Source organism: Homo sapiens, chromosome 4 (genome assembly GCF_000001405.40).
Source record: "Homo sapiens chromosome 4, GRCh38.p14 Primary Assembly".
Taxonomy (NCBI): domain Eukaryota; kingdom Metazoa; phylum Chordata; class Mammalia; order Primates; family Hominidae; genus Homo; species Homo sapiens.
Window position 1 is genome coordinate 124,499,734 of NC_000004.12, and position 72,089 is coordinate 124,571,822.

Sequence of the window (72,089 nt, forward strand, 5' to 3'; positions counted from 1 at the left end):
TGATAAGAATTTACACAGAAAAAAACCGAGATCATCAAAATTCAGATGGATGAATGCATGCATTAACATGAGCTCTTAAAGACAAAATTCTTCTGATTTTTCAATTAGTGCTTTTACTCAGAATTAAACCTATTGTGAGAATAAACATCATACTCCTACAACTCCATTCACATTATGATGCATGAATGATCGAGCCGGAGAAAGGCATGGTAACTTTGCATTTTATTAAAGAGCAAAAGTTCTTGCTGGTTTAATCTAAACTGTTATTTAACTGAAGGGAATCAGCAATTTTCTTCATGTCTCCCTACTGAGAACCAGAAAACACAACAATTGAAAGTTAAGAAATAGCAAAATCTGCATCATCTCCCAAATCAGTTGAAAAACTGCCACATGCAACTGACAAGTTTATTCCTTATCAAGGGCAAGAAGAACTCTCGAGGCATCTGACGGCCAGAAAGTGGACAGGAGCAGTGACAGCACCCCTTGGTAAGATGGTTGTTGCAGTGAAGGTGACTGGACAGGGAGTGTGAGTTAGAGAAGTCCTTGGGGCCCTGTCATTATGACTGTGCACTCTAGTCACCTCTGAAGAAGGACTAATGGAGACTTCCAGTATTAAACCTGAGGTATATACACAGTGCTGTTCCAGACCAGAAGTCAGCAAGTATTTTCTGTTCAGAGCCAGGTAATAAATGTTTTAGGCTTTTCAACTCATATGGTCTCTATCGTGATGGTCAATCTCTGCCACAGACAATACAGAAATGAATGAACGTGGTTGTGTTCCAACAACATTTTCTTTAGAAAAGCAGATGGCAGAACAGATTTAGCCCAGTTTGACAATGCCTGTTCTAGACTGTTCTGTATGGAAGGAGTTTCATAGTGCTACTGATGAAGTTTCTCAGAATTTCCTCCATGTAACATAAAGAACAGAACAAGGGAAGTCTACATAAATAAATACTTGTACTAAAGACAGCATGGATGAATACAGAGATCAGAAATTAGAGACACAGAGAGTTACAGGACCTAAGTCATTTCCAAATTATTGAGCAGAGAATAAGAATACTCTGTAATGATTAGTAAGGTCTTTAAAGCAAGAAACCACCATCTTAGGTCACATGTAACAACAAATTAGCATGCATAGAGGACTCTTTATATTATCCCTTACCCATCCCCTCAATGTCATTGATTGAAGTTTATCATTAGTTTCGATTCAGAATGATTAAGAGGCAGGAAAGGACATTCTCCAACACTCATTGTTCATTGTCTGTAACATATAATGAAATATAGGTCTTATTAGAGAGTTTCTATTTAGTTATTCCCATTTTGCTATTTTTTTTAAATGCTGAGTTTCAGAAGCCCTTCATGTGTTGTTAAACACACCCATGAATAAGGCATATCCTACCCACCTAATACAAGCAAGATTTCAAAGCCCCAGATTGCCTGAAGGGAACAAGTTCTTTTAAATTGTTCACTAATGTTTCACTTTCCTCCTCATAGAGCTCATATTCATGGCTCACTACCATAACTACTTTCATGGAAACATCTTTGCTAATCCCTCTTTCTTATGTACTCACTCCGGAAAACACTATAGCAATTCAATCCAATAATTTGCTGATTCTACAACTGCACATATTAAATAGCAGGACATGGCTAGAGAAACTTTTACATTTCAATTCTACTTCCTTCAAATTTAAAACCAAAATCTCAAATAAGCCCTTAAATCTTGAGACAGGTTGCCCACGTAGTAATCTCACTCTTTTACTCCCCAAAACAATTTTTTCTATGTGCACCTAAAAATATCCAGCATGTCTCCCACCTTCACTAACAAGTGGTGACCTTATTATATACATAAAAAGAGGCAACCGTATGACAACTGCTTTATCTTTTCACCATAACCCCTCCCTACCTAGGTCTGTGGCCACAGAGCTAATTTATCCTCTCTCCTGTTAGGAGCAAAAAAATAGTTCCTTCTATCTAATCAACACCACCACTTGTGACCTAGATCAAGCCTCCTCTAGCCTTTTCAAGGACTTTGATCCTTCAGTTTTCTCATTATACTGCATCAGCATTTTTTCTTTCTCTTTTATGTCTTTTCCATTACATCAACTTGCCTTATTATCACCCAACTTAACCTTCCCTATACTCTATTAAGATGCAATTTCCCACAGCAAAACTCATCAAAAGGTTGTCTATAGCATCCTCACCTTCTATCAACATCTAGCCCAATGTCTAATCCTTAGTGAATACGTGTTATTTATCAAATAAATAACAAATAACACCCCTCCTCTAGGGTTCACAGCATAATATAGTATCTCATACACATCTTCATTACAGTATTTATTACTATCTATTATTAGAGATTTCCTTCTGAGTTATGAGCTCATAGAAAAGCAAGTGGTATATGCTTCACCTTTGTGTTCTAGAACCTAGTCCAAGACCTGACACATGTTGGGCTATTGATACATGCTAAAGGAGGGAAAGAAGGAATGGAGAAAGGAAGGAAAGAAGGGGCTTATAATATATTGCTATTAGGTAAAATATGCACTACAAATGTTTTTTCACCATACAAAATATAAGAGAAATGCAGCTAGAAACAAATAGGGAGTGACTACTTTGAAACTACTACCTGGTCCAGTGTGATGATGATGTATAAAGGATTAATAGAAAACTGATAGATTAGGAAATCATATCAAAACCCAACAATATAGAAATCTATATACAAGGTTGGACCCAAAGCTTAGGCAATACCTATAAGGAGATAGTCCTGTGAACAAATACAAACTTCAAAGTGATATGTAAGCATGCAAGCAGCCTTTTAAAAAATCTCTGTGCATACATTAATTCTGCTCTGCTTCCAGTACAATGCATGGATTACCATAGAAGCAGCTGCAATTTTATGAGCAAAAGGCCCAGGAATTAGGCATAATACAAGCATGAAAACTTACCAATCCACATTTCCTTGTAATGGAAGAAATTTGATAGGTTTAATTTAACACATGAGCAATATTATTTTCTAAAAGTGACCACAGTATTTGAATAATATTTTTTGGTGGGTGTTATATGGTTGTTATTTCTGTATGATTGCATTTACAATTAAGTATTCTCTCCCATCCTGCTTTTCTTCCTCTTTCTCCTCCTCCATTTTTCTAACATATCAATATGGTGAAGTTAAGCAGAGTTTTGAGTTCCCATGTTATGATTATGCAAAGCTCCGTCACGTACCTTATGTGACAAATACCTGCTGAAACTCAAAAGATGCATGACTTTCCAGGATTTAGCCATGGGATGGCTTTCCTTGAAAGAATTTTCTGGGCCATATAAAGAAGATCAGGGAAAAGAGAAAAGGGAAAGGGAAACACCTCCGGCTAAGCTACTGGAACTTTCACTCAACCTAGCATCTGTGATGACAAGCAGGGATTTTAGCAAAGCTACCGGTGTTTGAATCCTGGCTTTAGAATTTTTTTATGACCTTGGTCAAGTTATTTAATTTCTTTTGTTCTCTATTTTCTCATCAGTAAAATAAGAATAATAAATAATAGGGTCTATTTTGTAGACATGTTATTAGGATTAAATGATCGAATATTACCAAGTGCTTAGGACAGTACCTAACAAGTGGTATGCGGCACTTCAGTGTTGGTGAAATGTAACAGATATTTCTAAGCAGCACAAAGTGGTAGACTATTATAAATATTATCCCTGTTAGGCAACAAGTGGACAAGAAAATAAGTGACTCATACAAGATCGTGCCCAGATTAGGATCATTTATGAATAATAAATATTGCTATATCCCCAGGTGCTACAATAATACCTGTTAGGTGGTCTATGGATGTTTGTTGTTCTAAAGCAAGTAAATGATGCTAATAAAAAAAGTAAACAAAAAGTAAAAATGGATATTTGTTGCGTGAATGAGCATGATCCTAGGACTTAGATTAGGACTACGCTGTCACTATCCCGTCTGAGGCCAGAATTATAATCATTTGGATAAAATAATTGAAGTGGGATTGCATCTAAGAGCAAAGTCCTACAGATGGATGTTAGGACGAGGTAATTGGAACTTGTGGTAGGTGCCTGTGTCTCAGGGGATACCTGACAAACCAGACAGGCCCAGAACAAGAAACAGATGGGATCAAAGCTGGAAACCAGTCAGAACAAAATGAAGTCCGGATGAGTTGTGATCGGTAACAGACATAAAATAGCACAGTCTCAGCATTTATAGGGACCAAAAAGTTATCAAAGAGTGTGTTTTTCCTTGTTCCTAAGATCATGTCTACATATCCAAAAACGTGGATGTGCCTTCCTGATTCAATTCTTTCTACAGAGGGGAACAATGCCCTCCCAGTGCAATAGAATTTATTTTTGGATAATTTTAATCAGTAGATTGTTCTTTAATATGTTAAACCCTAGCTCCATATATTTCATTAACCAATTTTTCCTAGGTCTGCCCTCTAAAGCTTCATAATATAGCAGATAACTTCTATGCAATTATTTTTCACATATATGAAACCACAAATATAGCTACCTTATTTCCTAGGAATCTTCTGTCCTCTAAGGAAATTATTTCCAGTTTCTTTCACGGTTCTTTATGTAACATGGCTTTTTTGCAGTCCCTTTACATTTCCCATCTCTGTCTTCTGGATAGTTGGTAATGTCCCTAGCAAAATGTGGAGTCCAGAACTGAAACTATTAAAAAGGATAAAACTAAGCAGTAGTGTCAAAAATGTCAGGGGTTATTATCTCCATATACATGGACCATCTATATGTATTAACGAAAACTATTTGCATTAGATCAAGGCCAACACAACTTTTCATAAACGGCCAGATGGTAAATATTTTTTGCTTTTTGGTCCTCAAATTCCTCTTGCAATATGCAGTTCTGTTGTAGCATGACAGCAGACTTAGGCATGCTGTAAATGAGTAAGTACAGTTATGTTTCAATACCATTTCATTTATCAACAGATGGTGGGATTTAATTTGCTAACTCCTGTATAAAAGCACTCATATCCTTTCCATCAACTAAAGTTTCTAGGCTTTCTTCATATCATGTTTCTAAGCTATAGACCTCCAATGTTTACTTGAAAAGGACCATGTCTACCCTTATTAAAATTTTATAATTAGACTTAGCCTGTACATCTAACATGCTATGATATTTTTGAATCTGATTTTATTAGTCGTTATACATAAAAGCGCCTCTTTTCTACCTCATGCCATCTGCATATTGGCAAATATATCCTTTCTTAATTCTAATGCAAACTATTGACAAAAATGTCAAATGGGACAGGGCCAAGAAAAGAACCTTTGCCTCCAAACTCCAAGTTAACAGAAATCCATTAATAGGCGTCCTTTGGATGGCCTTTAACCAGCTAGTATGGATTAATTTTACCACCTAGCCTACATTTTCGCATCATATTCATAATAGTGAGAAACTGTCAAATATCTCAATGGAGGGCAAAAGCAGTATCTATATTACTTTTCCAATATTATGAATTATTACCTCAACAAAAATATCTAAACTGAAATCTTTCTGTGAAACCTAGTATGAAGTTTCTCAGTATTCTGAGGCTGTAAGTTTTTCAGTTTTCCCTATCCACTTAAGACAAAACAAGTACAATGTTTGAACTTTTAAGAAGTCAAATTGCAGCTTACACAATGAAGAGGTTTCTAAAAGGTATGTGCAATTGGAATGAATTGTGTCACCAGGAAGTGTGGTTTCCAGTCATTGAATGACAAAATTTAAGGATACAAGAGCAATTCTTGTATTAAATAAATAGCAGAATAGATAACAAGACTGTGCCTATCTCTGAGAGTCTATGAATCGAAAAGTTTGTTCTGCCAAATAATCATCAAGGGCTTAGCAGAGAAACAGCCCTTGTCTTCCCGCTGATATCTTTTAGCTGGAAGGGAGGTAAAATACACAGCAAATAGCTATAGCACATATCTCACTTTCATTATCAATCCCTTGTTATCTGCTGCTCCTGAGATTGTACCAGCAATGGCTCCAAAAGACAGGATATAGAATGAGATTGAATTTCAGAAAGCCTAAAAGTCATGAAATATTTATTTTTACACAGGAAAAGGGGAATTGGAATGATTCTTATTTGAGATCTAGTCATTTAAGTTATGCCCGTAGCCTCAGCAGGATCAGCCCACAAAGGACTTCAGGTACGCCACCCCTCTACTTTGTTTGGTATATTTCCCTAGTCATAATTTGTATCAAGAATAGTGCAGTATTTTAATTAATAGCACTATTGCCTGCATTGTCTGTAACATTTTGAGGTAAGAGGGTGGACTGAGGCAAAACCTTCATTAAACTTTAAAAGGTTGGCTTATGATTATGTGTAAGAATCAAACTTAGATAATTACTTCTCAAAGCCATTTTCATCAAAATCTATTCATTGGGTGTTAATTGCTTTTTCTAAATACAAAAGAAACACAAAAATACAATCACTATTTAAACCTTGAAATTACGATAACATTCAAAGGCAGTATAGTAACTTGATTAAAATGCAATCATGAATATAGTTTTATCAGAATTTCTAAATAAAAAATCCCTGCTTGATTGCCTAATGTTTTTGAATTCACGTGGTGTGCCAGACATTTGGCAGCATATGCTTGATCACATTATTTCTACTATCCATGAAAAATCCTGGTATACATTTCCTGGTGAGTAGAATGCTATTTACTTTTTTTCTTTAGTATTTCCTTCTTCTCCCATCAGAAGCGTTTACATCAAGGCCCTTCAGTATTGCCACAGATCAGAGAAGTCATAACCACGAAGTTCATTCACGGAGTTTGGGGTTATGAAGCTTGTTATAATAACAATCACGGAGTGTGGAACAAGGAAGAAACCAAAGTAGAGTGAGGGCGCGGTATAGCTTCTCTCCTGATTTTGCCATATTTTTGCCAGTAAGTCACAATTCCTTTTTGAGAATGACAAACTGCATTTTGTGAGCATTTTTTTTATTCTGCCTATTCAGAATATCATTCTACTTCGGGAAAACTGTTTTTCCCTATCTGTTATCATGTGGACAGGTGGAGGTTTCCAGACACAGTTCCACTCCTACTTTTATCTGACCACTCAGCTGGAACAATCAAAGGACTGCTCACTCTCACCCTAGTAATTGTATAGAACATGGGTAGATCATCCAGGTTTTGCCAATTGAATTTATCCCAGGACTTTCTGAATTAGAAGCTAGTTCTTCAAAAACAGACTGGAGGTTAGAACTGGAAGCCATGAATTATACTGAGTAGAGAAGGGTATGAGTTAAGATGCTCTTGGTTACAGTTCAAAGGAAAAACTAAACTCGAATTCTTGTACATGTAAGTGGCAGATAAGAGGTGACATTAGTGGGGATGGCAGAATGAAAACCTCAAATATCCTCTGCTCATTAAAAGCAACAAGAACACCACCACCACTTTTAAAAAAATCAACATTTTCAGAACTGTGGGAATTAACCAAAGACTTGCAACAATCGGAGGAGTGTTATTCAATAAAAATTTCTGAATTTCAGTGACAACAGTGAGCCTGTGGCAATTTAACTTGTCCCATTCCCATCCCTTAGTTCTGCAATAGCCTTAGTTCTCTCCTTAGTTCTGCAATAGCCTTGAAAACCAACAGCCTGCAATCATGGTGAAACCAGCAGCCTAGCAGTCACTGATGAGAGTACAGGGCTAGAGCTTTTTCAAAGTCCCGTTCTCAGATAACCATCACCCCCTGACCTATCTAGAAATTCCTTGGAAAATCCAACTCCAAAGCTTGCGTTTATTGGACCTGAATCAAAGCTCACTCAGCTCTGATCTTTTTCCTGGGGGCATTTTAAAATAATCAGCAGCAGTTGTTTAACACTGCAGTTGCCTGATATGGCAATAACAACTGGGGCAAACAACATGTGATTAAAGAACTTAAACAAAAAGCCTAGGAGTTAAGATATCTAAAGGGAAATTTGAAAAGCTACAACAAATTCTTGGGAATCTAGGAGGCTATCTGCATGCAATGGTCTATGTGCATGTCAAGGACTATGTGTATACCCCGAAATTATAAAGAAGGCTCTAAGCACTCACCTCTGGCTGACCTTGAGCCTCTGCATGAGCAGGAAATGAAGGGAAAGGCAGAGATGCAAACTGCCTGCTGCCGCACTGATGCCATGCCCCCAACATGCATACAAGGCCACTCAGAAAATGGGAGACTTAAAGAATCTCTGTCCACTCATTAACTGGCCATTAAACTCAACATGCAGAGACTTTAGAGCTCACAGACAATAAAGAATAAAGGCTTTTTTACAGGTACTTAGGCATGAGGTGGGAAGGAGAGGGCTCTCCCCCCACCCACCACTAGAAATGTTAGGTGACAGTTTGGCAACTATCACATTGCCTTTCTAAAAGTGATAACTTGGCAGCTGGCACTAGGGAGAGGCCATTTCCTGATGGTCCACACCTATTGCACGACTGTTTTAACTGAATGCAGATGCCAGAGAGAAGCAACTTCCTGGGGATATACATTAAGAGACAAGACGGCGGAGTACGAACTTCCGGGAGCACTCCATTAGAAAAGGGAAGAAAACCTCAGATGGGCATGCGTACAACTTCCTAAACACACCCCATGTGCCCACTTCCCGAGGGTCAAGAGGGCACTGTGCATGCAGGCAGCCCACCCTAAGTGAAGAATCATGAGGAAGAGGCCAGCCTATAAAGTCCTAAGAACAAGGTTAAACACCACCCTTGATCTTAGTGCTCACTTGGGGCTCTTCTAAGCGTACTTTCCTTTCCTTTCCTTTCCTTTCTTTTCTGTTCTAAAGCCTTTTAAATAAACTACCACTCCTGCTCTGAAACTTGCCTGTCTCTTTTTCTGCCTTATGCCCTTCAGTTGAATTCTTTCTTCTGAGGAGGCAAGAACTAAGATTGCTGCAGACCCATATGGATTCGCGGCCAGTAACAGCTTCAAATGGTTAGTGCAGGAAAGCCATTAAACAAACATAATAACAATAAGTAGCAACAACAAAACACACTGATAGGAGAGAATCTAATTTCCAAAGTTGCCACACTGTATTATTTCAAATGTCTAGTTTTGAAATAAAAGTTATGTGACATGCAAGGAAATAAATAGTAAAAATAAGCGAGTCAACAGAAACAGTACCTGAGGAAACCACGATGTTGTACCTACTAAAAATATTTTAAATCATCTATTTTAAACATGCTTAGTAAATTAAAGAAAACCACGTCTTAAGAACTAAAAGAAAATATAAGAACAATGTCTTAGCAAATTGAAATATCAACAAATAACTGCAAATAAAAACAAATAAATGCTTTTTGATATTATCATGGATTTTGCATCTATATTAATAAGGGATATACTTCTCTGGTTTTCTTATTACGTCTTTTTTATTATTATTTTCACCTCTTTACTTTTTTGAGATCTATTTCAATTTTCTATTTTATCTTGAGTTTTGGTAGTTTGTATGTTTCCAGGATACCATTTCATCTAGGTTATCAAATACATTCACATATAATTGTTCATAGTATTCCCTTTATAATCCTTTTAGTGATCAAAAAACATCCCATAGAGTGAAACTCAGGACCAGAAGGCTTCACTGACGATTCTATTAAACATTTAAAGAAAAATCAATACCAAATCCTTCACAAACTCATCCAAAAAACTAGAAGAGAAGGGAACATTTTCCAACACAATCTATGAGGCCGGTATTACTCTGATATAAAAACTCATAGCACCAACATTACAAGAAAGAAAACTGCAGACTTATCCTTCTTATGAATATAGATGCAAAATCTGTGATAAAATATTAACAATCTGAATTCAGCAACATATATAAAGGATTATCCACCATAGCCCAATGGGATTTATCCCTGGAATGCAAAAATTACTTAAAATACAAAAATATATTAATGCAGTATACTATATTAATATAATAAAGCACATTAATATAATAAAACACAAAACCCAAATGATTATCTCAATAGACATAGAAGAAAAGCATTAGAAAATAATCAACATCCTTTCATAAAAAGGAAATACTCAAAAAAGTTGAAATATGAAGCTCAACTCAATGAAGAATATTTATTAAAAGTCCACAGCTAACACCCTACTTAATTGTAAAAGACTGAAAGCCTTTTCCCTAAAATCAGGCACAATACAAGGATCTCTGCTCCCATCACTTCTAGTGAACATTTTTGGAGGTTCTATCCAGGACAAACAGGCAAAAAAGAAGAAATGAAAGGTATCAAGATTGGAAAGGAAGATGTAAAATTAACTCTATTTATAGATGATCTGAGATACAAAAAAACTTACGGAATCCATCGTCATAATAATAAAAACTACTAGAGCCAATAATGAATTTAGACAGTAGAAGATTGTCTAAATGAAATCAATGAAAATCAATTTTATTTATATATTACAATGAATAATCCAAAGATAAAATTTTGAAAAATTATTTACAGTAGCATCTAAAATAGTAAAATATTTAGGAATCATTTAACAAAAGTGGTAGAAAACTTGGACACTGAAAGCTACAATAGTCATTGTAAGAAATTAAAGAAGAGCAATATAAATGGAAATACGTTCCATCATTATGAATTAGAAGAATTAATATTGTTAAGATAGCTGTATTAACAAAATTTTCCTACAGATTCAATGCAATCTCAATCAAAACCCCAGATAACTTACAGAAATTGATGAGCGGTTCCTGAAATTTAGATGAAAATGCAAGAATAGCCCAAACAATCTTAAAAACAGAGAACAAAATTTGAGAAATCACATTTTCCAAAATTAGTACAATTTCCAAACTTACCACAAAGCCATGAAAATTATGTAGTACTGGCATAAGGACAGATACATAGATAAATGAAAGGGAATTGAGAGTTCAAGATAATCTCTTACCTTTATAGGTAAGTCATTTCGGACAAAGGTACAAAGAAATCAAATGGGAAAAGAAATATCTTTCAACAAATGGTGCTGGAACAACTGGATATCCACAAGATAAAGAATAAAATTGGGTCCATACCAAATAGCATATATAAAAATTAACTCAAAATGGATTACAAACATAAATATAAAAGGTGAACCTATAAAACCCACAGAAAAAATAGATATAAATCTTGGTAACCTTTAATTAGGCCTTGATTTCTTAGATATGACACCAAAAGCACAAATAGTAAAAGAAAAAATAGATAAATTGGGTTTTATCAAAATTGAAAGCTTTTTTCCTTCAAGGAACACTATAAAGAAGGTCAAATATAATATATAGAATGGAGGAAAATATTTGCAAACCATCTTTCTGATAAGGGACTAGTCTCCATACTATATAAAATATTCCTACAACTCAGTAACAAAAAGTAGCCCAATAAAATGGGGACAAAGGACAAGAACAGACATTTCTCCAAAGAGATATGCAGTAACTAACAAGCACATGAAAAAAGCTCAACATTAGTAGCCACAGAAAAATGCCGATCAAAACCACAATGAAGTATCACTTCAAACTCATTAGGATAGCTAGAATAAAATGGATGGTAAACAACAGATGCCGGTGAGATTATGAAGAAATTAGAAACTTCATACATTGCTGGTGGGAATGTAAAACAGTGCAGTGGCTTGGAAAATATTCTGGCAGTTATTTAACAAGTTAAACAAACATAGAAGTTACTATATGATCTAACAATTTCACCCTTTCTTATATACTCCTCAAAATGAAAACATATGTCCACTCAGACACGTGTATACAAATTTTCATAGCAATTCATAAAAATGTTATTCATCATTGGCAAAAAGTAGAAACAACTGAAAAGAAACAATGAAAAAAAACTCTCATAAACTGATGAATAAAAGTATGGATAGTGGATAAGCAAAAGTGGTACATCCATACACTGGAACTATTACTTAGCCATAAAAAGGAATGAAGTATTGCTGCATGCTGCAACATGAATGATCATGGAAATATTATGTTAAGTTAAAAAAAAAACCAGACACAGACACAAAAATATATTGGACGATTCCATTTGTATGGAAAACCATAGTAGCTACATCTATAGACACAGAAAGTAGATTAGTAATTTTCAGGGGTTGAGAAAAATGGAAGGGAATGGAAAATGAGTGCTAATGTGTGAAAAGTTTCTTTGAGGGATGATGAAATGTCCTGAAATTAGATCATAGTAATGGTTGTACAGTTCTGTGAATATACTACAAAGCACTGAAGTATACACTTTATGAGGGTGAATTTTATGCTATGTGAATTTTATCTTAATAGAAAAAGAAAAACAGTGATATAGAAAAGGCCAATGTCACAGTAGGCTAGTGGCACAATCTAAGGCTCCCTTTGTTGGCAAATGTATGACTTTGATTTCTGATGTCAGGGATAGAGTTAACATCTCCAGAACCATACAGGTTTTCTAGCAAATCTGGAAGAAGGTGGCATGCATACTGGTGAAGTTACAAACAAGTGTCCACTATACCCTGAAAGGCTGAAGAGTACAGCTAGACACAGAACGGGACATAGAGAGGGAATCTGAGACTTAGACTGGGTTGCATTCTTTTTTGTGGTTTAGTTATCACCGCCAATAATGTCTTCCTTTTTCCACTTAAGCTTTTGGGTTGGGTTTCTGTCATTTGCAAGCAAAAATCTGGAATAATACCTGTATTTAAAGAAAAACAGCTCTCAAAATGGCTTAAACTAGTATAACACTGAAAATAGGAGTATATTGTATAGTGATGAGTGAAAGCGAAGATATGAGAGTGTTGTATTTCAATAGCATTGGCCAGAAAGTTATTAATGGATAATTTAAGCTCAAATCCTTAATATAATGATTCTGAAGCTAGAGAAAAAATCTTGATAGTATCAAAGCTCAAAATGTTCAGGAAGAATATTACTGTGAATTATCAAGCCTGGTTGTTATGAGCAACCTGTGCTTGACTAATCTCTGTGTTTTAATGCAGTGAACAAGCTTTTATAGTAATGCTACTGAATTATTTTCTAGGCTACAGAATAAAGTAGTCCAAACAGGTTTTTATTTCCTTCCATATAAAACATGGCTTATATTCAGCTTTTTGAGAAACAAAAATTTATTTTCCACCTAGTATTGCTTTCTTTTACTAAATAACTCAAATTAGTACAATTTTAATTTTTTTAATTTTGCTAATAATAAAATCAGCCTAAAGAAATTGTGCCAGAAATTTATACTGTATCTCCTCCAGCAATATACTTACTTACAGGGCCATGGTTATCAAATTCATTATTCATCTTTTAGTATCTATTAAAATGTGTTTTGGGAGTGAAATTAAATTATTTACTCATAGAATAATTCATTTTTATGCTACATAGGTATAATTAATTTTAAAGAATAAAATAATTGGATTGAATTGTATGCCTCTAGCCTCTAAAGGAAATCCAAAATATCTTAAATTAGTCTGATTAATCTTTCAGTAATAAATGAAAAATTAATATATAGGTATATAACAACTTCCTACCTGTAAACAAATAAAGAACAAGTAAAATGCAAGAGGTGAATGAATTATCTTACTTAACAAATAAAAGTGCACATGATACACAATTACTGACCTAACTCTAAATGATATCAAAAATAAACACTCATTGATAAATGAATAAATTCTTAGATACAGACAGATACATAAATAACAAAGGCAGATCTGTAGATAATGAAAATTTTAGTGACCTATGGAAATTCTTTGTTGTTGTTGTTGTTGTTGTTGTTGTTGTTTTTGAGACAGAGTCTTGCTCTGTTGCCCAAGCTGGAGTGCAGTGGTGGAATCTCAGCTCACTTCAACCTCTGCCTGGCAGTTTCAAGCAATTCTCCTTCCTCATCCTCTTGAGTAGCTGGGATTACAGGCACTGCCACTGTGCCCAGGTAATTTTTGTATTTTCAGTAGACATGGGGTTTCACCATGTTGGCCGGGCTTGTCTCAAACTCCTGACCTCAAGTGATCCTCCTGCCTTGGCCTCCCAAAGTGCTGAGATTACAGGCGTGAGCCACTGCGCCCAGCTGGAAATTCTTTAAAATAGGATTGTTGTCCAAAAATATTTGGATAAACTGGAGATCCAAATCTATTTTCACTAGAAGATATGTATGTGAGTGTATGAGAGAGAAACAGAGACAGAGAGAGGGAGAGTTAGAGGAAGAGAGAAGAAAAATAGCTCTATGGGATGGAAAGTACAAGGCTTCTTGTTGGTAGCAGGGAATTCCTGACAATAACTATCTGACAATAGCTGGAAGGCTAAAAGTACAAAAAAAAAATCCTTTACTTTTTATAGGCAGAATAAACTGCAATTTGAAATAAATGGATTATTTTCTTAAAAAAAAAAAAAACTGAACCCTTGTTTCCAGAAGTAAACACAGAAAATATAATAATTTATCCAAATACATGTAGCAATTGCTTACTATATGCCACATAAAATATGTTACTGGTGTCTTGGAAGTTTTTTCCCTATTTAGTGGGACATACTGAATCTATGAGTATTGACTGTTTCATACTGATTATTTAGCCTTTGGCCAATTTTGTGAAATCAACAAATTGATAAAACAGTCTTCTGGTTAGTTGGATTCAGTGTTTTAACACGCAATTTAGAATATTCCTATATAGTGGATTTTTTTTTGCTCTAGAAATGGGTTTAGTTGATTTATTTTTTGTATTTTGGCCCCACAATAAGCCTGCTCACTCAAGGATCTTCAACAGTTAAGCTGTCTCTGTGTAACAAGCCCATGGTAGGCCTGATGCAGCAGTAAGAAATAAATGTGTCTACAGCATAAAAGTGTTGTCTTCCGTATTGATAGGAAGACAGCTGAGTGTCAATGTGGCCTCCGCCCAAGCCTACTGGATGAAACAGCCCCATTTCTTGGCTGCTATCACTGAACAGGATTCTCAATACCTACAGGATACTTTGACTCCTGAATTGTGGGAGTGTCTCTGAGAAACATAGGGTGTCTTTACAGAGCTGTTTCCAGTCAATTATTTTATTCTCAATTCTTGTGACCTTTGCACTACTTGTTGGCTATTTGGGTGGTAAACTGAAATGAAACACCACGGATGCCAGTCAGAATTAACATTCTTGCCAGTCTTCAAATCCAGTCCAGCATTTTGTGGTCTAACTCAGCTCATTTGCTATTCCACGAAGTAAGTAAGATTGGTTAAAATATTTTTGTACTCCCACTGCTTGTGTCAGTGAAATTCAAATAAACAATCACAGGTTACATTAAGGATAATAACTATATAAGTCTAAATATATTTTGATGGAACAAATGATATAAGTATAAGATATATAGGGAAAAGAAGATGCGTAGCTAAGAAATCTTTAGTATGCTAGATCCATCTACTAGTGAAAAACAATCCTTTAGCCCTAATATCAACAACATGAATTGATGTACAACAAAATAAATAAGGTCACCGTTGTCTCAAATATATCCTTGTAATTTAGTAAGCATGAAAATATAAATAGAAACGTTAGCTCCCCCAGATTACCAACCACCTACTGCCTAGGTACCCATATCCTCAAAGTGCCAAAGTAAACCACAAAAATCAGAAGCATCCTCCTGGTGGATAAATTTTATTGAAATATTTCATAACAAGTTGCTATATATTAACTTTTCTATAACATCAAATATTTTCTCATCAAAATCAGCATAGGTATATGTGGAGTAGAAGATGAAATTTATTTGAATTTTACAAATTAAAAAAATGCCAAAGAAATGCTAGACATTCAGAGAGCAGTCTCCCTGTTTCACAATATTCACTCCTTTCCTTATGACATGAGAAATACATTAATGAAAATATTTGAGAAGCATTAATACATGATTTTAAAAGTCACCATTATGAAGGTAATTAGTAAATGCTTTTAATACTAATTAGAGTGACTAGAGAAAAATGCATCTAGTAGTCTACATTTACATTATACATTAAAAGCTGTCAGTGCCCCCACCCGGGGGCCCTTTACTTAGACAGTCAGCATCCTGCCTAGCTCCTATAAGTATTGGCTGCTAATAGCTCACAGCTGCCCTCTATAGTGGAGAATTGCTTTCAGCCAATGAAAGCCATCTTACTTGGAATGTCACAGCAGCCCCCAGACAATGGTTGACTGATAAGGAAGGACTTTCAGATTCCAGGACTGTCCCTGGGTCAGGCCCAAAGCTAAAGGCTGAAGCTGGACTCCAACTGAGACCAAATCCATGCTTAACTTTTTCCATGTAAAAATAGAAGCCAGAGCATGCTTCCATCACTCCTTTTCTCCCAAGAGGGCTCTCCCAATAAATAACTTGCACCAGAATGGCTAAGCACGTTCTGCTTCTAGAGAACCAGGTATAGGCATCATATTTATGTCTGTCTCCACACCTGATCTACCACTAATCTTATGAAATGCTTAAAATCTTTGTAGTTTGTCCTGCCCGTCTAGACCATGCTTCATGAGCTTTTATCTGTCTCTGGTTGTCTTTGACTTGACTTTTTCTTTCTCTTTGGATTGGTTTGGATGAGATATTATTTTTGTGAGCCTGGAAGGGAACTTTAGAGATAACTACAGGCAGTTGAGTGTCTCAACATATGAAAACTCAACCCATTTCAATGTATTATCATCCTTAAAATTAGCACATTTGTCTTTATGTCCAATTAAAATGTGTCCTTTCCTTCAAGCTTATTTTTTGTTCATAAGATCTACTTATTTGAGAACATAAAGAATAGCTCCCTAGCAAGTCCCTCATAAAAATTTACCGACTAGATTTGTGTCTAGATCATTTTGCAAAAGCCAGTTTTTCAAAAGCCAATAAACCAGGCAATCCTGCAAATAACCAAATTTGCCAAGTTTGCTTGTTTTTTCAACTATTTAGTTTCAATTGGCTGATTCTCATTTGGTTTTCAAAAGAGGCCTACAGGCTTAGACAAATAAAATATACTTTATAGCATTTTTATGTGAGTATAATGCAAAGTAGTCAACTAAAATTAAATGCTTATTAAAAAACAAGCAAATTCTGTAAATTGATTGTCTGTTGGCTAAATGCTTGCATCTATTAGATACCTACCTAGGCCATATAGTCTCAATTTCTTCTGTATTTTCTACTGTTTAGAACTAATTTCCATCCATCCATAATTATCTAAGCTTTTCTGATGTCAGAAACATTGGGATATGGTCTGTCCTCAAATAGGTTCAAGTTTTTGTTATTTTTCCCACTTATTAGAATACAGATTGTTTCCAACTTAATTTTAGTACTACCTATATGTAATTACTTGAGAAATCCAAGGCAAAGATTTTGTTTCCTTCTTAAGAATTTTTTTTCAAGTTGGAAAAGTCACCCTTACCCGCCGATGGTGGGAATAATAATTGCTACCAACTGTACTAAAAACAGATTGGGAACATTTATTAAAAGACTTAAAAATAATCTCACCCTTGGATCATTAATCCAATTTCTAGTAATTTTCTTAAATAATCGGACATGAGGACAAAGATTTGCTGAGATATTAATTATAGCATTTTTATAAAAATTTAAATTTAAAAAACCCCAGAAGTTCTAGTTTCAGAAATTGATGTTTCAGAATTCAAAACATGCTATCAATAATTTAACCTTTCTTTGCCGCAGATTCTGTTCCTCTTCTTTATTTTTTTATATGGTGCTTCCCAGGACAATATCCTGTGCATTGACTCAAATTTTTTCAGATGCCCTGTCCTGAAGAATTCTATGGCCAGAAAGCAGAGATAAGTTGACTAGTTTAAACTAATTAGGATCTATCTATGGCACTTCAAGCAAAAACAATCTTACCCAAATCATAGGTTGAGAGTAAAGGAAAATTAGTTATTAAAAGAAAATTTTTCATAAAAATGAAGAATGATTTCTAGTGTCAGAAACTGAAGATGTCCCTCTATAACGATACACACTTGTGATCACGTAGCCATTAAAAGTTAGATAGTTAAAACCTGTTTAATTCTAGAGGACATGCTTAAGATTAAATGTTACATTAAACGAAAGCTGGGGAAATAGCCAAGTATGAGCCTCTGAGGCAGAATAGATTTTGACCTGTGAAGAATGAAGAGCTATATGAGTTCAGGCATAATGAAGGAGAGAAAATATTTATAAATAAGTCTGGAGAGGCAGGCAGAGGCCGAATCATGAAGCCTCTCATAGACCATAGTATTCATTTTAGTCTTTGTCCCAAGTTCAGTGAAAGACATCATAGAGTGTCTAACAAGAAGTCTGTATGATATAATAAATATTTTTTAAAGAACAGTCTGACAAATGTGTGGACAATGGATTAGGCAGGGGCAAGTATGGAAACAAGAATTAATACTTTTTTTTGGAACAACCAGGAACCTCATGTCTATTTAGCTATATGTTAAGCCCATTTCCAATGATCTCACCATCACCTTATTACCTATGTTCTGCCATTAAGCACTCCACCATGTACACATCAGTTTTGCTGAGGGCAGGAACCATATCTACACATTTTTTGCATCTCTTTCTATACCTAATATATCCTAGGCATTGCATGTTTGTGAAATCTCTGTCTGTGTGAGTGTGTCAAGACTTTGGAAAAGGTAAAGACTTTGGAAATTTCTGTAAGTTTTATTGAAACTACATACAATACACTTAAACTTTTTTCTATTAGCAAATATTACATTAAATAACACAGTGATCCCATCTTATCAAAAGGTACATTGAATCTTAAACTATGATTTAATAATTTTTTAGAAATTACTGAGCCCAAAATATATTTGTGATAACACTATCATGAATAGTTTTTTAATAGCATTTATGTAAAAAATGACTTAACTTTCATTGTTATACCTGATGCTTTCTGTAGTTAACAAAATTTTTATAGGCAAATATTACATAAAAGACTAAAAATATTAAAAAGGTACATTTTCCATTGGTTCTCATAATATTTAGGTTGTTTTCCTGATATCTGAGCATATATGCAGTCAAGTTTTATACCTTTATATATAAATTTGAAGGAAAAGTTTTTCTAAGCAAAAGGCACCAGGCACTTAATATTTACTAAGCAAATATTTTCTAAGCAAAAGGCACTAGGCACTTAGTATTTACCAAAGTCTTTTGTAATCAATATTTTTATATCAATTTTATAAAAGCCAAAATTAGGGGATAAAGAAATTGTTCAAAGTTATCTAGCTAATTGGTGGATTTAACTTTGACCCGTACATATATAGTCAAATCGCTATTTAAAAGTTTATGTTCTTGCTGTGGTTTCAAATACTTTCAGTGAACATTGAACATTTCTTATTCTCTAACGCGGGATTAGATGCTTCTCTTCTGGGCCCTTACAATACTTTATTCTCGCCTCTGTCACTGTATTTGTTTTACTACATTTTAGCAGCCTGTTTACTTGCCTGTTTTCCCAACAAGATTATAAACTCCTTAAGTGTAGGAATTGTGTCTTTTTCTTAGGCACATAGTAAACACTTAAAAATTAATTTAAAATAAATGATATTAATATTTTAATATTAATTTAATATAAATGATATTATGATTTAAAGATATTTATTTTTTATAGTAGCTGATGAAAACAGCAAAGCCTTACCACTTATGGAAAGTCTTCAGCGAACTAGAGCAACATAATTTCTTAGCACTATCCCATGAAAAGAAGAATTTGGAGTATATTTAAACACACACATGCAATATATAGCACATTTTTTTTGAAACATGGCCATTTGGCACTGCTTTAAAGAAGACTCCTTAGGACTGATCTCAAGTACATATTCTTGAAGGGAAAAAAGCAGGGATAGGGGGGATGAACCTTCATATAGGCAAATTGGCATCATTTGATCATTTGTCCTTGGATAGCATTTCAGCCAAGAGAGACTCAAGACTGTGTTGGCACAGCCAAATAGCATTTAATGCCACTTGTGGGTATTTCAAAAATTTCATGGAAAAAATAGTTCTCAGGTTTCTTATTTAATAACATGGGTGGTTGCCAGTGATGAGAAAATGCCAAACCTATTTCAATTTTGAGGTTTCAAATTGAATTTACTCAAAATAAATCTTATCATATCCCCTAAAAATAGTTGCTACTGAAGTCTTAGAGAAGTGTGTCACTTGTATACCCATTTGTATTTGCAGAAATAATGCTAGAAACTTATTTTAACCTCAGTATTGTTTTGTTTATTCAATGAAACTTTGTTTAAATGGGTTTTGGTTCACTAGCAAAAATATGATGTATAGAAGAAGGAAAGATGAATTGTCAAAAATAGGATCCCAGAAAACTCAGGCATTGAGAGAGAAGGCACAAAATTAATTTAATTCTTCAACAAATATTGCAAAGCAGTTCACTTAAGATGGCCACCTAGTAAATTGCCACATTTCCAATTTAGTCAAATGTATGCTTTTTAAACACGCTTCTGATATTTTGAGTACTCTACTAAAGTGTTTTTGTGATCATAGAAGTGTTTCACAGCTTTTTTTTCACCTATTCATTGAATAAAATTGGATAGATGGTTGTTTATATGGAAGTGCTATTTTTTCTTCATAAGAATCAAAATAATGATTAATCGCATTTATTCCTCAAACTTCTCCAAGCCAGACAGAAATCTCATTTAAAGGTTTCTTAGTAGCCTCTGGGGCAGTAAGCAGTGGCGTCCAATCTCTCTGTAACATGCAAAGTACGTTACCCTTCTCCTTTTCTGCTTTAGTTCCCTTTTCTTCTCCCTTTTCTCTCATAGCTTTTCAAGGTCTTTTGTTTGTTTTCTTTACATACCTTTTTTCCTCCTCTATCTTTTATTATTTCCAGGGAATTTTGGATTAATGTAATTTAATGTTTCCTGTGAAGTATTGCGTAGGATCAAAATCATGAAGTCATTCAATAGACAAAGTCTGTTACCTGACACACTTTTATTCCCTTGATGTTTCCACACATTTTCCGTCCTGGGGTGGGGCCCATCATCCTCATGTTTTCTGTCTTTTGTTATTCCTGTGAATTTCCCTGAACTAATCCCACTTAATGGCATACAGTCTAAATTACAGGACAGAGACTTCTTCAGAGCTGACTGACACAAGCAAAGCAGAGCCCAGGCTAGCTAGGAGAAAAGCAGAGGAAAGAAAGCTAAAGGAGCTGCTCTCTTTTTATTCCTTATATTTATTCTTGATGATCATAAGCCCCCATCCATCACCTTTTGTGCAGAGATGGGTTCAAATTTTCTGCAGCCTCATCCTAAAATAGGCACTGTTTTAACTACATATCTTCATTTTTTGTCAAATCAGGTCTTCCTTTGAAGCTAAAGACCGCTATTAGGAAACAACTTTCACCCCTATTTGCTTAATAATGTGCTTACCTGTCTTATTCCCAGATAATACAAACACACACATACACACACACACACACACACCTCTTAACATTTTCTCTTTTAAGGCAATGTGCAGTTTCAAAGACTAGTAACTAAAGTTTCTTGCCATCATATGTAATGGTTCATAGTCCCTTGCAACGACAAGGGGGCTGAAATCTTTGGAAGAACAGGGCTTATTGTCTGGGTTCTCCCACAGTTCCTTGGAGGTTGCCACATACACCCATCCTCATCTGTCAGATGCTTCTTTCTGTCAGCTTCATAGCATCAGCCACAATACTGCTTACTACTCTGACTAGTTGAGGAAGATAACTAGAAGGTTTCCCTGAAGTCATAGCTTAAGGTATTTTAACTGTTGCCTTCTGGGGATAGAAATCCTAGTTTTGATTTCCAAGCCAAAAAGGAGGGTATTAGGTTTTTTGTTTTTAAAATTCAGTACATAGTGTTATAAATAAAGTTTCGGTGCCACAAAAGAAATAGCACTCAAATATAAAATTTTCTTTTCAATCCTCAGCAAGGCAATTTACTTTTATAGAAGGGTGCGCCCTCACAGATGGAGCAATGGTGACCACACACTTGGACAAGGGAGGGGAAGGGGTTCTTATCCCTGACGCACGTGCTGCTGTGTTGTTCCCCTATTGGCTAGGGTTAGACCGCATGGGCTAAACTAATTCCGATTGGCTAATTTAAAGAGAGTGACGGGGTGAGTGGTTTGGCGGGAAAAATGGTTATGACAGAGCAGGTAATTGGAATGAGTCAGGGTGGAGTAGGTAATTGAAAAAGGTTGCTTTATGAGGAAGTTAAGTTTAAAAGTAGAAGGCAAAGAATTAAACATACTGACATATTGATTCTTTGAAGAGAAAATTTAGAACTCATATCTAACAATAGGAAGGGAATTTTAGGGTCAGCAAAGTTTATCTGTATCTGTTTAACTTTAAATTACATCACCTAGGTAGAATATTAGGAAGAACAGGTATGAATTGTTAACATAGTCATAAAAGTACTAGGTATATTCATTATTATTTTAATTTTAAAGCTTTGTGAAAGGTTAAGAGTGATATGACAAATATAAGTAAAAAGACTTACCTGCATGATGTAGCAATAGACTTTAGCAGCTTTTAAAACTAAAGTGCCTCATTTTCCAGGGCCTCAGTTTACTTAACTGTAAATGGAGGATAATAGTTCTGAGGATTAGAAGAAATAATTTGTATAAATTATTTGTATAAATTTGTATTTGTATGAATTATTATATTTGTATAAATTTGTATAAATTATTGTCTACCATGAGCAAACATAAACATTTTCTATTGTTATTTAGCCAATAAGTTTAAATGACTCATACACACAGAAGACAGTGCTAGTCTTGCTAATGAGGACTAAGCTCTGATTTTTTTTAATCTTGCCCTAATTCCTATTTAAGGGGTCTGGAGAGTCATACCTTACAAACCATAAATTCTCAGCAGACCCTATATATTGTGACTTACTTCCCAATCTGACTCTTACTTTCCAACTATATGACAAAGAAGAAAGTCAAAATATTTTACCCCAAAATATGTTTCTTTGCCTTATTTTGAAATGGCCCTGCAAAACTGTCCTTTGTGGGGAAAAATTTGCATCTGTAAAGAATCTCTATTAACATGGCTAGATCTTTTTCTTCCAGGTACTCCCAATCCTAAAGAGATTAACTAAGAGTCTAGTACCTTTTAAAGGTCTGAATAGGAAACACTTGTCATCCTCTCTCTCTAACGGCAGCCACTATAATACTTCAAAAAAGTCTTGGTCACCACAATCTTTTATCTTAACCTGAACATTTCCTTTCTATCATTCCAGGTCTGTAGACAAACTCGACCAATTGTCAAGTGGAAAAGTTACCTATAGCCTGGAAGCCCCGGCTTTCAGTTGTCCTGCCTTTCTGGATCAAACCAATGTATTTCTTAAATGTGTTTGATTGATGTCTCATGCCTCCCTAAAATGTATAAAAACAAGCTGCACCCCAACCACCTTGGACATGTTCTCAGGACCTCCTGAGGGCTGTGTCACGGGCCATGGTCACTCATATTTGGCTCAGAATATATCTCTTCAAATATTTTACAGAGTTTGACTCTTTCTGTTGACACTAACAAACAGAATAATAGAAATAAATCAAACTCCTGTTCACACATTGTATTCATATATTGTATTCATACTACAGGATAAGAGAAAATATACAAAATTTCTCAAAAAATGATAGAAGACAAATTGTACCAGAAGCTCTTAAAGAGGTATCAACAGCTGCTGTGGGAACTGAAGGTTAGAAAGGGTAATAGGTCTTGGGGTTCTGGAAAGGTCCACGAAGGAGCAGAACTTTTTAATCTGAGCCTTAAAAGGAAAGGAGGTATGAGGTGGAAGTTTATTTATATAAATGCCAATTACACCCAGCAAACCGATAATATAAAAATGATAGGAGTCGCCTAGACGACTGGCTCCAGGCAGCTAACATGTGCTCTTTATTATTTTCAAGACAGAGTTGAGACTAAGCATAAGGAGAAAAGACTGAACTGAACAAAGATGTGATCACTCATATTATATACACACATTGCATTGTTAAAGGGATCTTCTAGTTTTAATAGAGTTAGGAGAAAGTAGGTTGCCAAATTTAAAACAATGTTCTTTTTGGAGTTTTTTGCCATCAAAAAAGTAACATTTCCTTAGGTCATACAATACAGTAATTCAAAAATAGGTGAATATGTATGTATGTATTTTTTGCATGAATGTGTTTATAATAGATTTTTTATGTATCCAGAAATGTAACTTAGACTATCATGTCCTCACAGTCAACCAAATTTGTTTAAAATTACTTTATTTAAACTAATTTTCCAATTTCAACATGTGTACAGCTAATACCTTTTCTTCCATGCTGAGCTCTTCTCTAAGCTGTTTGCTAAAATGAAGCCTTATTTTTGATTCTCTGAAACTACTGCCCTGGCTTACACACATCTCTTGTAACAGTCCATGATTTGAATACCATATGTGGAGGAAATGTTTATAAGTGAAAAATGATCTACTCCCAAACAAACTGAGCAGCATAGTCAAGGTCTTCAGAGGAAGAGGAGTGGGGGCTGTAAAATAGAAGGGGCTCTAGGAGGCTGTTTCCCACTGATAGCTGCATATGGATTCCAGAATCTACACTATGTTGATACTTATTACTCTCTCTCTCTCTCTCTCTCTCTCTTTTTTTTTTCCAGACAAGGTTTTGCTGTGTTGCCCAGACTGGAGTGCAGTGGCCTGATCACCACTCACTGCAGCCTCGACCTCCCAGGCTTGAGCGATCCTCCCACCTCAGCCTCCTGAGTAGCTGGGACTACAGGCGTGCACCACCATACCTGGCTAGTTTATTATTATTTGTAGAAAAGGGGGTCTCCCTATGTTGCCCAGGCTGGCCTCAAACTCCTGGGCTCAAGTGATTTTCCTGCCTTGGCATCTCCTGCCTTGCCAGGATTATAGGCATGAGCTACCACACCTGGCCACTGTCTTAAGCCAGTATATCCAACACACACACACACACACACACACACACACACACACACACACACTCATACAATGAACAGGTTAAATTCGATGCTCAAAAATACTATTCTGAATCAATGATGACATTTTACTTTGTGAGGAGAGGAAACAGGAAATGCTACAATCTAAAGTGACACCATTGTCCCAGCTGGGGTGGGAATACATGCAGAGTGAGAACATCCAGGGGGATCTAAGACTCTCTTCCTTCCGGCTTGGTAGAATCACCTGGGTTTCTCAAATCTTGGTGTTCTTATATTTGATATTTTTACCAAAATCAAAGGGCTACTATGAATATGAAATGGGATATTTTATGTAAAACACTTAGCACAGCTCCTGGTACAATGGATGTAAAATAGCATTGTAAAAATCAATTATTAAGTATAAATAGCACTTCAATGACACTGCACAAATGCAGGACCCAAGTGTTGGAAAGATAAAGCAAGTGATGTAAGTTTGATCAAGTTATATGGGGAATTATGTGTGGTAATTATACGAACAGGCGACAGAGAAATACTAGGTAGAAGAGGGCAGTTCCTCGGCAAAGGCCCCACTCTCAATCCCGGATACCTGCAGCCCTAAATAAGGACAGGCTATCCTGTTTTTGTGCTATAAAAGTTGCCTTTTGGCCAACCACACCCCCTATCCTGTACCTATATCAACGATGAACCCCAGGCCCTAGAGGGAGATGAGGAGACAAGGAGACAAGCAAATGAACAGCAGAACGGCGCAGCAGAGAAAGAGAAGGAGCGTCTGAGAACCAAAAGAAGTTCGGCTGGAGCAGTCAGAGAGGAGTTCGGCTGCTGGACAGCCAAACTCCAGGGGAAGATCCCACTCCATCCCCCTTCTAGCTCCCATGCATCCCACTGAGAGCCACCTCCACCACTCAATAAAGCCCCGACATTCACCACCCTTCAAGTCTGTGTGCGACTCGATACTCCTGGGGACACTGGACAAGAGCTCATGACACAGAAAATGTCACACTGGCCCATTACAGAAAAGCAGAGGGGGCACTGAGCTGGTTAACACTTAAGCAGTCTGTGGACAGCAGAGCTAAAAGAGCACTGTAACGCTGGGGTCACAGGCACCCACCATTAGACACTACCATGGGGCCAGACCCCAAAGCGCTTGCCCTGGCTCCCGCACCTGCTCATCTGCATGTTCCCGCTCCTGAAAGGGGTTTGAGCTCACAGTGGTGGTGTAGAGAGCCACACCCCTGTCACAGGCCCTGCAAGGGGAGCCAGGGAACTCTCCAGTTTCAGTAACAACACCCATTAATGCTATATATTAGGTGTTATATATCAGTTTTTACCCCAGAAGCAGATCTCTAATATGCTCTCCATTTCTCTTTCTCATTACAAAAATAATGAAAATTTCTGTGGTCAATTAAATAAATAATTCTGCTTGCAAAACTGTTAAACTAAGTTCTAGGGAAGTAAGAGCAACCCTAGGAATGGACTGTAAGTATGAAGACACTTTCTTTTTTACTTTGAGAAAATCACCCTGCCAGTTTCTCAATTTATGTGTCTTCTCCTATAGCAATCGAAATATTTTAGCAGTTTTTGTTGTTGTTCTTGAAAATCTAGGTTAAAATTAGATGGTTTCTCAAATAGTTACAACTTACTAGAGGCCTTGATTTCTCAGTGTATTTCCTCCAAAAAACAATGTTCTCAGAATGAAAATGTTAATTCAATCATCATTAGCATCTGAGATTCTTCCTTTACAAAATCGGAGAGACGGTATGTTGAAAGTACATTGACCAGGTACATCTCACTCTTTGTTGCTCAACAGGTATCTCAGGGGGAAAAAAAGTAGTGGCAAAAGACCAGGTCGACAGAAACACTGAGAGAAATCATATACCGAGGAAGTGCTCCATTTCCTTTGTTCTTTATGTGTTCTATAAATATTTCATGTATTTGTTAAAGCTGTGTTATTGCTGGAAGCCAGCCTTCTCCCTTGTTTAATTCTTCTCCCATCCTTGAAGCCTAGAAATGTTTGAAATATAGAGTCTGCATTCCTTGTACATGTTTTGTTAATAAACAACATGTGAAAATTAGGGATAAAAACTTCTTAAAAGGAAGAGAAAGAAAAATAACTAGGATGACTGGCAAGATAAAAGTCTCAACACCCTGGGGGTGACCTTGGGGCAATGACATTTATCAAAAATCTACGAATTGAAAATATGAGTGGTTGGTTCAAATGGGAATGAGAGTCAGCTTTTTCTTCTCATGGCTATGTTTGCCTTCCTTGGCCCATGTGGCAGGAAAGTCAGGCAGGTTTGAGGGGCTTTGTTAGAAAGCTGCCTGCGGGTGGTTCATCGCCAGTTGTGTTTACTTCAGTGCTAAAAGGGTATATTTCCTGTTTAAATAGTGTGCAACGTTGAGGTCATGGGACCTCTATTGGAAATGTCAACAAAACCATTTCACTCACTAACATTTTAAACCCAGAAGCTGGAATAATGGAAGAAATCAATAAATCAGAAATAAACATGGAATTTTCTTCCTTTGGAGACCCTAATGACCCTGCTGTTTCAATCTCATCTGGGTTGTGAATTGAGCAGCAGTGGAAACGTTTGGGCTTTGGTAGACACACACTTCAGCTTCTCTTTTTTCCCTTATGAACATGACGATCAGACTACTACCATTATTTTTCCTCTCAAAATAATAGTATGTGTATTCTAAAACGGCATTAATCAGTTGGAAAGGTGTGATCTACTTCACATGGGTATAAAAACAGTGTAATCCAAATGTGGATACCAAAATTAACTTGCACAAATAAAAAAGTGCCAAAATCTACAACAAATTCCATACTGTGTTCTGTCTTTTGTAGAAAATAGCTATACCATTTAATATATGCCAAACAATGTGTAACAAAATTAGCTCATTTGTCTTCAAACCATTTTATAAATCTCCATTTTACTGACGGGGAAATGGGGGCTCAGAAAGATTGAGTCCTGGTCAAAGTTCATAGAGCTGATACACACGGAAGTCCAAATTCCAATCTATGCTTGTCCGATTGGACACCTGAGCACTTAGCTGCTCCCACACATTCTCCAATTAGAAGTTATATGGCTGTACTTGCTTAGGAACAAGGCTGGTTCAACTCTTATAGACAAAGTCTTACTAAAGATATTTGAATCACAGAAGCTCAGGGGTATTGAATGCTAAGATTACCATATAATGCATAGTCTTTCAAACCATGATACTTTGTTGAATGAAAGAATGAGCTAATAAAACTTTCCTAGAGAAACAGGTATAAACCAAGACTGATCAAGATCAAGGAAAGTTGGAATGTTTGTTCCTTCTGCTTATAATCTTGGCTAACTGTCTTATGGTTCATGAATTTTTTAGCATCATACTAATATTAGGAATTATAATTTCATTATATAATATATAATTATAATTTATATAATTATAATTTAAGTTTGCTATTAAAATCCAGATTTGTTTATATATATTAGTTTATTATCAGAGCTAATTCTTCAGTTAGGAATTATAATTTTCTTTTTACAGATTTACAAAGATTCAGAGGAGATAGGTTGACTTGTAAAAGGGCAATTAATTGGGAAAAATTGGGATTCAATCCTAGGTTTTAAATATTACCCTTTGTTCTTTTCTTTTGTTTTTCTTGGTTCCTAAATGCCTAGGAAAAGCTTATCAACAAATTGCTGTGAAACCTATCTTTCAATTATTTCAGTCACACAGAATTCATTAGTTCTCAAGATGGAACTTTATTAGATAATCCATTTAGAATATTGCATCATGAGGGCATAAAAAACAAATACAACCATCTTATTTCCCACTTCAAATTCTTAGAAGAGATCAAATGAAGCCAAGGTCAGCGCGATCAGCAGCCTGCTCTGACTGCCCTTCCATTCAAACAACCCTCAGAACTGACATCCATCCACGATCAGCATTAGGAATCTTCCAGTATAAAGATGGCCAGAACACCACAAATCACCAAATGTTTGAGGAAAAGTAATACCACAAAAGTATTAAACTGAACAAACTGAACAACATAAAAGAAATGTAGTCGATAGGAATAAACAGATTTCCAAATGATATCATTAGAGAGACTGAGAATCTACTGCATCCACAAAAATACATCAGCTATAGACATTGTAAATTCGTTTGATTTCCATAATAAATGCTTATTAGCAGACAAGAGCAGCATGAATGTAGCTGAGAAGAGAATTCATATGTTATAAGAATCAGTCAAGGAAGTCTCAGAATACAGAGTTAAAGCTAACAAATAATCAACAAGAAGGGACGCAAAATATGAGGAAGGCTTAATTGACTTTGTGGCTAGATTAGAAAATTTCAGTATTCACTTAAGGGTGATCCAGAAGGCTTGAACTAGGCTGGATATGAAAGGAGGAAATAATTCTTAAGACTTAAATAAGACCTAAGTATTTGATTTAAAATGACGTGCTAAGAGCCACACAACATAAATAAGGATATATTCCCTTAAACATTTTTAAGACATTTCAAAACAATAATGACAAAAGGAGAATTTGAAATGCTTTTGAGGAGCCTAAAAAATACAGGCTCAACAACCAACGTTTTTTTCTTTATTGGGAACACTTGACCCTAAAAGACAATAGGGTATCTTTTTCAAATTCCTCATTAAAAATTTTGATCCTAGAAATCCTTCCCTAACTGTTCGCTAGAGATTCTCTCAATTCAGCAGAAATATAACTCTAGTGGTTTAAAAAGAGTTTTCACTTAACAAGATGTTTCATATTAAGGCAACCCAGAGCTGATGCAACAATTTCTCAATGCCATTAATATCCAGTAAGCTCCTTCTATCCAAGGATCACTATCCTTTGGATGTGATTTTTACCTTCACAAGGCATCTAATGGCCATGGGATGACTGGCCATTCTTTCACATCTGCATTCCAAGAAGGAGGAAGAGGAAAATAATGGGACAGCAGTTGTGCCTATATTGGAAACTATATTCAATACTGTGGCTATACTGAAAGGCAAACTTTCCTAAACATGCCCAGATCTGCACCTACAACTGTCTGTGACCAGACCCATGTTATATGCCCACATTTTCAAAAAAGGCGGGGAAACCTAGCTTTTAGTAAGATGCATTTCTACCATCAACTAAGATGGAGTTACAATCACAAGGAAAACTGTCTGAGAATGGGTATTGAATAGGAATTCAGCAGGGTCTGTGCATGACTTTCCTTAGTGTAGCTCACTAATTCTTCTGTTAATGAGCACTAATTTCACATGTGCTTTTTAAAGCACCTTAACACAGACTTAGTGCATGTAAAGCTCACTGGTTTTGCATTCAAGTTTATTTTACAGATACTGACAATTAGCCATGTCTTTTCTTTATATTTTTCTTGGTGGAGAAAATGTTTTTTATCTTTCCTCAGCTACTCCATGAAAAGTCACTGAGGTCCTCAATTTGCTTGTTCAAATCTACCTTATTCCTAAGGATTTGTGCTTTTCTGCCTGCCTATGAGGCTCACAACTAAGTCACTTATTCAGATCGAGAATCTGGAAGTCTAGTCATGGTGCCAGGCTTCTAAGTCATCACATGAGTTCAATTTTGGCTAATCAGATACAGACCGTAATGCGTACTAGAAAGTTCATGGAACCATGCAGACCAAATGAATCCTGGGTGTGCTAGAGCTGTGAATTCTTGGGCATGTTACTTAATCTCATCTTTCTAACATGCAAATGGAGAATCTCATGCTTATCTTCTACTATTATTGTGAGCAATAATTAGGTAACAAATGTAAAATTACCTAGTAGAATGCCTAGCACACAGTAACAGCCAAAAAAGAGAAATAATTGCTCTTGTTGCTGTTGTTATTTTTACTGCTCACCCAGAGGTGACACCGGGTTACTTTGTGTGCAATTTTTAAGTTGCAGGTTTCAAAATTCCATCACTCTCACTGGCCCTACTTATATAAACAGGTTTTGATTTCTTTTGCATTGTGGTGTTACTATGCCAATATCCTAAGCTAGTTTTTAAGGACTGTGACCCTATCTGGAACTTCGGTGAATGGAATGAGTGCCTAACTTTCTGGCCAGCCCTTTTCTGCAGACTGTACCTACCTGTCCCCTAGGTATCCCACCACTGGCCTGGCTCTTCCTCTGCCTTGTACATAGTTCAGAAAAAGCCTGAGGGGCCATTTTTAAAAAAATAAATAGGCTTGGGTTTGCCATTCCCTCTGGAGACTGTGCTTTGATGTTTTGATGGTTTGAAGTTCATGTTTGCCTCTGGGTCGGTTACGATGTCACCACAGTTCTCAAGTTAGGTTGTGGAATCTGGACTTTCGTACTCTGCTTAATGTTGCTGTGTGATCTATCAGCATTGCATCCAAACACGCTAAGCTATGACTCACATGTTGTATACTTGTGAAATTGGATTCTTTGCTTATAAACACAGGACTTTTAATTTATCCCTGCTTAGTCAATTGCATCTATTTATGTTAAATGCCTGCAGTAGGTAGAGTATCTTATTCTTTGGCACTTCCAGCTTTGTATCCAGCCTATATTTGATAAGAATGTCCTATGCATGTACATCTAAGTTACTGATGTAAACACTTAGCAAGACAAAGCCATTGACAGTGCCCAATAGCATACCAATCAGAAGCTTTCTCCAGAGAGAGATGTATCATTTCAAAAGTACATTTACTTATATTTGTATAGGAATCAGTGTATAATAGATTCAGATTTCCATGCTTCTTTTTTCTACTATAGGAGAACAACTAAAAAACTTTAAATTTCTGGATTATGTTTTGACTTCTGTCAGTTCCAAGATACTTATGTGTTTTGGGTTTTACTAGGCCAGGTATTTAGAGAAAGTACCCAGCTCTAGATTTAATAGTAACTTCAGACCTAAATTTGCCTATTATACAATCATATTTTATTTCTTTAAATTCTAAAGTATCAATTTTACAAATAGATCTGATTTTTCAACGGAATTTTCCTAATTGTTGGAAGAAAACTTATCTGAACTTCGTACTTACCTGAATCCAAGAAATTTTGTCAACTGATAAAAATCAGTACATTAATAATTTTTATTTTATTTTATTGTGGTTAGAACATTTAACCTGAGAATGAACTTCTCAAGAAATTAAGTTTACAATACATTATTGTTGGCTACAAATACAATGTTTTATAGCATATTTCTAGAGCATATTCATTTTGCTTAACTGAAACTTGGTGCCTGTTGATTAGTAACTTCAATGTCCCCCACCCCCTGGCATCCACCATTCCACGCTTTGATTCTAGGAATTAGACTACTTTAGGTACCTTGTATAAGTGAAATGATGCACTTTTGCCTTTCTGTGACTGGCTTATTTCACTCAGCATAATATCCTTAAGGTTCATTCATGTTGTGGAACATTACAGAATTTCCATCTTTTTCAGTCTAAATAGTGCCCAATTGTAGGTATTTGTCATATTTTCTTTATCCATTCATCTGCTAATGGCCATTTTTCTCTTTTTAGCTAACCAGTTATTTTAATAGCAGATAGATATAGCTAGCTCTACTTTATATGAACATTTGGAGTGCTTTAAGTAGAATTAATTAGTTACAAACTTTATTTTGTTTAATCCTCACAAGAATTTACAATGAAGCAATTAGCTCAGTGAGGTGGAGTAATTTATCTAAAGTTGCACAACTAGTGAGAAAAAACTAAGGTTTGAACTCAGGTAGGCTGACACCAGAACAATTACAATTAATCACTTAACCATTAGTACTTTATATACAATATTTATGTTCAACTTTAGAACAGTTAAAGTGGAATTTTGTTACTTGTTTAGCTTTTCCAACATAAGAGATTTTCTCTGGAAATTCCTGGGCCAGATGTAGTGGCTTACGCCTGTAATCCCAATACTTTGGGAAACTGAGGTGAGAGGGTCCTTAATCCCAGGAGTTTGAGACCAGCCTAGGCAAGAGTGAGACCCTGTCTCTACAAAAAAAATAAGAAAAAAAAAATGTTAGCTAAGCATGGCGGCACATGTCTGTAGTTGCACCTGCCTAGGAAGTTGAGGTGGGAGAATCACTTAAGTCCGAGAGTTCAAGGCTGCAGTGAGCCATGATCACTCCACTACTAGAGGAAAAGTCCACATCAATACCTATAGCATAAAAATATAGGAGAGGTTATTCTCCTCTGAGGCCGCTGAGGTATGTCATTGCTTTTGTGTTTTGAATGACTTCAGTTTAAAGATTGAGCAAAATAGCATAGAAAGGGCTTGCTAGGATTTCAAGTCTAACTTTGTAATGAATCTGGTGCTTCGTTACATGGTGGATAGATGTAGAGATAATAGGGACGGCTGTCTTATTGCTAGGAACAATGGTTTTCTTAGCATGACTCTTTATCCCTATAAGCCATCCAGGATTATATTTCCTAGTCCTGTTGACCAAGCTGGAAGCTGTCTCTCCAGCCTCCCTCCCAGCTTCCATCCTCACAACAGCCTCATCAGAGCCTGACTCAGGATGGGGAGTTTTCCTTTCTTTCTTTGGGGTGGCAGCAGTAACAGTTGTTGCTTATGACATTGATAGTGGTAGGGGTGGAAGTTGCAGAAAAATTCATGCTCTTTGGGTGTTAAATTGCAACGGCACAAGCTTACAGCCTTAGAATTTAGGTTGGTGGCCACAGCAATGAGATGCACATTGCATTGTGCATTGTTCCTGGCTGCTAAGTTTTGAGTCTGATTTTCCAACACCCCCCAATATTTCTGTGAGGTACCCAATATTGTTTCAATAAACTAGAAACATAATGTGGGGTATTGGTTAAGAGTATAGGCCCTGGGGCTAGAATCCCTGAAAATAAATCCCTGCTCTCCACTTCTTGTGACCTGGGGTAAGTAAGTTAACCCCTGAGTGTCTCAATTTCCTTATCTGTGAAAGGGAATGATAATAGTGTGGGAATTTGATGAGTATGTAGTATTCAGAAGAGTCAATGGCAGGCAGAAAGCATTCCATAATTGTCTCTTATATTATGAGGCTAATTTTCTCATTAATCAGGCAAAGTCTGGTTCTTACAACTAGGAACTATGACTGATAATTATTAATATTTCCAGTTTTAATGAGGAAACTGAGGCTCAGAGGAATACTTAACATTATAAATGTAAAGACCTGTGGATGCAAGAAATTAAGAATAAAATTCAGATTTATCCTACCCTCAAACTAACTTCAGTCTGTTTTATTCCCTGAATTAGTATAGGATTACTTAAAATATCCTTATACCAAACAAATAGAAGTAACTTACTTCAAATGCAGTTGAATGGGGAAAGAAGATTGGAATAGAAAATTTTCTTCTAACTCTGTCAATATTACATTTAGGAGACCTCTTATCAGACTGAAATTTCAATCTCCAATAAGACCACAAGAAAAAGAAAATGTCTGTGTACATAAGATATGGCATGAACCCAATAACTTAACACTGTTTGTTAAAACTGTCTATCAGTTAATCCTATTATATAGCTATTTAGTGCCCTAGAAGCGGACATGATTACTAAAAGAGAATGTGTGTAGTTTTTCTTTAAATTTTTTTTCTCCCATCTCATTTTCTTGGCTTCAGAATTCAGTAAGCTGCAAATCTCCACTTTATTTCTGATACAAAATGTAGCAAGGTTAGCAGAAACTCTTGATATAAGGGCTTATCTTTCCCCCTTACACTCACCAGGCAGAATTTCATCTCTTTTGCTGTGGCTGCAAAATAAAATGCATGTTCCAAATGAAACAGTCAAGCATTTCACATTTGAGCTAAGCTTCTTTTGCCATAGTCAAAAGCACTTTGCACGTCGATCAATGAAATCATCAGAAATGGGCAATCATTTTCCACCTGACATGTTTTCCTTTGTACAAGCCCCACTACAAATGAATATATTTATCTTTTCTAAATGTTCCTGTAATTTCTCTAAGGCCAATGTTGATGATTTGATGGAAAACACAGGAAATTGTCTTTTATACTGTGCATTGTAATTGCACCATTTACATACTTTATGCAAAGCTAATCATTGTGCATTATATACCAAATGCTTTTTTAATTGCTTCTTTTAGAAACTGAAAATTTTTTATTCTTTTCTCTTCTAAATTCACTTTTTAGTTTTAACATAGAATATGAAAAATAGCATTTCCATTATTTTTTAATTGCATGTAACATTGAATGTTTTAAATGTATACATCTTAGTAACACTTATAATTTCTCCATTTCAGACTGTGTTATTTTTCATTTTTCCTTATGATCACCAACAAGACATACATTTTTCAAACAAAACTGATAAATTCTCAGTTTATTAAACCAAGCTAACATAAAGTATTTTAAATATTCAACTTCTTGAAAAGCAATTGTAAAATACATGTGTGCAGTAATATCTGGTTAAGTAATATTCTGGTAGTAGAGTTCATCGTCTTTTTCTTGTCCTTGAAGAATAAGACTTTGCTATTTGTAGTATGTTTAAAAATATATAAAGGGCTTTGACATTGATTTTCTTAATTCCAACAACAACTATATAAGCTGTATAGAGAGGATTTTGTTACATTATCATTTGAGAACATGATGACTAGAGAGGTTAAGTTGCACTGCACTATTCCCTAAGGGTGTGAAAAAAGCGCAATAAATGTCAAAGCTGGGATTTGAATCCATTATTCTAAAGTCTCCATTCAGTGTCCTTCCTACTACAGCAGTTTTTTTTATTCTCTCACTGAGTTCATGTGACAGTTTGAAGTGAAATCAGTTGCTTTATCTCAAGGATCCTGCTCTGGCTGCCAACCTTTCTGCAGAATATACAATGCTATGTTTCTAGGTTCACCTGGAGCAAACCTATCTTAGCCTTCCTTGAGCTGAATGTATGTTTTACTTTCCAGCCTCTCTCTCTGTAAGGCCTGAGGGAATACAGTGTGCATAACACAGTGCTGGCACCAAGTAGATATCCAATATCTGTTTGTTAAATGAATGAGTGATGTCTGGGCATGCTTGTAATCTTGTGGAAAGAACACTCAAACCAGAATCAAAATGTTTGACACGACACTATCTGTGGTCACAGGTTTAAGTGACCCTTTTGAGCTCTGTGTCACCGCAAAAACTGATATATTATTAAAAGGTGACATTTTATAAATAGGCTTATTGGTCTTGGCACTGTTTTTGAGTTAAAATAAAAAACAGAAACAAGAACAACAGCAGTACCCTTTCCTTCTTAACTTTTCGATGAGCAATACAATCTTTTGCCGTAGTTTAAGAAAAGTCTACATGAATACCTTTAGCATAAAAATATAAGAGAGGTTATTCTCCTCTGAGGACACTGAGGTATGTCATTGCTTTTGTGTTTTGAATGACTTCAGTATAAAGATTGAGCACAATAGCATATAAACGGCTTGCCAGGATTTCAAGTCTAACTTTGTAATGAATCTGATGCTTCGTTATATGGTAGATAGATGTAGAGATAATAGGGACAGCTTTCTTATTCCTAGGAACAATGGTTTTCTTAGCATGACTCTTTATCCCTGTAAGCCATTCAGGATTATATTTCCTAGTCCTGTTTCCCTTCTGGCTGAAAGTGACATATATGAAATACCAAATTTTCATTTATGTTTGCATTATCCCTTCACTAAATCTTCAGAAACTTTTTTTTCATAATAGTTTAAGTCCACATTAACACCTGTAGCATAAAAAGCCTTTTTCAGAAAAAAAAAACAACACAAAAAACGTAGATTTAGACATGATTTTCCTCTTTAAGGAATAAAGTATTTGTAATCAACAAATTAACTCAATGGCTAGAGTTTAATGACAGCTAAGAATAAAATGACAAGGAACCTCAAATAATATTTAGAACTCATATATGTCTATTATGAGGCACACATTTAGACCAATTCTGCTTATTTGAAAATGTATTTTAAATGATTACATACAATTATGAAATGATAGCTAGGTGTATAGTATGAAAATTAGTAATTCTTATTTATATTTATTATTATTATTTTTAAAAATTAGAGACATGATCTCCCTATGTTGCCCAGGTTGGCCTCAAACTCCTGGGCTCAAGCGATCCTCCCACCTAGGCCTCCCAAAGTGCTAGGATTACAGGTGTGAGCCACCACGGTTGGCTGGTGATTTTTTAATATAATGATTCTGTTAATATATGAAACTCTCTGAGATTCCAGTTTTCTCATCTATAACATAAAATTTTAAGCTAGATGATTTGTTTAGTTCTTTCAGACTCCAAACTACAATGATTTATCTCTCTTCCAAAAAATGCAAAGTTATTTTACAACAATAATATTTTATAAAGTTATTTTCTTCTCTGGTTTCTTACATAATTCCATGAGAATGTCTTATGGACTCTTGAAAACTTCATGAAGGCTGTCATTCATGTAATAATCAAGTACTAATAGCGCATTAATTATGTAGAAGACACCATACGCTACAAAATACCCAAGGAAAAATAAATCGTTCATACCTTTAAGGAGCATACATTCTAATCTGACAGACAATAAATACAGGAAAAGTTAAATATGTAATCATTATCTAAATGGTGTCATAAGGAAGTTAACAAATCTGATGTAATTGTAAGTGCAACAGGAGCTGAGTTCATAAGAAAATGAGCCATTTGGGGTTGAACTACGGACCCAATAGTTCTCATGAAAAAGGAGATTTGATCTGTGTCTTGAAGAATGGGAAGAACTGAATAGGTAAAGAGAAGAGCCATGACAATCATAGATAGCTACTAGCTGTAGAGCTTTTACAGTGTGATGGGTGTTTTTACATGGGAATGTGACGAGATGTTATAACAAATATTTTTATTCCTATTTCAAATGAGGAAAGCAGAGGTATCAGAACTGAAGCTCATATTCTGGTCTCTGTTCTCCAGTCTTCCACTCTTACCTTTACTTTAAACAGAAGCCTGAATATGTATCATTTCTTAATTTTATTATTATGATTTTTTGGAAGAGATTGTAGGATTAATTAGTATCTTAATTGCAAACTTTCATTCCACATTATCTTTTTCATATAGATTCCTGTGGTATTACTATTCTTATTTAACAGAAGAAGAAGCTGAGGCAAAAGCAATTCTACATAGAAATCCAAATCATGAATGTGGAAAACTGTAAGACATTAGGCTGTGAATTTTGTCTTAAACAGTTTACAGGAAAAAAGACATCCAGAAAGGTTGATTGTACAGCTTCTCTTTCACATATAGTCAGCTTGTATCCTTTAGACCCTAAAGAGTTCATAAACCTTTATGCATCTCTAATATACATGCAAGCCCTAATGTACCTAACTAGGAACTCTAATTATCATTATTATTTAGAAATCAGTAAGTGGTTTTTAAGTGCTGGCCTTGTGCCAGGTGTCAAGCCCATTGTCCCCTCATAATTAAGAATAAGCAACAGTTGAATATTTTTTATAACTACTTACCCAAATGTGCTATAATTACTAGGAAATTTCAGTTCTAAATATCAGCTCTGTTGTAGGTAGAAAAAAAATCTTTAAATAATAGACAATTCTCTCTTAACATCATGTAGGAAATTCTAAAGGTCAAATTGCTAGCTGAATGTCTGCCTTCCTCCTGGAAAACAAAGTGTGGGCTCTGGAGGATGTGTTAGTAGCCATTGTGTACATTTACAGAAAATGACAGGAAAGGAATTTTATGCAATCAATAGTTGGACTCCTTGAAAACTCTAATCAGGGACTAATGAAAGTCCTAGGCCTTCTCTCAATCAAAAGAAACAAGGGAAGTGTCATTTTGACATCAAGAACTATCTTCTACAGCCTTGAAGTAGTTTTCTTAATAAGAACACAAAGCAGGAAATACAGAGGAGGTTGGGGAGCTGGGAAACAAAATTTCTGCAGTAGCATGTGATCCATTTTAACCCTTATTTCCCTGATACTAAAAATTTCATAATGTACTTTTGTAATTTCACACTGAAGAATTAGTTCGTAGTATAAATTTCTTTCTAAAATAAACAATTTCTTTTTCTAATGAAAACATTTTGTTTAGGTCTACATATCAATGAAAGCTTTTTTCATGTATTTAATCAAATGATTCAAAAAGGGTCCATCATAAGGTGGACCAGCTAATGTGAAAGGCTCCTGTGTCCAAGGATCTTTTTAATACTCCATTTTTTTTTAGCAGCACAGAATTTAGTATATAGCACCTCCACTTTAATACTTAATAGTCAAAAATAAGTATGAAAATTAGTATGAAATTTGTACAGTGTTTCCTTTTGTGAAATTGTATCAGACTCACTGGGGGTAGTACTTACATACTTATCCTAGCTTGAAAAGATACCTGTTCATAAAGGAACCTTTTACACTGGGTATTCCATCTCCCTTTGCAAAATGTATTTGAGTGTGAATAGGAACTTTCAAACAATCTAAATAGATTTTTCCTTCCATATGCCTCAGGAATGCTGCAGGAACTATTTGTCTATGGCAGTAGTTCTTAAACATGCTGGTCTCAGGACCCTTTGCACTTTTAAAAATTACTGAGGATCCTCAGATAATTTTGTTTATGTGGATTATATCTATCAATATTTAATTAAAACAGAAATAGTAATTTAAAAATAACAATAACAAATCCTCTCCATGTGAACATAAATAATATACTTTTGTGGAAAATATATTTTCCAAAACAAACCAGAAAACTTGGCAAGAATAGTGACATGGTTTTACATGTTTACAAATCCTTTTAAATGTCTGTATTAACAGAGGACAACTGGTTTCTTACATCTGCTTCTGCATTGGATCTATTGAGATACATTATTTGGGTTGAAATATATAAAGAAAATACAGGCTCACATAAATTTTTAGTTGGAAAAGGGAGGTAATATTTTAAGTCTTTTCAGATATTTCATGTATTCTTCCTTGATACTTCATCAAAATTTGACAAGCAGTAGTTTCTTAAGGTTTAGTTGCACTATGAAATCTGTAAACATATCAATCAATATTTTGAACTCTATTAAATTAAAATCCATTGGTTTAACTTGTGCTTTGAATAGATATTTTATCAGGCATGATTTTGTAAAATCATTCATTGGTCATACAGAAAAGTCACTAACTTACAGTACCACCTCATGTTGACACCTTTCATTATACAGTATCTTTAAAAATTATTAATATTATCATGGTTTCATTCAAAAAATCTTTAGGTATTAGAAGCTGTGGAGCTCATAGTAGTGATACAAGATTTCTAAAATTCTAATTTTTACTTGCTAGCTTGAATTTTATCACTAGCAACAAATACTGTCAGTTGTTTTCTTTGAGGTGACAGGTCATTTTATTTATTTTTGAGAAAATATTGGCCAGATACAGATATACAACTCTAAATAACCCCAATTTGTCTGCTTGTCATTCATTTAAGAGAAAATGGTGCTCCATGAAAAAAAATCTAGATTAGTTTGCAGTTGAAGAAATTACGTTAGTACTTTTACTTGTACAATAATTTCTGTGTGTGCACCCAACAGAAGTGCTCTATGCATACTCCAATTTTATCACATAAAGGTTAAAATATCAAATGTTCTCAAGGACGAATATTGAATAAAATCAATCCTACTTGCTGTTTCATCAGACATCCTTGAGTGAAGCTGGCAATTTTTATAAATCTGATTGTGTGCTGAAGAAGACTGCAATAAGTATAGTACGAATTGGTGTCACTTCCCTGATTCATTGTAAGGCTCAGCAGTTTCACACACCATTGCTTTTTGCATCATCACTGCAAATGTCAACACAATGAAATAGAAAAATAATGCCATTATATCATTATGAAAATAGATTTAAACTCACAGACCTCTTGAAAGTGTCTTAGGAGCTCCCAGGAGTACACAGATGGTACTTTGAGACTGCTGATCTATAACGTGAAAATATTATAACCTCAAACCCTATCATTCAAAGTTCATTAGTGTATGAATTATATGTGTTAGAAGATTTCTATTTGTAAATATATATAGATACACAATACATGAAAAATAGCTCATAAAATTTTATGGAGGTTGAAAATTTTATGAGACTAAATACAGCTAGGTTTTATTAAAGTTTAAAATATTTCTATTTATTATTTTATTAAGATATTTTAAATTTACAGTTAATACTCCCTGAATTTTTTTTCTTCAGGTTATGAAAAATACAAAGTAAAAAAGTGTTTTCTAAGACATCCCTGGTTGTTCACACCAGAGAGTTAAATAAAATATTATTATTCACCCCTAATGAAACATAAGTGCTTTAGATACTAACTTAATATCCAGAAGTTAGACCACTCCATATTAATAATATTATATTTACTTTCCAGTTATAAATGAGAACTAGTTTTATAATTTCATTTTAATTAGTTCACTTAATGATATTTTGGGTCCCTGAACTGAGTGGTCAGTGTACAAAGATAAGGTACAACTTCTGCCCTTAAGGTGTTTATTGCAATACAGTGTTGGGTATACTCTAAGGTGGTAGATACTATAATAAAACAAAAATGCAAGGAACTGTGGAATTACAGATGCAGAGGGAGTAGCAACTCCACACGGGAAAACAGAGAGAGCCACATAGAGAAGGAGAAACTTAATATTGATTTTTGAAGACAAGTACTTAAAATAATAATTACCACTTCACTTATTATGTGATGGATGCTGTTCCAAGCAGTCTGCACTTATTCACTCAGTCCTTATACAGGTTGAGTATCTGAAAAGCTTGGGGCCAGAAATGTTTCCAATTTCAGATTTTTTCAGATTTTGGAATATTTGCATACACATAATGAGATATCTTGGGAATGGGACCCAAATGTAAACACAAAATTCATTTATGTTTCATATGTACTTTATACACATAGCTCAAATATGATTTTATAAAATACTTTTAATGATTTTGTACATGAACACAGTTTGTGTTAAGTGCTTTTGTGTGGAATTTTCCACTTGTGCCATCATGTCAGAGCTCAAAGGTTTGGATCTTAAAGCATGCCAAATTTTGGGTTTTTGGGTAAGGGATGCTCAACGTGTAATAACCCAATATGATTAGTACAATTATTATCCCAGTTTTACAGGTGTTGAATCTGAGTCACAAGTGATTAAATGGAAACCTATTCATGGTAAAACAGCTAGCAAGTATTGTATTCTTATTTGAACCCAAGCAGTCCAGCTTTAGAGTTTGTGCTTTTAATAATTGTATTGTTCTAGAGTCTAAAACTACATTGAGTCTAAAATTAACCTAAAAATTACTCAATAACTATTCTGGGATCTATATGTTGTACACTAACATCCCGTGTGTGCACAGAAGGAAAAGACATGCTGGGTGAGAAATGACGTAGTCTGGTGAGAATTCACGATATTCTGCTCTGGTTCCACTATGACACAGAAAGCAAAGTCTTCTTCTTGGAAGAAAAGACAGATAAGGAGATGTGAATGTTGGACTTCAGTAGATATTTAAAGAGTTATAATAGTCACAGTAGTGTATGCAGAAAGGAAATAACTACCCATAAATACAACTAAAATTTAAGATCTTATATATTTAGTGACCCAGGTCCACATTGTTACTGATTTTTTTCCACAGATCTCAGAAACTGAGAAAATATGGATTGTCCCAGGGTTAATAATAAAATAGGAATCATAGATATTTTCAAAGAAGTGCCTAAAATCATGGACTCAGGTTTAGGCAGAATAGAAAAAGTCCTGACAGAGAAAATGCTGAGCTCTGTTATTTTACTTTTGACTTCTCTAACTATGAAAAGGACGTTCAGTCTGGAAATGGCAGAGAAACATTGATCAAACAAATATTGAAGTCCAAGGTAAATGGAACTATTGTTATGAGTGCATAGAGTTTCCAAGTGAATGCATGTTGTCTGTTCCAGAAAAGAGATGAGAATAAGTTTCCTATCTGAAGTCTGACTGCCTGGGTTCAAATGATCATTTTTGTGATAGTGAGTAAATTGTTTAAACTCTAAGCTTTCCTATACACAAAATGAGAATGATAGCTGTAACTTATGTCTGAGTGTTATAATAAGGATTAGCTGATTAAACCATGACACGTACAGATTAGTTCTTGGCATAGAGTAAGGACTTAATAAGTGTCCGCTCTTACCACTAATATTGATGTTATTATCATCATAGACTAAAGGAATAAAGATGAAGAGTTGTCAGATGAAGAATTCACTATACGATAGCTTTTGTTTAAGACAGTCAATCAGAGTCTGACTACTTCAAAAATAGCTTAAGTACATTACCCTGGAAAAAAGAAAAAATTGTAAAGTAGAATTTCTGGTATCTAGGATCTTAGAAGCAGAGGAGGAATGTATTTCTTTGTCATCTCTCTGAGTTAGTCCCAGTAAATTTGAATCTTAAGTATAAATTGTTGGTTGTATCCCTAAATAAAAATACAGCGCTTATATTTCTGTAATTCTTCAAAGTGTATGAAATTTTTTCCCTAGTATAAAAATAAAAAAGCGCAATGAGTAGGTACTAAGCCCGGTAAGACTGCCAAAGCAAACTAATGCAAGCTTTCTGGAATCTGTCCTACAATCGCCAAACATGTCTTATATCCTCACAAGTTTAACTGACTAATCCTTCCTTATCCTGGCCTTAACTAAAACCTGGCTCTTCTCAGATTTGTCGGAATCCGTTACTTGCGCCCCCCGAACAACTATGAATACATGTATCAATTTGCGGTCAAATAATGCTTATGATTAATTATCCGAGTCTCATAGTATCAATGAAATAGACAAGGATTCTTGATCTATTTGACTGAGTTTTTAAAAATGTTGTGGAAAATAGGTAATGTCCATAATTACATGGTGGCTAAAACAGAAGAAAGTTGGTTGAAGGTGAGTAATACCAATAAAACAGCTACCCTAACACAGTGAAACCCCGTCTCTACTAAAAATACAAAAAATTAGCCGGGCGAGGCAGCGGGCGCCTGTAGTCCCAGCTACTCCGGAGGCTGAGGCAGGAGAATGGCGTGAACCCTGGGGGGCGGAGCCTGCAGTGAGCCGAGATCGCGCCACTGCACTCCAGCCTGGGCGACAGGGAGACTCCGTCTCAAAAACAAACAAACAAACAAAAAAAACAGCTACCATGTACCAGGTATTGTTTTAAGTGATTCACATACAACTGCTACTATTAGTAAGTAGGTACTACTGATATTTCTTACCTTAAGAATTAGAGAGCTGAGTCCGAGAAAGATTGCATAATGACCTAAGGTTTTAGAGGAAGGAAAATGTCAGGATTATAAAATATGATTATAATTATACACCTTATGGATAATCTTTCTGTAGTACAAATTTCTGCTACTATAATGGGATCCAGACTATAATAGATTTTTTGTTTTTACATTAAATTATGCATGATCTAGAAATTCAAACAGAAATTAATAGTTCCTATATTGTAATGGCTTCACAGTACCCCAAAACAGAAATGTCACTGCTTTTTACTCTTGGCAGACTTCTTGTCATCAAGAACTTAGAATTTCTTTTGTTTGGTTTAAATCATCAGGGTATGATCCATGCGGGTTCTTCAAGACATGCTCAGCTACTAAAACCTATCAGTCTGCAGACTGTTTCCAAGAAGATATTTTACAGGTAAATGTAAAACCTCATCGCTTTGTCAATCTTATGAACTCTTGCAGAATTCTGTTTTACACAGCCCTCTCACCTGACTGACTTTTCTACTTAATCCTTGCTGGAACAGAGTTGAGCCATCACTCAGTCAGAGATAACACTGCACTTCTAGCAGCCTCCCAGACCCTAATCTAATTTTCTGTCACCCTTTGAATCTCTAATAGGACTATTTTATTAGGCATCTCTCTTTCAAACTTTTGACTCAGTCTGGACAGACTCTCTTCAGGAGCTGCTCTTGATTTTCAAATTTTTGCTGACATTGTAATGGTTATAAAAAAGAAGCCTCTTACTATGTACTACAGTGCTTTAACCTTAATAAAAACAGACTGATTTCTGAAATCTAGGTTTCCATTTCAATATACCATCCTCCAGAAAATGGAGTTGCCAGTAAAACTAGATAAGCTAAATATCTTTGGTCATATGTAGACAGTGTTCATGTCGAGCAAGCTTTCTCGCCCTCTGTTTTTTATGTAAATACAATATTTAAATAGTCATTAAATTTTCTTAATGTGGGGAGGTAAGCCTATGACTGTGGTAGGAGTTTCTCAGGAACATCTAGACTTTAAGCAAAGCAGTTGATGTAAATAAATCAATTTTCAAACTTATGCAATATTTATTATGCCTAAAATCTGATCATTTATGGGGAAATTATTGGCTCATGTATTATCTCTTTTCTTTTAAATCATAGTGAGGAACTTTTTATTTCCATTTCTTGATCTTTGCCCTGTATTAGTTAATATGATAAGATTATTGGGGAATTCAATGATAGTATTAAGTAGTGACTAAAATATTGCACATATGAAAACCTAGGATTAAAGTTTAGATATGCTGTCCTCCAGTTTAGTTAAAGCTATTTTCTCACCTCTGCCCTTTTACAAGGCATACATTACTGTTACATGTGAAGGTTCTATAGGATAGTAGACTGGGAGCCCAAGAGTCAATTAAAATAATCTGAAATTGGATACCAGGAGTGTGAAATCTGGAAAAACTGCAGTTAAAAATTTTTCTGTTTCTTTGTTTTTTGAATAAAATTAAATTTGAAGCTAGAAAATATAATTACTATCAACAGTTAATACACAGCAAATTAGAAAATGTTACAAGAAGAGTTAGCACACGAGCAGTGTGAAATAATTATTTCTAGGGCCATCTGTAAACCTAAGAATTCAGGCATTCATAAAAGGAAACAATAATGAATTGAACTTCATCACAATTAAGAATTTTGTTCTTCGAAAGACCTTGTTAAGACAATGATAAAGAAAAGCCACAGGCTGAAAGAAAATAGATGTCAATCAATATTTCTGATGAAGTATTTATATCCAGAATATATACAGAACTCTCAAATCTCAATAATAACAAAAAATTGTATAAAAATGAGCATAACATCTGAAAGGCACTTTACCAGATAATTTATGTCAATGGCAAATAACCATATGAAATAATGTTCAACGTTATCAGTCATTAGGGAAATGCAGATAAAAGCCACAATGACAAATGATTGTACACCTATGAAAACTACTTTTAAAAATGAAGAGAAAGAAAGACATTGACATTACTAAGTGTACTGGGAAAAATGAAGAGCATTGCATTGCTTTTTGGGATGCAAAAGTTTAGCTAAGAGTTTGCCACTTTTAGCAAGGAGTTGCACAGTTTCTTTTAAAGTTAAACATGCCATTATCATATTACCTAGTAATTCTATTCTTGAATATTTACAGTACAGTCAAAACTTATGTTCACATGAAAATCTGTATGTGAATGTTATAGCAGTTTTATTTGTAATTGCCCAAAGTGAGAACATCCTAAATATCCTTCAACTGGTGAATGAATAAACTGTGCTGCATCCATATAATGTGACACTGCTCAGCAGTAAAAAAGAACAAACTATTAATACTTGAAACAATACGGATGGATCCCAAATGCATTATACGAAAGAAAGAAGCCAGACTCAAAAGGCCACGTGTTATATAATTACATCTACACGACATTCTGGGAAAGGCAAAGCTATGTAGACATAAAAAGGATCAGTGGGTAAAGAAGCAAGAGGGAATTTATGGAGTGAATAGAATTTTTAATATCTTGATTTTAGTGATGAATGCATGGCTGTATGTGATTATTAAAAATCAGGGAACTGTATGCTAAAAAAGGGTAAATTTTGTTGTATATAAATTACACCTCAATTTTAAAAAACAGAAGAAACCTGAGTCACAATTACCACACTCTAATGCAGAGAACAATCTAAACAAATCTAATAGTACTTTTTAAAAATTATCAAAATCTATTGTTCCATGGTCTTCTGTTATATAAAACTAGAAAACGTAGAAAACTAGTTTAGAGGCCGGGCGCAGTGGCTCACGCCTGTAATCCTAGCACTTTGGGAGGCTGAGGCGGGCGGATCACGAGGTCAGGAGATTGAGACCATCCTGGCTAACACGGTGAAACCCTGTTTCTACTAAAAAACACAACAAATTAGCCGGGCGTGGTGGCGGGCGCCTGCAGTCCCAGCTACTCTGGAGGCTGAGGCAGGAGAATGGTGTGAACCCGGGAGGTGGAGCTTGCAATGAGCCGAGATCGCGCCACTGCACTCCAGCCTGGGCGACAGAGTGAGACTCCGTCTCAAAAAAAAAAAAAAAAAAAGGAAAAGTAGTTTAGAAAACTAAACTAAAACCTTGGTCCGTTTTAAGGTTCTGGGATAAAAGCTGTTCACCTGCCTTAAACACCATGAATAAAATTGTAAATACAATAATAAATATTAAATTAACTTCTGATCAAACATAACTTTTTCAGAAAAACAACTGTTTTCAAAGATTTACCTTTAAAGGTAAGTGTTCCTTGACTGGAAGTATTTACAGTGAGGTCAGATGACTCCCAGTTGGAATCCTTTTCAGCAACCTATAATCTTGTACTAGCATGTAAGTTCCCCTCCATACTTTTTCAAAATGGTCCAAGCAAATGTTTATATCAGTCTGATGTTCAAAGAGTTTAATTAGAAGTAAAAAACGTAAGTTGGCCTATACCAATGAAATCTGCATTCTTTATTGTGCTGCTTATTATTCCACTGTGTTATAAAAAGATCATAAAATAAGACTGCTATAATTTCTTTTTTAAAAATGAGAATATAGGCATACAGAACTTCAATTGTAGGGGGAGACAATGGAGAAATTAAAAGAAAATTTTAGATTAAACCTTCACCAAATCTTTACATCTCTTTTCTATCTGGCACAAAAGTAGTTTTAACCACTATTTTCATTTTTAACTTTTTTTTAATCAAGTATTCTGGTGTTGTACAGATACAATATAATTCAAAAAATAACAGGACATTTTAGATAAGACAGGGATGCTTACTGCGACTCCACTTATCTGTATAATCAAGATAAATTTCTCATAAAGACAGGTTGAGAAATTATGCTATAGAAACAGGAAATTGGTTTATAACCTTTGTTTATTCTTTATTTATAATAAAAAAACAAAAATATATAAGGTATGAGTCACAGGTTTATCCATTATCCATTAAAAATTGGAACAATTATGTGAAAGGTACTGGTTGAATAGCCATAAGAAAGCTGAGCCTGACAGCTCTTTATTTAGGAACAAATAGATATTTTATGATTTACAAGAGAAATCTCTTTCTCTCTCTGTCTCTCTCTCTCTCTCTCTCTCACACACACACACACACACACACACAAACACACACTCCTTACATACAACTTTTTAAAGTTAAATTATGATTATAATAAAGTACATTGAATTTTTCTTTCAATGTTTGTTTCCAGATTTGAAGTAGCACAAAATAACATCTATGCTTAGGCCTGCTAGCTTTAGAAGGAAAAAAGGTTCATTCACAAGACATATATTTCAGAAAGACAGAATAAACAGGGCCTATAAGTACATGGGCAGTGATAGATATTGGAGCTGCATAGGAGCTGGGACACTACCAAGAATGCATGAAAAACCTTGTGTGATTTATCTGTCAGTTAGAGAAATAGTGTATCATTGCTAGTTTGAATGTTCACCCCCTACAAATCTCATGTTGAAATTTAATCCTCATTGTGACAGTGTTGAGAAGTGGGGTGTAGTGGGAGGTGTTTGTGTCATGGGTGCAGATCCTACATGAATAGATTTATGCCCTCCCTGGACGAGGGGGTGAGTGAATTATGAATATTTTAGTTCCTATGGGAGTTGGTTGTTTAAAAATAATAATAAAAAAAGCCTGGCACTTCCCTCTCTCTCTTGCTTCCTCTCTTACCATGTGATCTCTGCACAGCTCCCCTTTTCCTTTCACCATTTGTGGAAGCAGCCTGAAGCTTTCACCAGTGCCCTATCTTCTTCATAAATTACCCAGCCTCAGTTATTCATTTATAGCAACACTAAATGAACTAAGACAACCATCTAGCCAGAGACTTCAAATAACCAAGTAGAATTAAGCAAAACAACTGAAACCATGTACTACAAACATGGTAGTAAAGCTAGTTTAAACCTTTATGTGTATATATACACACACAGTGTGTGTGTGTGTATATATATATATATATATAATATATATATGCCTAAAATATCTCACTGCTGATAGTTTTTCTTCAACAGCCAATTAACAACTTGTTAAAAAAATCAGAATAAAGTAGTTTTGTTTTAATCTGAAGGGATTTCTAGCTTTTTTCTATCAATTTTTAAAACAATATAAGAAAAATAAAAGTATCCTATCATTCTTGTTACTGTACCAGCCCCTATGCAACTCCATTATCTATCACTGCCTAAAGAATGACAGGTTATATGGAAAATAACCTGAATGGGATAGGGATTGGCATTTATTTGTTTTTTGCTTTCTCCGAAGCAAATCCTATAAGCAATAGATTATTAATAAGAGAATTTGCATGGTCATTGGTACCAAGAAATTTTTGGGTTTCATTGGTCACCAGGCATGTATTCCTCTCAGAAGCAGAATTATTCCTATAATTTTATCTTTTTTTCCCTTGATCAACTGCATATTTTCAGTCTTTCTTGTAATTTCCACTGCAATAAAGATAGAAGAAATTGAGAGGCTATTCTTTCTGATCCACAACAGTGAGGATTTAGTATTTCAAAAGCCCAGAGGCATTTGCCAACACTCTTGGATACCTAACGGAGATAGTAATCTTTTTATTTTTTGGCTGAAATTATATTTACTGAGTGAGGGTGGTTGTCATAATGATAGAAGACTAGATTGATAGTAAAAAGATTTGTCTTTGAAAAAGAAAAATGAGGAAACAAAGTTTAATCAAATAAGGCATTTTATTAGGTAGACCAGATTCTTCAACATATGGAGTACATGTGGGAAAACATAATAATAAAAAGGTCATTGATGGTAAAAAGTTTGGGAACTATATACTAAACTGTCTTCTCTTCCCAAATGTTGAGAATGTTTTTAATGTTGAATGGGGGGAGTTAAGAAAGAAAATGTCAAAAATCTCCATCTTCTTTATTTCAACAGGTTTATATAAAACTGTAGCCTGTAGGAATTATTTGTAAAAATGTGTATTAAATTGTTAAATAAAATGTGGCAAAGTTAGCAAAGGGCTTAATTGTTCTAACTATTTTCAAAGCTTTTGGGTAAAAATTGGGTGGTTCAATTGTATGTATGGTATGCATTGTGCCATTTTGTAAGATTCACATAGGTCAGGAATGTCGTTAATCAACTTACCTAAAATGCTTATTTTAAATGCAAATATAAGAGCATTTAACTCAGATACAGAATTACTGAAATTATACAACTTGTATTTAGTAGCTCATACATGCATATGTATTTTGTTTTTACCAGGAGAGTACAAATGCTGCACAAAACTTACTGTTTTTATTTCATTTCTTGATATGTGCATATTCTACATATTCTATCAACACTCTTGACCTTTGGCTTACTAACGAATAAAAATAGATTTAAAAAAAATGGAACTATGGGCTGCCTATGTTTCTCTTTCCTTCTAAGTCACATTTTCAAGGCAGTGTTGGCTAACACAATGAAGTAACAGGAATAAAAAAGAATATAAGATTTCTTGGTTGATTGTGTTTCTTGGTATGTCATTGTCTGCTTTCTGTATTTCAAGCAAATTAAAACTTTTTATATTTTAGTTAGTCTTTTCATATTTTCCATTTATCTTTTCAATACATTTAATTTTTTCTACCTCCTTAACCATATGGAATATAATCATAATAACTGTTTTAACCTACTTGTCTACTTTTTCTATCATTTGCATCATTTCTGAGTCATTTTTTGTTAGACTTTCTGTTCTTTATAGGTTATATTTCCCTGATTCTTTGCATGCTGGGTAATTTTTATATTAAATACCAGATACTGTGAATTTCATTTGTTTTGGCTCTATAATATTTTTGTATTCTTATGAATATTTTTGTATTTCTTGAGCTTTGTGCTAGATCACATGTGTTTTAAAAGTTGGATCCCTTTGAGCCTTGCTTTTAAGCTCTATTAGGCAGGACAAGAGCTGCATTTATTTTAAGGTTTTCCTACTACTGAGCCAAGACCCTTCTTTGTACTCTTAATGGATACCTGTGAATTTTAAGGCATTTTTATTCTAGCTGTCAGGAGAAATCACTATTCTTGGTCCTGTTTGAGCTATGGCTACTTTTCCTGAAAATTATTTTGGGTGGCTCTTTGTTTGGCCTCAGATAGTTTTCTCACCTGCATGGGTTGATGACTATTAAACTGAATACTCAAGGGGGACCCTCTGCAGATCTCTGAGGTTTTCTCTTCATGTCCTCTCTCTTGTCTGGTATTCTATAAACTCTAGGCACATGGAAATTCCTACTTATCTCTACTGGCTTTTCCCTCTCTACCCTATGGCTTGGAAACTTTCTCTAGGCAGTAAGCTGGGACAGTAATAGGACTTACGTCATTTGTGTTCCAACTCTGAAATATCACTGCCCTTCTTTTATAATATCTAATGTCTTAAGTACTGTTGTTTCATATGTGTTGTCTGGTATTTTAGTTACCTCAAGCAGAAGGGTAAATCAAATCCCTGCTACTCCATCTTAATTGGAAGCAGAAGTAAGGCAATCTTGACTCTAATCTATAGATCAATTTTTGTTGTTTCTTAATTTTCTAATAAATATATATGAGAATTTGAAATTATATTTATCATGTCTTAAGCTTGCCAGAATTAACTGGCATGTACATTATAAAATTTTATGATTATTATTTCCACTCTTGTGGAAATAATAGTCTTGTTCTTACTTGTTGAAAGTCCCCTAAAGTCTTATTATTCAGAATGGTAGGCTGACTAAAAGCATTGGTATCACTAGAGAGTGCATTTGAATTTCAGAGGTAAGGCAGAATCTCAGGCTCCACCCAGACCTACTGTCTTAGTCAGTTTGTGCTGCTATATCAAAATACCACAGACTGAGTACATTATAAAAACTAGAACTTTTTTTTTTCATGGTTCTGGAGGCTGGGAAGTCCAAGATCAAGGATGTGGCAGAATGGGTGTCTAGTGAAGGCTGTTCTCGGCTTCCAAAATGGCAACTTGTTGCTGCATTCTCCAGAAGGTAGAAACATTGTGTCGTTCTGTCACCCAGGCTGGAGTGCTGTGGCAGGATCTCGGCTCACTGCAAGCTCCACCTCCCAGGTTCAAGTCATTCTCCTGCCTCAGCCTCCTGAGTAGCTGGGACTACAGGCGCCCGCCACCATGCCTGGCTAATTTTTTGTATTTTTTAGTAGAGACAGGGTTTCACCGTGTTAGTCAGGATGGTCTTGATCTCCTGACCTCGTGATCTGCCCACCTCGGCCTCCCAAAGTGCTGGGATTACAGGCGTGAGCCACCACACCTGGCCAATTAAGTGTTTTTATAATCAGTTAATCTAATTCATGAGGGTGGGACCCTTATAACTCAATTATCTCCTGATGGCCATAGCTCTTAATGTTGCTGCACTAGAGATTTAGTTTCAACATAAATTTCAAAGAGGGCAAAACATTTGAATCATTGCACCTACTGAATAAAAATCTTCATTTCAACAAATCCCCAAGTTAAACATGTAAATTTTAAAAAGCAGTGCACTATGAGGCACCTGTTAAGAAGGAACCTCCATCTCATTTTTAGTTTCCTAGTGGGAAATCTTAGTCAAGGTTAAGGATCTTAACCTTGTTTGTACATCAGGACATTCCTCTTGGTAATATAGCCATTATGCATTTGCATCCCTGCTCTGTCAATTTCTAGATGTGTGAATTTGGATATGATAGTTTTTAGTCTGTTTTTTCATCCACAAAGTAGAACTAATGCCACCTACTTTATAGGAATGTTTTAAAAGTAAAATTAAATATTACATTTAGTATCTGGTACATGATAACTTCTAAACAAATGGTAATTATGAATATTATTGGATTATTAGGCTGTAAGTTTCTGGAAGGAGAGAGTCATATCAAGTTTCTTTGCATTCCCCTCAAACCTAAAAGAGTAGATACTTAATAAAGGTTGGCTGATTGATTGATTGCAATGACATTTGAGTAATTCTCCAGGTAATTAAGAAATGAAATTGAAGTTAATAAACTACCTCAAATGAGTAGATTATATGACTCATTGAGCAGTCATAATCATTGAAGGAGAAAATAGACCCTCTCTACTTCATTCATGTTTAAGAGCAGAGTATGCTAAACCCATTGATTTTCAATGTTCATCAAGAGAATTTCACATAAAGTTAGTTTCACCTACTTCTTATTCCATCTTAATCAACAAAGATACTGCCTTACTAAGATATCTTTATTACATACTCCTGCCAAGGTCTAATTGAAGGTGCAATGGTCCCCATTGTAGTGCTGCAATGCACTTTAATTATATTCTTCAAAATGATATTTTTTGGAGAGATAACAACTCAAATAAGGAAAAAAGGAAATTTCAGCCCAATGCATCATTATTCAGTGTGTTGTTCTTTAAATACAAAGATATGATTGCCTTGCAATTTCCAGGACACCAATTTTAAGATATTGTTTCTACATATCCTCCTCCGCCTAATTTTGATAAAATATTGGAGCTAATCTACCAATGCTCTTTCCAATTATTTCTCTTTTAAAATATAGAGGAATAATTTTTGAAAAATTATGGAATGCTCCATAAGCCTCAGTTTCTAAACCCAGTGGACTAAAATAATGATTACAACAAAATTAAGAGAATAATCTAGCAAATGAACATTTTATGTCAGAAATGAAAAATTTTAACATTACTCAAAAGCAATTAAAAAATAATATGCCAGAAGTATCAAAATAATTTTTAAAATTAACCTACTCTTTAATGTTGTATTCTAAATGTAAACACCATTATTAAATTATTTTAAGGTTATAATGTACTGGTTTATTTGAAATAGAGAAAAACATTGTATCATTGTATCTTCTAATTAATACTAGGAATTTTTTTCTTTCATTTGAGAGTTTATTACCTTTGAGAAAGGAAGATAAAATCTAGATATAAAATGTATGATCTTTAAAAGAAACAATTGGTAATTAACAACTAACAAGTTTTTATATGAAAATATACTCTTCCATAAATATGAACATCATGTGACCCAGATGATTTAAGTGAATAAGATTTTAGAGAAACAAATAAGATACCTTTGGGGTATAGGTTAGTGGTTAAAAGCATGGGCACAGAAGTCAGACTTTCCAATCTTAATTCTAATGCCTTTACCAACAACTTCTGGCACTTTTGGAATTAAAAAAAAATCTTCCGTTCCTTAGTTTATTCATTTGTGAAAATGAAGACAATGACAATAATGCTTTTCTCACTTTGTTGTTATAATCACTAATGGATTGCTATTTGAAAAGAATGTTGAGCAACGACAAGAACATAGCACACACAAGATAAATATTACTAGTAAATGCTATCATTACCAAACATAATATTCTCCCTATACTGAAAAAGACCACTTTGATTTTATAAGAATGTACTTACGTTCCTCATGATAATATCAATGGAATACTCCAATTGATAGATAAATAGTCTTAAATCTCAATAAAATTTCAGAATATTTAATAGTGTGATTAGGAATGTAAAAAGAGTCATTCTGAAGGTGGGCAACTTGGATAATGATTAAAGGCACAGGTTTTAGAGTCTGACAGACTGAGTATGAAATACGGCTCTGCTATGCATTAGCAGGATAGCTTAGGTCAATCTCTACTTAATTTATATAAGCCTCCATTTCCAAATCCAGAAAATGAGAGTATGGGTAATTATCTCACAGAACTATTATAAAAGCTAAATGATTGAAATTTAGGTTTTCAGTTACATAAAAACCAGCAAGTATTTATGTCTTAGTCTATTTGGGCTACTATAAGACAATATCATATACTGGATGGTTTATAAATAATAGAAATTTACTTCTCACAGTTCTGAAGGCTGGGAAATCCAAAATCAAGGGGCCAGAAGATTTGATGTGAAGTGAGAGCCTGCTTCCTCAAAGATAGTCTTCTTCTACTGTAACTTCACATGGCATAAGGGGCAAAGGATCTTTTTGGGATCCCTCTGGAATCTCTTTTATAAGGGTATTAATCTCATTTCCTCATGATCTAATCGCTTCCCAAAGCCTTAGTACCATCACTTTGCAGGATAGAATTTCAACAGAAGAACTGGTGCTGGGGGACACAAACATTCAGATTATAGTAACTTAATTATAATCTACTGCATTTATAATATCAATTCTTGTTGGATTTGGTCTCTGCCATCAAATATTTTTACTCATATTGTATCAAGAAAATAATAATTCTAATTGGGCACAGTGATGCACATCTGTAGTCCCAGCTACTCGAGAGGCTGAGGGGAAAGGATCACTTGAGCCCAGGAGTTCGAGATCAGCCTGGGCAATATAGCAACACCCTCATTGAAAAAAAAAAAAAAAAAAAAAAGATATATAACCTAAAAAAAGCCATAGAGGCAAGTAATCTCTGTATAATACTATTAAATAAATCAATGGTACAGCTACAAATGATAGTCATTTAGAAACATCATTCATTTGGGCCTCAAAGGTTTTGATCTTGTCCATTACTTTCCCTCCAATTTTCCAGGTACTCCTTTAGCCTTCACTGGGAAAAGGGAAAAGTATTTAAAAACATGTAAATAAGAGAAAATCATCTGTAGCCTAGATTAGTTTTTCCAGTCATCCTTCTACCTTATTGAAAGGTAAGTTCCTAACTACAAATAAGACTTTTATATTACATAAAGTGTCTGTATTAAAAACTAAAAAATCTATCTTATTATAGACTTTATAACATACATTGACAGATTTTATAACAAAGAAAAATCTTTGAGGGAGGGTTTGGAAACGTGAACACCTGAATGCAGATGCCTTTCCCGATTCATTTACACTTCCTAAGTAAAATTGCTGCTAGGGCCTATATACTGCTGAGAAGTATGAGGCCGACATTGGAAAAGTTCTCCAGATGATACTAATAACTAATATGATGCTTTCTTTTCTATGGACTGGTTGAGAGCCCAGAAACCAGTTTTTGAGGGATCCCAGACAAATAGCAGAAAGCAGAGCATCCTGGGGAAAAGTCCAATCTTTTCTGTCTTTTGGGCTGAGAAAATCTCAGGTGTCTGTGGAGCAGTACCTAGCCATGGCACTGGCAAATGTCCTGTGCATATACTGCCAGACCACAAGAGAGTGTTTCAGCTGCCATCGGGACTTGTGCCATTTAGCATCTTCCAACAACCAGCTTTCATACCCAGTGAGCTAACAAAGGAAAATAGCAGTCATTTAAGAACCTCCAGCAAACTGAATGATCAGTCAGTGTCTCAGTTAGGGTCCAATTAGGAGACAGAAGCCATAACAATTATTTTAACAGAGAAAATTCAAGATAAAAAATAATTAAGCAATGTTATTTAGGTAACTGAAAGGTCAGAAAGAGAACTCTGAGTTTTCGTGGAGGTAGCAACTATACAGCGAAGTTACCCCGCAAGGCGAAGGGAACCAGGGAAAGAGTTTAGACATACTGAAACTTGGAGAAGACGCCCCACAGAGCTGACATTCAGACCTTTGAGGAAGTGGCTCAGTTTGGCTGGGGATGGCATCTCTGAGCTGGAGGAAGATGTGCCATTGGGGGCTGGGACCCAGACTTCTGAGGAGGGTCTGTCAGTTAGTTGGTGCTGCGGTATCTGCCGTATTAGGATAAAGCTGGTGTTTTCAGAGCTGGAAACACTGCAAACAGGATTTAACCACTGTTATGGGTCAACACATCTGCTACTAGCATGAAGACGCATTGCTAGGGTGATACAGAAAAAAGAGACTGTCAGGAAGTAACAGAAAGCCAATAGGATGAAAACAGAAAATAGTAAGTACCTTCTTACTCCTCTTGCCTTGCCTTGCTTTGCACTCTCTCTCTCTCTCTGTCTCTGTGTGTGTGTGTCTCGTCCCCTATTGACAAAGCATAAGGAGAAGCAACTGACAACGCTGAAATGAAATTAGCCAAGTCGCAGTTTCAACATCACAAATTCTAGTATAGATGGGTACAGTTTGGGAGCTGAAATGCAATAACTTAATTGGCTGCCATAGGAAAAAAAAAACAACCATGCAAAAATAGAGCAGCTGAGAGAGGCAAGTGGAAGTGGAAAATACAGGAAAAAATAGTGATTCAAAAGCAGAATAAAATAATCATTCTATAGGTTTAAAAAAATAATTAAACATGATTTTCTAAACAAACCAGACAACATGAAAGAGTAATTACCACTGAAATCTAAATGAATGGCATGGAAAATCAAGTAACATAAATACCAAAAAGAAAAGGACAAAATGTAAATTGAAGTAATGACCAAAAAAAATGTAAGAAATGTAGAACAAAGATCCAAGAGAGCTAAAGCGAGTAATAGGAATTCCAGAAGTAAAATGAACAAATGGAGGATTAATTGAATAAATACAGAAGAATATTTATTTGAGCTGAAGACCTCAATCCACGGTTTAAGTTTTCACTGACTTCCAGGATACACTGAGAGTAAAACCTGGGTATAAAAGTGCTCAAGCTAAAATGAGAAATCTTACAAGTCTCCAGGCATACAGAAAAAGTACCATCAAGAGAAAAATAATTGGCCTGGCATCCAAATGCATGTCCAAAACAACAGCCAGAAGCTAGCAGAGAGTAAAAGTCTGTTAGCTAATTATGGAGAAAAAAAAACTGATTAATAAAAATCAAATTATTGAGAAGTAAATACAAACTCAATTACCATGATAAAGATGGAATGAATATATACAATTTTCAACACCAAGCAAGTAAACAAAATAGAGGGTTGTTGAACATGAAACTATTTTAGCCAATGTGGATTTTCACAGACTGGTTGGAATCCCATTTCTCCTGATAAGATAAGCAATAAGAGAAAATTTAAGAAGGAGGAAAATGTACACACTTCACACTGGAAAGGCTAGTGTATATATCCTTAGTGTCTTCAATATACTGACTGTCACAACATTTTTAAAGAAAATTCTGAAATCTAAGTAAATTAATAAGTTTATCTGATGCAGAAAAAATCATTTTAAGAAAAGCAGAACTCAGAAACTAACAAAAATGTAGGCAAACATTTACATATAAAAAATGGAAAACAGAATGCATAGAGAGCCCATATTTGTATGCGAAACTATCTATAAAGGCCATTTACAGAGAGCACTCTCAAACTTAACACATCAACATTAACCTCTAAATAAGCAAAATTTAATGGGCATAAAATGAAACTTAGCAAGTATGGTTCATTCAAGGTCTTTTAGGGAAAAAAATGGATCAACTGCATCATCTATTAGTTCCACTCAATTTACAAACAAAGTGGAAAGCAGAAATTGTAACTGCCAACCCATCCTAAAAAACAAATCTCTGGAATAAAAATGTATCATTTTTATATAGGACAATGATCTTGAATCTAGATCAAATGTCTTTCTATCAATGAAAATATAAATATAGAAAGCATGGGCAACACAGAAGAATTAGCCAAGCCATTTTTAAGAATGTGCCTAGGACTTATATTTCTACAAATTCAAGACCTCCACCCCCTGGGCCTTGCAATGAGTTGATGCTGAATAAATGCTGATGATAGTAGTGAATACTGTCAGAGGCATGTGAACCAGAGCAACTTTATCTTAAATAGGAGCTGGGTAAAATGAGGCTGAGACCTACTGGGCTGCATTCCCAGACAGTTAAGGCATTCTAAGTCACAGAATGAGATAGGAGGTCAACACAAGATACAGGTCATAAAAACCTTGCTGATCAACTAGATTGCAGTAAAGAAGCTGGCTAAAACCCACCAAAACCAAGAAGGTGACGAGAGTGACCTCTGCTCATCCTCACTGCTACTATCCCACCAGCAGAATGACAGTTTACAAATGCCATGGCAACATCAGGAAGTTATCCTGTATGGTCTAAAAGGGGGAGACGTGAATAATCCACCCTTTGTTTAGTATATCATCAATAAATAATTATAAAAATTGGCAACCAGCAGCCCTTGGCTGCTCTGTCTATGGAATAGACACTCTTTCATTCCTTTACTTTCTTAATAAATTTGCTTTCACTTTACTCTATGGACTACTCTGAATTATTTCTTGTGCAAGATCCAATAACCCTCTTTTGCAGTCTGCATTGGGACCCCTTTCCTGTAACATCTTTTTGGCAACCATGAAGGGACTATAGTGCAGAAGCCCCTGACCCAAATGCTAACTTTGGGTAAGTGGTGGGATCCAGTAACATCTTTCTGGCAAACCCTGAAGGGACAATACTGAGGAGACCTCTCTTCCCACACGAAATAGACTGCAGCACTGATTGGATGACTTTGGGTAAGTGGGGTGCACATATCTGGGTAAAGGATGAGATTGGGTTAGAGGCCCAACTTAGGGGAGTTAGAATCTCTCCTAGCACAGAGAGAGTTAAAGGCTCCTCTCAATAAAAGGCAAGGACACTTGACTGACCTTGGGTTAGAGGCCCAACTTAGGAGGACTAGAGTCCCTTCTAAGATTTAGGGGGTTAGAGACCCTTCTCAGTAAAGTGCCTCTTGGCTAAGAATGGGTTTGGCACCACAGTATGTTAACTGCTATTCTCTTTGGATTAAGCTGCCTTGCAGTCGTTGCTGACGGTAATGGGTAACATGATTAGGCATTTACAGGATCATGGGACATGGGGAGCTTTTTCCTGCCCCAAAAGAGGAAACTTGACAGCTGATGGGACTGCTTGAAGAAAATCTCTTCACGACAGCAGCCGCCTGAATTTTTCAGTGTCGCTGCAACATGGTTGGGTCATTCTCTGGCCTCCCTGAGCATTTTGCCTTCCCCACCCTGCCACAGGCAATGATTTTCTCTTTCTCCTTTCCGTTTTTTATCTTTTTTATTACTCAGGGCAGCCATCTTGCCCAGAGACCACATGTTGAAACTCCTGGTTGGAAGTTGGATTAATGATGATGTGGGGAAGTTTGAGCCTTGGCAGTTTTCAATTGGGTGCTAAGCAGAGTGGTTAATGTCTATGTCTTGCCACATGTATTTTACTCTGGCCAGAATGGAAAGAGGTAATTTTCCTTTGTGCTGTGGCTTGGCCCCCAAGGCTGTGGCGCAGCAAGCCAGGTCACTAGGGCCGCTCAGGGAAAGGGAACCCAGAAGCCTGGCATGACAGCAAAGGGTAAGAATTTCTTACCAGTCAGACTTCTGGTCTCTATCTCTCTCTTTCTCTGTCTCTCTCCATGTGTGTGTGTGTGTGTGTGTGTGTGTGTGTGTGTGTGTGTGTGTGTGTGAAAAGGATGAGGTTTCCCTCTGGTCAATCATGTCCTTGGGAGCTTGACCTTGTAACCATGTGATCATGCTTTCCCTTTTCGCAGTGGTGGCCTGGGTTTAGGGTCCAATTCCTGGCATAGGGAATGAATGAGTCCTTTATCTTCTGTCTATGTATTTATATGTATTATGTGTGTGTAATATAAAAGAGCTTTGTTTAATTGGTTTAATAATAATAAGTGCTGAAATCAAATATTTTGTCAGAAAAGTAAAAAGTGGAATGACTTTTAGTTCATGTGAGTTAAGTAGCCTTTGGGAAATAAAAACAGTTTTAAAGATTATTAGTAAAGTAAAGACATTTGGTCTAAATTAGGCAGGTCAAATATTAAGTTTACTAAATGCTTTAAGGTCATAAACTGCTTCTTTGTCTTTTGAAAATTGTTCAATTCTACCTTGGAGACATTAGATTCTAGATAAGGCCTGGGGACATAATGGAGTTAGCCATGCCCCCTAGCTGTGCTGGAGTCAGCCATATCTGTTCTTCTGCCTGGTGTGTCCTAGGCTAGGCTCCACACCTAGTACATGATTAAAATCTGGAATTTACCAAGCTTTTCGCCAAAAGTAAAAGTTGCTAAGAGCTTACATTGTAACATGCATTTGAGACTACTGAAGAAACAGTTGTACATATAAGGTGTATACAGAAAGTGAAATGTGTTTTTGGTAAAAGATGATAAGAAGGCATGGGAATGTTGCTTTCTTGCCTAAGATTAAAGGGTTAAAGGATTGTTTTAAGTTAAATAGAATAAAGCTGAAAGTTTGAACAGTTTTAGAAGGTTTGTGAAAAATTAATTGTAAAGAAAATTTCTATATGTGAACATATTGGCTAAAGGTAAAGCGGTATTATTCAGTTTTTCTGTAAACTGAACACTGGAATAAAAACATAACAGGTTTTTCTTAGAGGAAAAACATGCTTATGATCTGCTCTTTAACAAAAATTATAAACAGTTATAAAAGGTTTATGAGAACCTTAATTTATGGTCAAACTGATTAAGATTAAATATGTTTGTCTATAAGGTTTCATTAAGAATTGAGTTTGACATCAATAGTACAGTAATATAAAAGTGACATTTGGCTTATTTGGGATAGTCAAATCATACAAGCATCATCATCAAATGTAAAATAATGTTTGGTTTTCTTTGGGCTGTATTTATATAAATGTGTTATCGGTATATATTCCAAAATTATGGGAAACTCCTATAATTCTGATATGAGTTGGTGTACATTATCACTAATAACTATAATTGTTACATAAAATCATTGTATGCCACAGGGGTAACCAGGTTTCTTTGTCAATTGTGTTTTTGACTTTGGCTGTCCTAAGATGTTTTTGTCACCCACAAACAATTGTTACCTTGTTTTAATCCTCTTTAGATGGTGGTTTATAATCAATTATAGAACTCTAACAGGTGTTTTTAAATGCAAATTTCTGATAACTTTGGAAATTGTGACATTAGAATAGGGGAAAAAACTTTTAGGATTCTCATGGAGAGCTGAAATGTTCATGAATATCAAAAAGGAGTTAACTAAATTAACTGAACCAATAAAAAGTATAAAGTAACATTTTAAACTTTTTGCTGAAAACGTTGCTGATCCTTTGTTTTGTTTTCCACAGTCAAGAAAACTTTTCTTTTGAGCTATTTATAGCCTTTAACAATTAAGTAAAGTATACTGCTGTGAACAAAATTTGAAGCATATTTGTTTCTCTCCAGAAACATTCTGAAATCAGAAATATTCTGATTTCTCCAGAAACTGGAAAATATTTGTGAGTATTCTTAATTTATGGCAATATAGTTATTTGCATAAGTGCAATAAGAATCTATTTTCTTTTGCAACAGGACACAATTAGAGAAAATGGTTATTTTACCAAGGCTTTGACTGGAATGGTGTGCTTTCCTTTAAGGAATCAAATTTGACTTGTAAAGCCAAAAAGTCCTTTTGGGAAACTGGCCTCATACCTTGCCTATACAGTCCCTGTACAAGGTCCCTGACCTGTGGTAAGTAAAGAATGTCAGTTTCTGTCAGATCCAGGAACCCCAGGTTATCTTGGGACCCACGGAAGGAGATGAATTTACTCAACTCATAGGTATTTGAGGGTACAAACCTATGGCTGGGCTCAGCTTTAAAAAAGTCTTACCTGAGATTCCTTCTATGGAATGGAGTTCCATTGAAGCCAATTTACAAAAAGCCTATGTGAAAAATAATTATTCTTGCTGCACTTTATACAAATAATCAGGCCAAGTATAATAAAGGAAATTGACCTTACCATGATTTTTCTTTAGTAAAAATTGGAAACTGGAGAGAGAACTTATGTTTTAAAAACTATGGTACACTTGTTATTAAAACCTTGTCTCATAGTTAGTTTTAAGTTTGTTTCTGCAATTTGTGTTAACCTTGATTGTTCCTGTGAACCAACTAGTGATCTCTGGCCACAGCTCAGAAGAAACAAGAGGGATGTGTAATGTAAAAATCTGAATCAATATTCTAATTCTGGGCACACTGAAATCAGCTAGTGACCCCATGTTAGCTTAGTTCCAACAGTCCCACAGTTCATGGAAAGCCTTCTTATTTAGTTTAGTTGGGATACTTTTATTTATTTTGCTTTACTATTATAGAATATATTGCTGTTGTACTCTGTGCAGGAATGAGGATAAGCTTACTCAACATTTTCTTAAATTGAAGACTCATTAGTCTTCCAGATATCACCTCTTGTCGGAACTCAAGAGTCACGAAGGGCCTTCGCCATACTGATGCTTTCTGACTGAGCTCTTTCTACCCTGAACACTAGAGACACTAATAGTTAGGCAGGAATATCATCTCCCCTTTTCAGCCTGAAGAAGCTACAAAAGATGGATCTTCATCCCTCTGCAACCCTTAGGATTAAGAGTTCCCTTATAAAAGGAAAAGGGGAAATGTCAGAAGCATGTGAAACAGAGCAACTCCATCTTTAATAGGAGCTGGGTAAAATGAGGCTGAGACTTATTGGGCTGCATTCCCAGACAGTTAAGGCATTCCAGGTCACACAATGAGATAGGAGATCAGCACGAGATACAGGTAATAAAGACTTTGCTGATAAAATAGATAAAATAGGATGACCTCTGGTCATCCTCACTGCTACACTCCCACCAGCACCATGACAGTTTACAAATGCCATGGCAACATCAGGAAGTTACACTATATGGTCTAAAAATAGGAGGCATGAATAATCCACCCCTTGTTTAGCATATCATTAAGAAATAATTATAAAAATGGGCAACCAACATCCCTTGGGGCTGCTCTGTCTATGGAGTAGACATTCTTTTATTCCTCTACTTTCTTTCTTTACTCTGTGAACTCTATGGACTTTACTCTATGGACTCGCCCTGAATTACTTCTTGTACGAGATCCAAGAACCCTCTCTTGGGGTTTGGATTGGGGCCCCTTTCCTGTAACTATACCTTGCTGACGATGGTAGTGAAACTGCCTTTACAAAAATTATAATGGTGAGAAAAAATATGACAGTGAAAGAGATCTGACATAACCGACTCCCTCTTGCTTCTAATCTCCAAGCTGTTCTTGTTCATTTCTGGACGTAAGCTAAACCAACTTTGGGAGGAACTTATAGTTTAACTTTGAAACAAAGATAATGTAACACCCCCCTTCCAAAACAAACCCTTGTTTTCCTGGGTACCAGACTGCTTTCATAGGACTAACACATTAGCAACAGGATTAGAAATTATGTTTTAGGAGTCATGCAGCTAGGGGCCACAAGATTCTAAACCTTCCCAATTGCTCATAGGAATAATATCGCTATTTTAAAACCTAAGATCGGTGCTTGAAGTATTTTTCAGACCCTACACTTGATGGATCAGCTGGCACCACCCAGATAGATAAACTGGCTCATTTGGTCCTGTGGTCCTCGCCCAGGCACTGACTCAGTTTCGCAAGAGGACACCTTTGACTCCCTATGATTTCAGCTCCTACCTAACCAATCAGCCCTCCCTACTCCCTGGCCCCCTACCTGTCAAATTATCCTTAAAAAACCCCAGTCTCCAGATTTTCAGGGAGACTGATTTGAGTAGTAATAAAATTCCCTCTGATTCAGCCAACTTTACTTGAATTAAATTCTTTCTCTGTTACAATACGTTGCCATTGAATATTTATCAAATTATTAAATGAAATAAGAAATCAAACATCACAATCAATAACTGATTTAATAAAATAAGAATCATTAGTGAGATGATTATTATCATTTCATGTTTTTCCTAAAGCCAAAAAATCAGATTTTTTTGTTTTTTTTTTTTTTTTAATTGTGCCTTTGCAAGTTTTTAGCTTAGTTATCACCCTGCATAACATCTTCAATGTCTTTCTAACTTTATTCACCATTGTTTAGTTTTCTAAACAGGAAATTGAGAGCTGAGTTTCCCTACTGTTTTCAGGAACATAAATATTTGAATTGGAAGGAAGAGACGATTCATTTACTATTGCACATTGCTGAGTCCAATATGCCAATGAAAACATTCTCATTTTGTTTTTTGAAAAGTTTTTGTATGAGGTTTGTTTGTTTTGTTATATATGGTAAGGGATGCCTTCTTATTTAGTGGGATTACACAATAGAAAATAATAATTCACAATTTTATGAAGACAAAGTTCAAGAAATCATATTGAATTTAAATTATATGTGGAACATGGAGTTAAATAAACGAAAGACTATTGAGAATAAGAGAATAGATGAAAGGTAAAACAGGGCTCTAATATAAGAGCCATACTTTCTGACCAGCTGAGCTTTGTGTGCTATTTGTAAGGTACCCGTGGCAAAATTGTGAAAATGAATTCTGCCTTTTCTGTTCTGTCTTCATCTTTTAGTTTCTTTTTCCCATGAAGGGTATGTACATACATGCTATCTGGAACAGGCCAAAGCAATCAATAAAACTAATATTAATGACTGTATAATCCACCATTATAGTCTGCCACTCATCAATCTTGGCCTTTAACGTTAACTTTCTCTTTATGGCTCTAGATCAGTAGAGGATTCGGGGACATAGAATATGTGTTCATTAGACTTTTATTTAATTTTTGCATGTAATTGCCTGCATTGTAAGAAAATAAGAAAATACAAATAAGCAAAAATAATAACATCAACAATAACTATACTTTGTTAACATTCCATGTTTCTAAGCCTATGCATATACATAAATAATGTATGAATAAGTGAATAGATGATAAGAAGTGAATGAAGGAATAAGTAAATAAATTAATAACTAATAGAACAAACTGAGAAAATCCATGTATGTGTGTTTGTGTATTTAAGACCTATTTTTTAATTCAAAAACAAACTGTAATCATCTCTTAATGCCAGTAAATATAGAAATACATTGTCATTAGGATACACTTTTAATGGTAAAGGAATCACACGTATTTTCCAATCTGCAATCTAGTCATCTGTTGCTAATGACCTGATTTTGATTTGTTGCATAAAAAATTCACAATTCTTTATAGGCCTTTTGCAATATTACATAGAGAAAACTACTCAAAATCCCACATGTTTACAACCTTTTTTCGTTGAATTCATAGTCTAAGAGTCAGCAAACCTTTTCTGTAAAGGGTCAGATACCAAATATTTTAGGCTTTGGGAGCTAAACAGTCAATGTGAAACTTTTTGACTCTGCTATTGTAGTGCAAAAGCAGCCAAAGACAATACCTAAACGAGCATGGCTGTGTTCCAATAAAACTTTACAAAGTTTTAATTGCCCCTTCCAGTAGGGTGATTTGGCCCAGTTTTAGCACCCACTCCCATTTTGCCAATAAATCATGACCTTGAAAGAATTTTGCTCGAGATCACGAAGCTAGTTAAAGACACAACAGCTACTAGGATTTGTATCTACTAAAACCTAACTCCAGCATTCCTTTTACATCCTAAAACATCAATTTTTATTTTCTGTCCTTCCGCAGTTCCAATTATAACAGTATATCACCCAGAAGAAACTGTAACATGCATTTCACTTCTCACATTTGATTCATCAATTCTGTTTTCAAAATATATGAGAAATACTTCTCAGTGCCTCCCCTCCTCCTACCTTCTCCCATACCGCTGTCCTCATTCACTTAGATGACTGCAATAACCTTGCCACTGCTGTCTCCACTTCAGTCTTTGCTTCCCTTCAGATTATTTTTCACAAAGAAGCAAAAGTGTTCTTTTAACAGATGTCAGGTCACTCCTAGGCTGAATAAATCTTTATCATTGTGTTTAAGGCCTTCCACAATCTGACCTTCAATTGCCTTCTCACTTCATCTCCTACCACAATCTTCTTAACTCTGCCCCAGCAACCCTCATCACCTTGCTCTTCCCCCAAACACTTCAGGTATGCCAGCCTCAAGGACAGATAACCACATGCCTGTCTCCCTCACTTCTTCAGGTGTTTACTCAAATGTCACATTCTTAGTGAGGTATTCTCTGGCTGCCATGTCTAAAGTTGCACGTCTCACACATATAACAACACACACACACACGTTGTATCTCCCTTCTTGCTTTATTTTCCCTTTTAGCTATTACATCAGTATTCTTTTTAAATGAGTATTCCCCTCACCAGATTATAAACTCTGTGAGTGCAGGGTACAGAGAGTTTCATCTGTATTGTTCACCAGTAATTCCCAGCACTGTGTGTCTGGCATACACTGATTTTTTATTTTTTTATTTTTATAATGAATGAAGGAATATAAACATTTGGTTGATTTACAACTAATCTTGAGTGCTAAACATACTGAAATTAATCTTCAAAGTAATTTTGTGTATTTCCTTTAAGATCCAAAGAAAGAGTTGGGTTTGGTACAACCATTGTCTGTGTGTGTGTGTTTGTGTGGGTGTGTGTGTGTGTGTGTGTGTGCGCGTTTGTGTGTTATAGTTGAAAAAGTTTTACCGTCAACCTTAAAAAATACTTGAAACAGGCCAGGCGCTCATGCCTGTAATCCCAGCACTTTGGGAGGACGAGGTGGTGGATCTCCTGAAGTCAGGAGTTCGAGACCAGCCTGACCAATATGGTGAAACCGCGTCTGCACTAAAAATACAAAAAAGTTAGACGGCCTTAGTGTTGGTGCCTGTAGTCCCAGCTACTTGGGAGGCTGAGACGGGAGAATCGCTTAAACCTGGGAGGCGGAGGTTGCAGTGAGCCAAGATCGCACCACTGCACTCCAGCCTGGATGATGGAGCAAGACTCCGTCTCAAAAAAAAAAAGAAAAACTTGCAATAGTAAAGATGATAGAATGGCAAATTCATTCTGAAGCCTCACTAAACTCTAATTGTTTAACACAATCACATTACATAATCCTTAAGAAGACTTACCTTAGAGTAAAAATCCTTACTCCTTGAATTTTGAAGGACAAATATGTGTTTACACATATTTCGACGTGTAAGCATTACAGATTAATTTGAGAGATACAGGAATTTCAATCTTAAATTTGGAAACTAGTCCTGAAATGTGAACTAAAAGTATTACAATAATATGAACACAATTACGCCCTCAAGATGAAGAGGAGTGCTGCAGAAATCACTATGGAATTTTATACCCTGAGTATTTTGAAGGCAATTTCTGGCATCCCTGTCAGATTCTTCCACACACCATATTTACATTAATTACACTAAGAGACATAATTATAACTCATGGCTAATTTGTTTTTAAAAAGAAGAGAAATAACCCACAATAACAAGCATGTTAGAAATAACACTGAGAATATAATTTAAGTATTAGACTTAAACCATTTAGTACCAAAATACAGGCTTCCGTTTCTAAGCAGGTTTAAATCTACATCATTATAACATGACTTGATTTTCCAAACAATAAAAGACTAAACTTTCACAAGAAGCGACCCTTTAAAAGTGTCTCTGTGTTTTTCTATGTGTATTTTATTTAAGTAAAATGGTTAATTGCATTTGAGTGTTTTCCATTATGTACAATTGCACTTATGAAAAAGATTCATCAATGATTATGTTCATTCTTAAATAGTCAATAACTGACCAAAATTAAAAGATAAATTTTCAGATATGGAATTAGAATATTTTGGCACTAGGTACATGGTACAAAAATACCCAACTCATTGAGTTTTTTAAAAAAGTCGTTCAAGATTTTGAAGAGTTTTTAAAAAAATCATAAAATATGATAAAAATATCATATATTGTGTACAATATAAAAGAAATAATTAACTTTAAACTTATAAAGTAATAAAATTTTAAAGCCTCGATTTAAATGTCATTGTGCTATGTTTATGAAGATTAAAATGCCAGGGTATTTTGTGAAAGTTTAATATTTTACGTTTTCACATTTGATAATATAATATTAATGTTTCTGTTTAGATCTAATATATTATAATTGTAACCATGTTTATCTTCAGGATGTTTAGACATGCAATAAATATAAATATAAAAATATAAAAATTTTATATTGTGGGAACATGCTCTAAAATGAACCAATAGTCTTAGCTGCCTAATATGAAAGTTACCATACATCTGACATCTGTGGACTAGAGCTATGTTGTTTTCCTAACTGAGCCATTTGAACTACTAGTTGCTGCTTGCTGCTACCAGAAAACTCTTTAGTATTTATCCCTAAATGGAGGGCCTCTTTTCCTCATTCCCAACGTTTAATTTTGAAAAAAATTGCTCTCCTTAAGGATAGCTGCTTCTCCAACTATAGTGATATCTGTATGTGCATATTTAATCTATGGAATCCCTGAGAAGTCTGGTTAATGGAAATTATATGTATTATCAGAATGGGTAGATTATACAATAATTTCAACACTAAGATGGTCTTTAAAAAGCTATGTATAGTGCCACATATATATAAATGCTATATATAGTGGATGTTCATGGAAAAATTAATATAAATTGTGTTGATCAAGTCTTTGCTTCTTTTACCCTTGAGAAAAATGAAGGTGTGGTGCTTTATATTTTTGTGATAAAATGACAAATAATTTCATCTTTAAAATGTAAGAAGGATGTACGTTCATTTTCTAATTTTTTATAACCAGAATAAGAAACTCAGGGTACTAAATGATCAGTGATGATGAGCATTACATCAATTGAAAGCAGGTACATGTGAAAAATTATAGAAAATATGGAAATAAAATCTAAGACAAACTTCAAAACATTCTTTAATAAGCTGTAATGGCTATAAATCCATATGGTTTGAATTTGAAACTATCAGAATAGATTTAAAAGTAAAATAAAGTTCAACTATATAAAGACTGAAGGGCCCTTACCATAGCCTCAAAAAGGCTAGATGAGAACACTGTGTAAAAATGAACATTCTTCAAGCTGTGTGTTAAGGGTGCTGTGTATGGATGTTGAGATTAAAGGGCCAGAGGTAGTGCATCTTGAGACAAGTCCTGCCATATCCATCTGCACATCACCCTCTGAATAGTTGAGATGGTGCTTGAAAAATTAATGTAATCTCAAGAAATAAACTTCATTGATCTAAAGACAAATGTATCTCCCACCCACTGCACCTGTCATTGATTCATTTAGGAATGAGCATGAGTCCCGATTATGGCCAAAGAGAGATGAGAAAAACGTTCCTATAGACTCCTGGAAACAATTTCCCTAATTCTCAAGAGGTGACATTGGGAAGCCATGCACTTCCACTGAACACCAAGAATGAAGTTGAGTATAATGTTTCTGGCAGCAATAACCATAAGTACACTCAATCTTAGGATAAAACCAACTCTGCAGGTAAGCAGATCAAAAGACAAAAAGAATCTGGAATCTTTTTATATTTGAACTGAAGAACCAATTAACCCTAAAACCAGGCCTACTTCTGGAGTACCAGTTATATGAGTCAAGAAATGTCTTCAGTAAAGCCAATTTGATTTGTGTATTACCTATAGTTTCAGGCATTGTTGCTAACACACAACTTGGTAGATATTTGGCTCAAGGATAAAACTAAGCATCAGTCTGCCAAAGCTAAAACCCATAAAAGAGAAAGTCATAGCAATAATTTAAAAGTATCTGGAATCTATAAAATAAAGGATAATGTGAAGACATATTTGCATTCTTCTCTATAGATAGTCTTGAAAAGCTACTTAAAAACCTACAGCTGCCATTCAATCCTTAAGTGATCACCAACTCTGTGATTAACTTCTACCTGGGATTTAGTATGCAGATTCAACCTCTAATTGGGTTGTAGGGATAATTTCATGGTTTAAAGTTTGAACTCTGCTTGGAAACCTCTTTGAAGATCAGCCAAGAAGATTATGATAGTGCAAATAACTTGCAAAAGCTTACAGCTGTCCTCCTGTAGTTCACACTGAGCAAGCAGTCATTTTCTCAATGTGATAAAAATCAGATTACATCGAGGATCACCTTCTACAAGTTATTATATTCGCATCTCTAAAATAAACTAATCTCTGTATTTTTTTTCTAATTTTCATAGCACTGGAATGTTAAAAGTATGCTTTCCTCTTAAGCAAACATGACTCTTACTAAGAATGAAATGCTCTTTTTACTTAGATTTGGTAGCAACCCAAGGAAGTGGTTCTACACACTCAAGATTTGCTATTTTGTTTCATCTTATGTAGAAATGGTTGGTTATAATGTATTATGATTTCTATTAAATGCAAGACTCATAATGTTTTTTTAAGAAGTAGTATATATTTTTTCCTGGCACAATTTTAAAAACATATTGTTTTCAGAGTGAATAAAATGTATTTTTATAAAGACTGCATTTTTAACTATTTTTATGACTACAAAATAATTTTCAAAAATCATTCAATTTCGAAAGCCAAGATTGTGTGAGTGAAACAAACTATTGTGTAAATCTAGAGTAATTTAACTATAATTAAAGTCAATAGGTCAAAGTAAACTTCCAAGAACCTTAAATTATCAAGAGGATTGTCCTTTAACTTGCATCCCATATTAAAAATAAAGTTGAGCCCCTCAATTCATGTTTTAAAATAATGATTAAAAGATAATAAGTTAAAAATTGGTGATTCTTGCTCTTAATAATACAGATACAAGGATAACAAATGACTGCCTTAAAATGAATCACTTATTTTCATAAATAAAAATATCAGATTTTGTACACACATTCAGGTTTCGGTGATGGCATATGAACATATTTCTACTTGTAATTTATTTTTAAAAATGATTATTGGAGACCAAATTTACAAAATTTACTGTACATAGAAAAACAGTAATCAAAGTATATAATTACATTTGACCCTATTATTTCTTTTTTCTTCTTGCAGCCCGAAACATAAGGCTTCATTGAATCTCAGCATTTATATATCACTAATATAAATAACTTTGTTCACTATCGGTTACCAGTTCATATCAGAATCTTCTTTTAAAGGGGGAGAGACATTACAGTTTGTAAAATACCTGAGCATTGTCTCATTTTCATTAAAATAAAATTTTAGAATTCTACCTAATTAGTAGCGTCATCTGCAGTTCAAGCAAGCGTTGGAAAAATACCCGAAGAACTATTTTGCATTGTAATATTTACATCTAATGCTTAGGAACATTTATTGTATAAATATGAAGAATAAATATTAACATGAACAACTGTATGTTGCCTCTTTTATTAATCAATTAAAAATAGCATTTTTATATATCAAAATTAATATTAGGAAAACTAAAATATAAAGGTTAAAATACACAAAAAAATTTGAGTATATTATTTATAATCTTGCTGAAATAGATAAGAAAAACAGTAATTTGCATAAATATCAGGCTAATGTTATTTACTCACCTTTATGTGCTGTTTGTTGATCTGCCCATATTGTTCGTAAGTTCCATACATCATTGCCCACAGGGAAACCAAGATTCACCTGCATACAGAATGGCTGGAAGTGGTTGTATATTCCCTAGCCAGTTTTTCTAGGTGAAATAAATTACCACATACTGTTATCAAATCTATGATATTTACCTCAAGAACACCACATACTAACCAAATAATTGAAGTAGTTTAAACA

General features: G+C 35.1%; 1 long non-coding RNA gene across 1 annotated transcript; it reads right to left on the reverse strand.

Moving 5' to 3' along the window:
- Positions 1-208: 208 nt before the first annotated feature.
- On the reverse strand, positions 209-58,701 carry LINC02516 (long intergenic non-protein coding RNA 2516). The gene is made up of 9 exons (NR_110838.1): positions 58,647-58,701; positions 56,703-56,777; positions 43,934-43,977; positions 40,593-40,652; positions 34,487-34,515; positions 22,374-22,471; positions 20,828-21,023; positions 4,517-4,677; positions 209-1,261 (listed from the first exon to the last, which is right to left on the reverse strand). It is a non-coding gene; the product is annotated as a long intergenic non-protein coding RNA 2516 (long non-coding RNA).
- Positions 58,702-72,089: the final 13,388 nt, after the last annotated feature.